This window comes from Primulina huaijiensis, chromosome 9, assembly GCF_012295235.1.
Source record: "Primulina huaijiensis isolate GDHJ02 chromosome 9, ASM1229523v2, whole genome shotgun sequence".
Lineage (NCBI taxonomy): Eukaryota > Viridiplantae > Streptophyta > Magnoliopsida > Lamiales > Gesneriaceae > Primulina > Primulina huaijiensis.
In genome coordinates, this window is record NC_133314.1 from 15,312,091 (window position 1) to 15,364,464 (window position 52,374).

The 52,374-nt window shown below is 34.3% G+C and overlaps 2 protein-coding genes and 1 non-coding gene across 13 annotated transcripts; 1 reads left to right on the forward strand and 2 right to left on the reverse strand.

Annotated features, from left to right (window-relative positions):
* Positions 1 to 15,077: 15,077 nt before the first annotated feature.
* Positions 15,078 to 21,239, forward strand: LOC140984870 (uncharacterized). 2 transcript variants are annotated; one of them, XM_073452543.1, is made up of 5 exons: positions 15,078 to 15,419; positions 16,225 to 16,509; positions 20,053 to 20,208; positions 20,316 to 20,668; positions 21,082 to 21,239. In XM_073452543.1, exons 1-4 carry the CDS (start codon positions 15,141 to 15,143, stop codon positions 20,652 to 20,654), a joined length of 1,059 nt encoding a protein of 352 aa, XP_073308644.1. In that variant the 5' UTR covers positions 15,078 to 15,140; the 3' UTR covers positions 20,655 to 20,668; positions 21,082 to 21,239. The 2 variants fall into 2 exon arrangements, with proteins under 2 accessions (XP_073308644.1, XP_073308643.1); XM_073452542.1 differs by lacking the exon at positions 21,082 to 21,239 and adding an exon at positions 20,885 to 21,080.
* A 361-nt stretch (positions 21,240 to 21,600) lies between these two features.
* Positions 21,601 to 26,795, reverse strand: LOC140984714 (pentatricopeptide repeat-containing protein At1g73400, mitochondrial-like). 10 transcript variants are annotated; one of them, XM_073452277.1, is made up of 3 exons: positions 23,928 to 26,795; positions 23,132 to 23,680; positions 21,601 to 22,508 (listed from the first exon to the last, which is right to left on the reverse strand). In XM_073452277.1, the coding sequence occupies exon 1, from the start codon at positions 26,403 to 26,405 to the stop codon at positions 24,645 to 24,647; it is 1,761 nt and encodes a 586-aa protein (XP_073308378.1). In that variant the 5' UTR covers positions 26,406 to 26,795; the 3' UTR covers positions 21,601 to 22,508; positions 23,132 to 23,680; positions 23,928 to 24,644. The 10 variants fall into 10 exon arrangements, with proteins under 10 accessions (XP_073308378.1, XP_073308371.1, XP_073308380.1 ...); XM_073452279.1 differs by having other exon boundaries at positions 21,602 to 22,508; positions 24,329 to 26,795; XM_073452278.1 differs by having other exon boundaries at positions 21,602 to 22,508; positions 24,324 to 26,795.
* A 17,172-nt stretch (positions 26,796 to 43,967) lies between these two features.
* On the reverse strand, positions 43,968 to 44,041 carry TRNAM-CAU (transfer RNA methionine (anticodon CAU)). The gene has a single exon. It is a non-coding gene; the product is annotated as a tRNA-Met (tRNA).
* Positions 44,042 to 52,374: the final 8,333 nt, after the last annotated feature.

A 52,374-nucleotide genomic window follows, 5' to 3' on the forward strand; every position in this document is an offset into this window, starting at 1 on the left:
GGACATGTTAGGAACACATTTGTCCATTGGTTTGAGTCCCATGCTTGCCGAGATCAAGAAAATGACAGCAATTCCATTTGTGTCCAATTGTGTTTCGTNGAAATTTCTTTTAAGGGGGGAAGGATTGTAGAGCCCATAACTTAGACTGCGTACAAGCCATGCATAATTCTAGTATTTAAATTAAATTGATTTTATTGCATGAGTATTTAAATTTCATTGTTTCCGTAGCAGTTTATTTGTTAACATTTCAGTTATTTCAGTGAGGTTGGACTGGAATTGGAGCTTTGAGATAAAATTTAAGATTCAGAAAACATTTCCAGAATTTATTTTAACTAGCAAGAAAGTTAATTTAAGTTAATAAGGAGGTTTTGGGAATTATTTATACAACTTGAGGTGAGTAGGAAATTAGTTCATTTAAGTTCCAATAATTAAGGGATTAATTCACTAAATTATTTAAAAGATAGGTAAGACTTTTAAGANGACGCAAGAAACCAAAGCACAGCTGCTGTATTTTTGGACAGCAACTTGCTGTGACGGTTCAGTGGCTCGTTCGAGTTCTCGGTTGGCTTTTATCCTATGGCCTTGGACTGGACAGTGCCTCGNCAACCTTAATTAATTAATTAATAAGCATAATCCTAACCTAGATTAGCAAGTATAGTTCGGCCATTCCACCTCCAACAAAGCACCAACAAATTATTTGATAGCAACCCACAATTCAAAATTCAAAATGGTGGAGACTTGGTCTTGATTTGTTCCCTATATTTTGCACCCATTGCCTTCACTCCCCTAACCACTTATTCNTTTTAATCATGACTACATGTTAGTTCAGTGTTGGTTCGGGGTCATGATTAAATACGGAGTATTTGGACGTAATTGTCGCACTTTCGGGTTTAATTGCATAGTTGTACATTTTAAAACTATTGCATATTCTTCATGGCATATTTAGGTTGCAGCGAGCCTGGGAGCGATCCAATCCATTCAGTAAAATTATTACAGGATATTTAATTATGTTAATTAATTATATTACGTGCAAAAATACAAATTTTGAGATTTATGCGATATTGCTTGTGGTCACTCTACTATCATGATTAAATCCGGTCGCCAGTTACCGGTCCGGTCGTCAGTTACCAGTCAATTCAGTTGTTTCACCCAGTATACTATGGCATTAGTCTGATCAGACAACCATCATTAAATCCGATCGCCAGTTACCGGTCAGTTCCGTTTCATCCGGTCGCCAGTTACCGGTCAGTTCAGTGCAGTTCAGGGACCACTTGCGTAGACCATAATCTCACCAGAAAATTTATTACAAGTTATTTCATGACAGGGCTCCAAGGAGCAAACATTTTCTCCATGATATGTTCAGTTCAGATATGCACGTATTAAAATTAACCATGACACGTTATTTTTACATTATGTTTCATGATATGATATTCTCACTTGCATGCAAGCTTATTATTTATTTACTTGTTATTTACGATATATGCATGTTGAGTCTTTAGACTCACTAGACTTGATTGTTGTAGGTGCTGATGATGTCGGGATCGAGGGCGGGGACCAGTGAGCCAGCTCGAGTCGGCAGTATTAGGACCCGAGGACCTCAGTTCAGCATTGATTATTATTTTTATTGTTCAAACATTTTTTTTATATCGTTGGATAAACTTTTTCTGTTATTTCGTAAAGATGTTAATTTCTTCCGCTGCTACTTTGAACATCAAACTTTATTTATCAGTTCATTTATGAATGAGGCAATTTTTAATTATTTAAGAGAAAAATTTTAAATTTTCCGCAAATTTTCAGTACAGATTTTTAGGCCTTTTACATCTAAGGCCCAGAATAACACAATGAAACAGCTTATCGAGCGGAAAGCATCGGGAGTTAGCAGACCTAGATGCACCTGATAATAATTGCTCAACTTCTGTAGGAAGTCACATTGGGGAAAACGAAGACCTTCATCGAAATGGTACTGAAATAAAGTATAGCAACCCTTGGGAGCTAGATAGAGTCGGTCCTCGAGGGTATGAATGATGATGTGGTGAGAGGAAGGAATATGCCACAAAGCCCTAAGTTTTGACTCGCTGGTAGGGGGATGTGGGATGATAGGTGACCATACCAGAGGTTATTAGCATTAGAGATATTCATCTGTTGGGTCACTTGACGAATTTCCTTACTGAGATGGCTATGGGCGATGACTTCCTCCACATGGGAATCAAGGGTAAATTCAGGATCTTCAAAGGAAGTCCTACTCTCGCTAGACTCATTAGATCGCTCGGAATCACTCGAAGAACTAAATTAGAAATTAAAAGAAGACATAAATGTTAAGGATAACCAAACATATAGATGAGCAAACTAATCCGGAGGAAGCGTGAGGAAATACGTGAGGAATAAGAGCAAGAGAACGAACGGGTGGTGGGCCGAACGCTCGATCTTGAGGGGCGAGCGTTGGCGCGTTGTATGAGAGTGCTCGCTGGGCGAGCGTGGCGGCTGGACGAGGCTGGGTAGAAGATGGAGGCGAGGCTTGTGGATGGGCGAGGGCTGTGCTTGCGGGGCGAGAGTTGTACGGGCGTGAGGGCTTGGCGAGGTCGATCTGGGCGAAGACTTGTAAGGAGCGAGGCCGGCAAGGGTTAGTGGTGGGGCAAGGCTGGTGTTGACGAGGGTGGCGAGGGCGTGCGTGTGACGGGCGAAAAAGCTAGAAGAGGGCGAGGGCGAAGGCGAGAGATGGCGGAGGGGCGAGGCTGGTGAGTAGGCGAGACGAGGGGGCAATGATGCAGGAGAGATGGGCGAGGCGAGCGTGGGCGAAGAAGGGCTGGCGAGGGTGGCTAGTGCGTGGGCGTGACGGGCGGAGAAGTTAGGTGAGGGCGACAGCTGGCGGAGGGGCGAGGCTGAGGAGTAGGTGAGACGAGGGGGCGAGGGTGCAGGAGAGATGGGCGAGGCGAGCGCGGGTGAGAGGAAGGGCTGACAAGGGCGTAGGCTAGAATGTGCGGGCGTGTGGGGCAAGTGGCGGCGCGCGAGGAAGAAGGAGAGATGGGCGAGGCTGGGCGCGAGATGTTGGCGAGTCAAGGAGATGGGCCAAGGGGCGAGCGGGAGGCAAGGTGAGGATGCACATTGAGGCGAGGGCGCTATGGCTGGGCGAGAACGATGTGGTGGTAGGGTGGGCATCATAGGGGCGCACGAGGAAGAAGGAGAGATGGGTGAGGCGTAGGCGAGGTGCTGTTCGGAGGGGGCGAGGTGAAGCGTTGACCGTGCTAGAGTGAAGCTGCGAGAGGCTACAAGCGACGTCGGCCGATCTAGGGTTAACGCGCAGATGTGGCGTAAGTGAGGGAAAGCTGGTGAATGAAGCAGGGAGTTTTTTGTGTGTGGGAAAAATGGGAATGAACGGATGAATGATCTCTATTTATTGGGGAGGCCCAGGTCAGTTCTTGCTCTTCAGATGGGGAATTTGATTTAATTTGTTTCCAAATTCTTGGAGACTGACGAGCAACATGGAGAAAATGCACAATGCACATGTTGCAAACCGAGGAAAACACGATTAATCGAACTTCGAACCTGCGATTCAGTTCGACTCGAGAGGAGGAGACTGGTGATGCCCCATGGATGAGCCTACTAGGGTTAGGCTCAAACTAGATTTGAGACTCCTGGCCCATCCCCAGCTAAGGTGGAAGGCACATCGTGGGCCTAGGTATTCTACTATAAATACCAGGTTTGAGCATTCAATCGATACATTCACTATATTATTTTTCAGCAGCACCCTTAGCTGCTCTTCGCTTATATCCTCAGTCTCTGACTTGAACGTCGGAGGGGCTATGCCATGACACCCTCCTGGCATCCTTCTAACGGTTTTCTTCGTGATTTCAGGCTCAGAGCAAATTCGAAGCCTGCGTTTGGATTAATGTCACTTGCTGGAATCGGGCCCTAAATTTCAGTGAGTATCACATAGTTTTGCCTAATATCCCAATATACACGAATTCCATTTACTGATTTTCTCCTCTCAATTATCTTACCTAAATTCTGGAATTTACAGTACAAAACTCTCAAATTTCCTGATACAATAGCAATTGTTGAACCCAAGGATATTTGTATCTTACGGTAAAACCAAAAATAAAAATATAGTTGATTAAATCTTATATTTAATATTTATATCCTTCGTGTTTCACGACATACGCTTATAACACCTATAATACAATTGTAATTCCCTATAATCCATTGTGATACCCAAAAATTAATAATTTGACAAATCTCACTTTCTCATCAAAAATCGCTAATACTAATATTTCTCGTTCCTCCTAGGACATCCTCATACTTACATATCTGCCTAATTTCCTCAACTGCGATTCTTTATGTAACCCTTAATTGGTAATTTACTTGCTGACCACATTCAAATAGACCCATTTATTTTTCTGAAAAATTGTAATCTAAATCCCAAAGTTCTCGAATTATTCGATTAGGCCTAACTTATCGCATTCCTAGCTCCTCAAACTATCGAATTTAATGCAAAACGGCTCCCATAGATTTTGAAAATTGCTAAAATGACCCCAAAATTCTCCTAAAATTTGCAATCAAGACCCAAAAATCATCGAATTCTCCAATTTAGCCCAAAAATCATCGAATTTTCCGAAAACTTGCAATTAAGTTCTTCAATGTCTTATAATTCAGTCCCTAAGTTCATGATTCCTAAAAATTCAATACATAACTATCAAGTTCGAAATTATGTTCCTACACAATGTAGAATTCGAAACAAGTAGTCCTAAATCACCAAGTTCAATTCGCCTCAACTTAGTCTTAGATAGTGCAAAACTCGAGATGTGCAAAACCAAATTCTCCTCACGTCTCGGGGCATAACTGTACACACCGTCCAAACCACGTAACCAACATGCATTTAATTTTAAAAATATCATGCACCTAACCTCTATATCATGCATCATGAAAGCATTTAAAATTTTAAAGCAGTAAAAACTCATATACTTGAGACGTGACTTCTTGAGCTTCTCAGGGTGACAATAACACAATCTTTTGGGTAAAACCTTCGCTTTGATACCAATTGAAACGTCCACTACTTTTTTTACTTTAAAATCCTACTAATTTTTTCATACATATTTTCGAAATTCATCATTTAAAATAACTTAACATTTCAATAAATCAAAATAATTTAACATTTAAAATCTCAAGTGCATAAAACTCTCTAAATCTCAATTAACAAAATTCAACTCCAATTTTTTAACATGATCATACTAACTTCAAAACAAAGCATAAAAAAATCTCTAATTAAATCATTAACAAATCTTTTAAAACTTTAACTATTTAGCTAACGCGGAAAATAAAGGTCCTTCGAGAGTGTACTGTCGGACTCGATCCACTCAAACGTCAGCGCCTCCCTCAATATCATCATCACCTGCAACATTCAAACATAGTGAATCTAATGACTCAGCACGTCCTAAGCATGAGTAACAAATAATAAATATACAATCACATGTATTAAAATCATACTTTTATTTAAAATAAGCTTGTAATAAAAAATGTATCATATATCGTAAATCGTAAAATCGTAAAGTTGTCAATCATTTATCATTTTGGGTGAAGTTTGATCCTTGAAAGTTACTAACATTTATCCTCTGGTGGACTGATCAGTCTTAGCTCACCGTTGCAAATGGGACGGACACTAGACACCGATGTAAAATGGAAATACAATCGTTGGGCTCCCTCTGGGGCCTTCTCCCCTAAACGAGCTCCCTCTAAGGCCTTTTCCCTCACGATTTTCCCAAAAATCATATATCATATCCTTTTTGTCACAGTCAATTCACATCCTTCAAAATATTTTTCTTTTTCTTTTTAATCATAAAATATCATGTCCTTGTCCACATTCGAAAAATAGCATTTTAACAGTAAATATTGCACAGCTTTATCATCAATAATAAAATTACATATTTTCATCATAAACATTTTAAAATATCATTTAGCATGTATTATGATTTTTCGGGGCACTGTCAAGCCTTTCGTACTACCCGGGTCGCAAAATGACAATTTTACCCTTGGACTCAAAAATTCCCGATTTTTGCTTTTTCTTACTTTTAATGACTCGAGCCTATCCCAAATCATCGTATAAGTTTAAATTTGTCCTCTAATATTGTTCTTAGATGTAAATCCGAGCCTTTCAATTTAATAACTTAATGACTAAACCATGAGCGTTTTTAACCTGAATAAATTCAAAAATTAATATTTTCTTTCCAAATTTTAAACATAAACTTTTCATCCCTAAACTTAACATGACACCTTAAAATATACCCATAAACATTTCTTAGACGTAAAATTAAGCTCCTCAACTAATTTCCCAATTTGTTTTAAAACTTAATCGTACGCCCCAGTTTTAATCCGAATCGACTCAAAACTTAACCAAACTTTAACCATAGTTTATTAACACCTAACTATACCTTATGCAACCCAAATCAAACCATTTAAGACCCTCGGAATATCTTAGAATGCCTACTGAATTTTCTGCAAAATTGATCAAACCCTAGCCCAAGCCAACTTTCGATCCATCGAGCCTAGCCCTTAATCATCATGTCCAGACCCTATGTACCCATTCTAGGACCTAGAGTGAACCCTTAGAACTCTACTGGACCAGCCTCTACAGCCCTAGCACTTGCAACCTTAAACTCGCACCCCTACAAGCCTTAAGCGACCCAAAGCGATGTGCAACCTTTATCCTCTCTTTCCAGCCCTTGCACAGCCCATCTAGGACCAGACCCTATTAGGACCCATGAACATGTACCTACAACAGCTAATAGCCTGCTTCTTCCTAGGACAAAAAACGCAAACCCTAATTCCTAAAAAAACCCAATTTTCGTTCAGCTCTTGCATCCATATTATCCAGCCCTTAAACATTCATCTATGGACCCTTAAAAACGTTGAAAATCATCCCTTCCCATAGCCATATCATGGCAGCCCCTTTGTGCATCATAAGCATGAGTTTCAATACATGAAAATCAAAGTTTTAAGATGTACAAGCCATAAAAACGAAAATAAAAGGAGGGTTTCATATTTTTCATGCAAACATGATTAAACACACATAATATGATTTGAATGGTGCAAAAAGAAAGTTTAGAAACGTGCCTTTGCGTTTAAAACGTTCGGAATACGAATACCGAAGCGATGAAATTCGGTGACGAACGGAGAGCGATTTCTATTTTTTCTACCATTTTTCTTGTCAAAACCCTACCAAAAACCCACCTTAGGATGCAAGGGAGTCAAATGATCGTTGTTGGAAGGAAGAACGAGGAAGAAAGTCAAAGAACGATTGAGAAAAAAATTCGAAATTTCCTTGACTTGCAAAAGAAAATAGCCGTTGTTCCTTCCTCCACTTTTACGTGAATGTGTGTGTGCGTGTAGGTGTGTTTTTAGGTATAGGTTTAATTAAAAAAACAAAAAAGCTTTTTATGTGTTTAACTAATGTGCTTATTTATTAAAAAAAATAAAAACTTCTTAATCACTTAGTTAATGGACCTTATTAACCCTAAGTTTTAAATAATTAATTATTCTCATTAAGATTAATAAAATCATTAGGTCTCTAATTAAAAGATTTTAAAATACTTATTTCCAAAAAAATCTCTTATAAAATACATAAAATTCCTTACTCCCACTAATTAATTTAAACTTGAACTTAAAAATACAATAATTCTTAAAATATTAAAAATAAATATTTTCTTAACTAAAAATAAAAATTTAGCTTTTAAATCTTTAACACATCAATCGCCTCCGGTCCTCTGTTCCGACCCACCATCGATATTCGTCTGAAAATATTTAAATAATAAAATCAAACAAAATTAAACAATTAATCATTTAGTCAATCAAAATATATCATTCATGCATCTAAAATCATTTAATTAAAATATTTTAACAATTTAATAATTTGCATGCATGCGGTTTACGTGAACTGATTTTCGGACGTTACAATAATATTTTTATCAATTGGTATGTTTATATTTTTATTTTTATAGATTATTTCAATTATAAAAATTTAATAAATTACCAAAAGCATACATTTGCGAAAATAAAATCTGTATTCAAATCAGTTTTTTATTAGCAAAAGATATTGCTAGCCAATTAATAATCGGTTTACCTTTTATTTATCAAATATATCCTTTAAAACATGTTGATGAAACAGGTATTACAGGAACCTATCAAGGTAATCCTATTTTTTTTAAGTTTATAACTAAACCTGTTCATAGAATTCTTAATGAATTACAAGAAATGATTGATAGAAAAACTTTTCAGATCAATTGTTTAAAAGAAGAAGTTAAAATATTAACTATAGATGATAAATTAAAAAAAAATCCTAAATTACAAGAAAAAATTCAATTTATTTATAATAAATTTTCATTAGAAATATGTAATGATATTTCAAATGCTTTTTGGAATAGAAAGAAACATATAATTTCTCTTCCATATGAAGAAAATTTTAAGGAAATAAATATTCCTACCAAGGCTCGTCCTTGTTAAATGAATTCTGAATATTTAGAATTGTGTAAAAAAAAGAAATTCATTCTTTATTAGAAAAATGTTTAATAACAACTTCTCAATCTTCTTGGCCTTGTACTGCTTTCTATGTCTCAATCTCCTTGGTCTTGTACTGCTTTCTATGTAAATAAACATTCTGAGCAGGAAATAGGTGTTCCCAGATTAGTAATAAACTATAAACCCTTAAATAAGATTTTAAAATGAATTAGGCATCCTATTCCTAATAAAAAAGATTTATTAGATAGACTAATTAATGCAATCATATTTTCTAAATTTGTTTTAAAATCAGGATTTTGGCAGATTCAAATACAAGAATCTGATAGATATAAAACTGCTTTTAATGTTCCTATAGGACATTATGAATGGACAGTAATGTCATTTGGACTAAAAAATGCTCATTCAGAATTTCAACAAATCATGAATGATATTTTTTATCAGTATAACAGTTTTATAATTGTTTATATTGATGATATTTTGGTGTTTTCTAATGATATTGAAAGTCATTTTAAACATTTAGAAATGTTTAAAAATATTTTAATACAAAATGGTCTTGTTATTTCAAAATCTAAAATGATTTTATTTCAGACTAATATTAGATTCTTAGGTCATAATATTGAAAAAGGAAAAATTATTCTTATTCAAAGAAGTATAAAATTTGGTTCTAAATTCCCTGATATAATTACTGATAAAATTCAGTTACAAAGATTTTTATGAAGTTTAAATTATATTTCTCCCTATATTAAAAATTTGACTCAAGATTCTGCTATCTTATATGATAGATTAAAGAAAAACCCTTTACCCTGGACAGATAAGCATACTAAAGCTGTTCAGAATATTAAAGAAAAAGTTAGAAATCTCCCTTGTTTAATGTTAGCTAATCCTTTATGAGATGAAATTGTAGAAACAGATGCTTCTGATATAGGTTTTAGTGGAATCCTAAAACAAAAAGATCCTCAAATTAAACAAGAATATCTTATTAGATTTTATTCTGGGAAATGGAATAATGCCCAGAAAAATTATTCTACAGTGGCAAAAAAAATATTAGCTATTGTCAGATGTATTTTAAAATTTCAATATGATTTATATAATCAAAAGTTTATTATAAAAACTGATTGCAAATCTGCAAAATTTATGTTTAAAAAAGATTTTAAACATGATGTGTCTAAACAAATGTTTGCAAGATGGCAGGCTTATTTAGCCCCTTTTGATTTTGACATTATTTATAAGAAAGGTGAAGATAATCACTTACCGTATTTTTTAACTCGTGAATATTTATCTTAATGTCTTTATTTACAGATATGTATTCTCAAGGTAGAGGAGAGTCCTCTTATAGAGGGCGAGGTGGTAGGGGAAAACCCCCTAATATAATAGCACAGCATGGCAAACAGAAGCTGATAGCCCAGAACTTATCTAGTTCATCCAGTAAAACTGAGCAGAATAATGAGTTATACAATGATTTCAAGAATTTTTGAAACAAAAGCAGAAAACTAATACAGATTCTCAATCTTTAGCATCATATGCTAATATCATGAAAGAAGATGCTAATGATTCAGCTCTATATACATAGACAAAACATCGTGAATTAATTCTTCTTATAGAAGAAAAAGATATTCAATGGGAGAAGACTCCGTGGACTATCATGGAGAGATATTTAACAAATACATCATATGTATTTGGTTCTTATAAACAAAGAGGATTTTATGAAAATCTTATTTTATCAACAAAAAGTGTTGATATAGCTCACTTTTTCAGTAATACTCAACAAAAAGGAAGTTATAACTTTTCCAAGTTCATTATCAAAAAGATCATATCCATTAAAGAATGGNCTCAACAAAAAGGAAGTTATAACTTTTTCAAGTTCATTATCAAAAAGATCATATCCATTAAAGAATGAGGTATATCTCCATTGGTTGAAAATGAATTTTATTCTGATACTCATAAAATGAGTTTCAAATTTAATTTTTGAAATTATGTAGAGAGTTTTAATAAGACTCTATTTTATGAAAATGAGAAAAAGAAACATACATGGTTTCTGAAAATTTGTGAAAATGTTTTTCATTATCCTGTTCCAAATTGATTCTTTATATGATGGATGATTTTTGGTCCATCAGCAAAAATTTTGTCTGAGGTTTTTATAAAACCAATGAACAATTGGTTAAATGTTTCTCCAAGTATTAAAAAATCTTTTTCTGAACATTGGATTGACGACAAGACTTTATGTCTGTTCTTTATGGAATTTGGAATTCCATGGATCTAGAAATGGCAGCCAGAATTTGGTTATACTGATGAAGGTATCCCTTGCCTATGGAAAGTTAGCTCTATACATAAGCATTCTGTGAGCAGTATTATAAATCTGCTTATTACTAAAACCATCAATATTCCATTTATAAATACTTTTCCCATTATAACTATTAGAAAATATATATTCTTGTTCTTCTGTAAGAACATCCATGGGAGTTGGTCTATCTTAATAATATTTATTTTGGGTAGGTCTATCTGCCCATTTAATTTTATTAATTTTTTCATCAGAAATATTATTATTTTCAAACTCTTCATTAAGAGTATGTATATTAAGATTTTTAAATTTTTCTTCTAATAATTTTTCTATATCAGAAACAGAAGACTTAAATTTAAAATCTTTAATATCTTGAGGGAATTGAATACAAGAACTGGCAATAGAAACAATATTAGTTTCTGGTTCTTGTATATGAACATCTGGTTTAATTTGATTAATAGCTATGACTATCTTATCTATTCTATTTTTTAGAGAATTTATTTCTTATCCTATTATAGTTAAATATAAATTTGTATAATTCTGGTTTTCAATTATCTGGTTAATATATTTAACAGTTATCTGTAACATTTCATTTTCAAATAGTTTTGAAAAAGCAGTAAATTTTAAAATTTTATTATTTTTTTCTATAAGAAAAGGTTGCTGAGGAGGATAAACTGATTTTTGAATCAATTCAGAAGAAAGTTTATAATTTCTTTCTAGAACAGAAATATAATCAATAATAAAAGTTTTAAAAAACCAAGGAACAAAATATATTAATTTGTTTTGATTTTCACAGAATTTATAAAATTCTGAAACAATATATTTAAATTTTTTTCAGAGAAACTTTTAAAATCCCCATCTCTGACAGATTGCCATTTGGGTAGATACAATTCTGCATTGATCTTCGCTCTAGCACGAGATCCTTTAGTAAAATCGATTTTTGGGTTTTTATCCATTAAATACTAAAAAATTCATTTCTGAAACTTTATCAGTTTCTTTAACTTTTTGAAAATTACTTTTACGAACAATATTATTTTGATTTATAATTAAATCATCTACTATATCTTGTACAGAAGATTCTTCTTCTCTTATCTGAGAAGTAGAAGCTCTAGAAGTCTGTGGAATATCCACCATATAATCTAGAGGTGAAATAAAAGAATGACTAGATCTTGATCTAGCATAAACAGAATAGGGTAATAATCTTCTTTGTTCATTATTAAACTGTATTTGAACAGATCCTTCATTATTTTGAATAACTTGGTGTAAATATCTATTTATTATAGGATTTTTAGGAACAGCTTGTTCAATTCTCCAATTTTCTGGAAATTCAATTTCTTCCCATTTTATAGATCTACGAGTTGTAATATTAGATCTATTAAAATTAGTTTCTATAAGAATAGTTTCATTTAATTTCTTATCAATTCTTTTACACATAGGATTTAGTGTAAATAATGGTTTATAATAAATACGATAACAGATACATATAACTTCTGTACCAGGAGTATAATTATAACCATGAGTTTTAACATTTAATGTTAAAGAATCTAATATATTAATATCAGACAGAGATAGAGATAAATTTGGATAAACATCAAAATATGCTGGACAATGAGCCAGACTAGATTGAATTATTCCCATAAGGGATTGTTTCCAATTTAAATTTCTAACATCTCTTAAAGCTACTATAAAGCTTTCTGGTAAACCTTCTAAAATTAAAGGTCTAAAAGCAATTTGTATTAAACCTATATGAATAAATCTGTAATTTTTCCTATAAAGTAAAATATCTTTATTATTCAATAGTCTAATAACCATCTCTTCATTATGAAGATGTACTGATGATTCTGTAGTTTTTACTACTTGTTTAAAACCAATTTTCTCAAATGTTCCTAATTTATAGATCATTTTAGATTCTATTTTAGGAATAGTTCATTTATTTAATAAGTCTAAATTCTCAGGTAAATCATATTCTTCATTTAAACTGTTTTGAACAGTTTCTTTCATACCGAATATATTCATTTGAATAAAAAGTGTTAAATCATCAACCAAAACTATTTCCATGGCTCTGATACCATCTGAGGCTTGGAATACAATTGAATATGATACGTGGCATTGTTTTACCAAATGTTTCATTAGTGGCTTTCGCACACATGAAGATTATTGGTTTCCAGCCTATATACCATATTCAAATTGCTGAACTAATATAAGGAGGTATTTAATTTCCAGAATAAGAATGAATATAAAGTTCATATATAACAATTTTACAAAACATAAAAAGGATTACAAAAGATATACCAGAGAAATTAAACAACAGAGGATTTATCGAGGACAATTTCAGAAACATAAATTCATAAAAATCACCCATAAACGTCTTAATCGTCATTTTTCGGCTAAACAGGCTGAAGGACTACAACATGAATTTATGCCTCCTAATTAACTTTGAACCGTGTGTTTACTATTTCCTGGTTCATCTTTAAACCTTATGTTTAACCATTAACCCTTATATTTCATCAAACTCTAAAATTCAAATAAATCTTTTGTCATTTCAATATAATTCCAATTTACAAATAAATAAAGATCATGGTTTAGTAATGGGATGATTTAACATAAATATTTTAGCCTGTCATTCAGGCTAATATACCAAAATATAAAAATTAAAACTGTAAATAAAAATAGAAAATAAAACAAGAAATAAACTTACAACCGTTGTTATCAGAACTTCAAACTTTTATTGATTACTTCAGAAGAGTTTTTATGAGAGAGAGAATGTGTAGTTTTATGAAAATACTTAGTAGTAATTAATCTTTCCTGTATTACATTTAAATCTGCATCATTATCTATCATGGCAATGAAATTCTTTTTATAAGAATTATCTATTAACAAAGTAATATTTGTATATCATTTTTGAGATATGATCATATTTAAAACAGATAAATGATTATTTTCAGAAAATGAAATATTTTCACTGCTGTCATTATCTACTTTGTTATTCTCAATAACTGAGATACGATAACTTAGATGATTATTATTATGATGTAAAATTTTTATTTGTTCTTTAAGATTATTAATCTCTGTAACTAAATCTTCTATAGTAATAGGATTTTGTTTATTATATTTTTGTTGTAAAAGATTTTTTTACTTCTTTCATAGTATAAGATTGTTCTTGTTTAACAAGAATGTTATTGTTACTACTTGTTGAAGCAATATTTTCCATTCGATCAATAATTGTTGATTTTAATATTGATCTTTAATCATTTTAAGGAATTCTAAAATATTATTATTAGTTAAGACATTAATATTTAAATCCCAAAATTGTGACATAAGTTTATAAAACTCATAATTTTTATTATCATTATCACTTAAATGATTGATACAAGATTCCCCTTGTATACAATTATCAGATTCTATATCAGAATTATAAGATTTATTTTCTATTATATCTTCTGAATTATAAAATTCTGAACTAAATTCTGAGCTATTATCAGATTCACTATCTGAATTCTGATTAGAATCCATTATTATTTTATCGATTTATCTTTAATATTTTCATATATGTCTAAATTATTAATTTTGTTTTTAGCCCAACATTGATTAGCATAATTTCCTGGCTTTTTACATTTTCTACAAATAATTAGTTTTTTAACTTTATAATTTTCAGCTTTCCGTAATTCACGATTTTCTTTTCTTTTATTCTTTTTATCTTTTTGTCTATCAGACAAATGTCTTTTTTTCCTATAAGGTCTTTCGTCTTTATCTTTTGTTTCCTTCTTACCTTTATTAGGTAGGTCCATACCAAATTGATCACAAAATTTTCCTAATTGTTTTCTTTCAAGTAAATTTTGTCTCTTAATTTGATTATTTAATTTTAATTCATTACAGAGAGTTAAACCCTTTTGAATCCAAATACTAATTAGTTTACCATAAGTATAATTTTCATAAGGAATATTTATGTCTTCCTTTCTTAATAATTTTTAATATGTACGTTGAATTTAAATAAGTTTTTCTGAATCCGTAAATTTTATTTAAATTTAGTTTATTAATATTTAAATTATTTACTAATTTAAATTTTAATATGTAGGTTGAATTTAAATAAGTTTTTCTGAATCCGTAAATTTTATTTAAATTTAGTTTATTTATATTTAAATTATTTACTAATTTTATTTAAATTTAGTTTATTTATATTTAAATTATTTACTAATTTTAATTATTAATTTTATAAAATAACAATCGCACGAGTGAGACGAGTAATATATTTTAATATATATATTTATCTATCAAAATAAATAAATCTCACTCTTACCATTTCCAAACCCTAAAGCCCTGAGCTCAAGCTTCTGTCTCGTGTTCGCAGCCAACGAAAATGGAGGAGAAGAAAAGATTGATAGCTTTAGGATTCGAGGGCTCAGCCAACAAAATTGCAGTGGGAGCGGTGACGCTGGACGGAACCATTCTCTCAAATCCACGCCACACTTACATCACTCCGCCAGGGCAAGGCTTTCTCCCCAGGGAAACCGCCCAGCACCATCTCCAGCATGTGCTGCCGCTTGTTAAATTGGCTTTGAAGGAGGCGCAGATTACGCCCGATGACATCGACTGCCTCTGCTATACCAAAGGCCCTGGCATGGGAGCCCCACTCCAGGTAACTTTTTGTAATTTTTTTTGCTGGCTGGAACGTTTAGAGTCGGTTTTTATGTAGATAAATCTAGGCTGTACCTAGTGCTATTGAAGTTGCAAAAATGACACCTTTTTTCTGTTTATGTTATGATCCAGTGTGAAACAAACAAAACGACTGGGAAATGGTATACGAAGTATAGTTTTATTGTTTACATTTGATTTTACACAAGTTATGGTGTGCTTTGACCAGATAAAAAGGAAAAATATACTGCCATGTGATTTTCTCTTATCCTTCTCGAAAAGCATCAATTTTTTTCAAACTGATAACTATGATTCTAATTTTGGATGTAAATTTCACTTTCATTAAAGTCAGCCATTTTTTTTATAGGGGAATTGAAATGTTCTATTCTGATAAATTAAATGACGAATAACCCTACAAATTAGAATTTAATTTCAGTTGAACTCCTGGAGAAGAGATTGATAAAGTAATTAATTAAATTGAATTTCCTTGATATGATCAAACTGTCAATGATATGGTGTGTGATTTTGTTATTATTTTTTAAAAAATGTTGTGTGTATGTGTGATGTCAGCAACAAATCGTGATGCACTCTTTGGGTATTATATCATCACAAAAAATGATGTGTCTCGTCGACAAGATTTATATACCGTCCCATAATAATTGTGATATAATTGGAAACATGAAATTTCCGGGTGGGATGTGTGACTGATTGAGCTCATAATTGTTGGATTTTTATACGTGAATTGTGTTAGAAACTTTTTGAATTTATGATAAGAATGAAGCGAAATATGTAGTGCTTCTGCCTTGCAGGTCTCAGCCGTCGTGGTTCGTATCCTGTCACAGATTTGGAAGAAACCAATTGTTGGAGTTAATCATTGTGTAGCACATATTGAAATGGGGAGGATAGTGACCGGGGCTGATGATCCAGTTGTGTTGTATGTCAGTGGGGGAAACACTCAGGTTATTGCATATAGTGAGGGAAGGTACCGAATTTTCGGAGAGACAATAGATATCGCTGTTGGAAATTGCTTGGACAGATTTGCAAGAGTTCTCAAGCTCTCGAATGATCCTAGTCCTGGGTACAACATAGAACAGGTGTGTCTTTGTTTAAAGGCTTTCTTTTTAAAATGTAAAAATTTGAAAAAGAAAAATGACACGGAGTCACGGACTAGGATATGAGAAAGCACCACCCCGGACTCATGAGCCTAAGAGCCCGACCCATTAACACCAAAGTAGGTGCACTTTGTGTTGCCACAACTATAAGGAAATAAAGTTGAACTTTGGCTAAGAGCTATAATTTTTGGCCTAGTGGTAAGCGCTTGATCCTAACCATTGGTATCAGATCGAGGTCATGTGTTCACGTCTCTCAAGAATCATATTTCTGTACTTCTTGAGAGAGGGGAGAATGTTGGGTTAGGCGTGCATGAATGAGAGGAGTACTATAGGTGACCTCTTGGGAAGTTCTCGTGCGTCAAGCTGCTGACGTTGCACTGCTTGATCTGGTTGGCTACATAGGCCGTTAAGAATGACGGCAGATCTTGACTACTTGTGCTGGGACAGGGCCCGCGGTAAGAAAATGGTAAGACTAATCTCTAAGGGATAGGAGACCATATCAACAGATAGACATGTGTCTCCTCGAACTCATGGCCTAGCAGCTTGACCTATTAGCATCCAAGCTGGTGCACTCTACGGTGTAACAAGTATAAGGAAATAAAGTTGCGCCTTGGCTAACAACTATAGTTTTTGGTCTAGTGGTAAGCGTTTGATCTTAATAGTGTAAATGAACTGAATTGAGTCGAATATTAGTAAAAATTTAATATTCGAATTTGGCTCGAATTAAATATATTTGAGTTCGAGCTCGATTTGAAGCTCGAAAACTTTAATTTTTTTTGCTTGAATTCAGCTCTAAATGAAATTCGAGTTCGGCTCGGAATGTTTGAATCTATTCGCGAGCTGTTCGAACTATTGCTTGACGTTAAGATTCGGAATCTAGAAATGTCCAAAAGACTTGAGATGTATATTTATTTAATATTTATTTATATTATTTATATTAATAAAAAATTATGGTTCGCAAGCTGCTAGCAATAATCGAACAAAATAATTTTTGCTTGAGTTTGACTCGAGAAAGGTCTGAGCATATTCGAGTTCGAAAAATTTGAGTATAAATCAAATATTTATCGAGTCAACTCGAAAAAATGCAAACCAGCTCGTTTTGTTAAAATCCCTAATCTGGACCAGCTCATCCAATTTTTTTTAAAAATAATCAGCGTCGATAACCGGCGATATCTAATGCCATTATTTCTTTTAAAATCTGTCCTTGTTGACCCATTAACCAAAATAATTGCAGTTTGCACGAATTTTTTTCACAAGGAATCATATTATTCATGGAAATTATCATGTGAATAATAATAATAATAATAATAATAATAATAATAATAAGATGACAATAACAATGGTAACATGTGAATAATAATAATAATAACGACGACAATAACAATGGTAATATTATTAATACTTATAGTAATTATTATTTGAAATAACGATAATTATAATATAATATTATAATTGTTCGAAATAATAATAATAATAGTTTATTTGACATCAAGGTAAGTTCGGGATATGTACGGGTTTGAGATTCAGTTGTAACAAACTCATCTTTAAGCTTAAAAAAAATAGCAGTACTATCCTGACAATAATATAATAAAATCAACAACTATTGTTATAAGATTTTAACACTTTCAATTACATTACCAGAAAAAAAAAAGACTGACATAATTATTAGAAGTTACCTCAAATGTTTTTATTTGTAACTTGAGAGAGAATTTAGCGTGCAAAAAAATTAAGTTTTGGGGATGGTATAGTTGAATGATTTTGAGTGCGTGAAAAATGTATGCATCTCCACGATTTATAGAAAATTTGTAAAAATCTTTTTTAATGAACCAGCTGTCTCATTTATTTCACATGGATTGTGATAATTTTTTTTGTTGATTAGTTAATAAGGATGGTATAAATAAAAGGGCATCAAATCTGCCTGTTGAACTAGCGAATTAAGAGGCCAACTTTTTTTTCTAAAATATTGGATGTCTGGATTTGCTCATCCGATTTTTAAGCATACATCTGTTTTGCAGAATCCACCAGTTCTAATATTTGTCCATTTCCTACAATTCATTACATTTTGTCTTACTTTTTTAAAAAATAAAAACAAAACCTTATCCACCCCTAAAAGTTGGTTATTGCAACAATGGGTGTTGTAGTGCTTATTTTTTTTTTAATAAATTTCACCAAAATTGAACTCATGCTTTTGCTTAATACATATAGATATCACTGTAGTTGGATTGACATCAGTAGAAGAAATAGGTTGCTCAATGTCACTAACCAGAAATGTCACAAGGATTTATCACTCTTAAGATAATGAGCTGTTGTATTATATGACTTGTCTAACTTTAGCACCTGTGCCCTTCATGATCATATATTGCATAAATGGATACATTTTTCAGTGATGATGCTGAAAAAATGATGGTGAACTTGTGCTTATTCTAGTAGTTGGCCAAAGAGCAGTCTCTGGATTAATGGAAGTCTGTGTTCTAAAAATTGGCCTAGGCGTCGGCCGACTGCACCAAAAAAATGCTAGGCAGCCCTAAGTGGTCGAAAATTACCTTTTTTTGGGATTTTATTTTTTTTTGAAAAGTAGTGTTTTTAATTTAAATTAAGTTCCCAAGAAATGCGATTTTTTGGCTTGCCCCAACACACCAAACTTCATTTTATTGATGTCGTGGAATCCGCCTAGGCGGTTTGGATGCTAGGCTGTGGTATGGTGTCCGACTATCGCCCAATGAATTTTAGAACCTTGATGGAGGCTGCTCATTGTGGTGAATGAACCATTAAAGTAAATTATGAGGAAGATGACTTGATCGATGCCACAATTAGACGTGTTATTTTAATTGAATGTACCATACTGAATTCAGGGTAGCTACGGTCTCTTGTTATAATAGCCGAGGTCTCTTGTTATTAATAGCCCTTCTTTTATGGTGAAGTACGTTTTGAACTTTGGTGCGGCATGTCAGAGAATTAATTAAGGTTCCTGTCAATCTATTCCGAGTAATGATCTGTGTTTGATTTTCTGAAGGGTCAATCTTGAATATGCTTTAATTAAGTGAAATGCTAGCCTCATTTAGGTGTTTTGATACATTCCTACGGCTTGCAGGCAATGTCTCGCAATTAAGATGAAATCTTAATATAAGACTGGTGCCTGAAGTGAAATTTGATAGTTAATATACTTGCTTAGTTTTTCTAGTCTCATTACCCAATGAGTTTCGTAATATAGTTGTCAACTTTTTTTTTCCCCATTTCTCAGCTAAATTAAACGGCTCTAAATTTATAATACTGCTCTGGAATAAATAATCTGCTTTCCACGGTCTAAACTAACTAGCATCAATCTCTCAGAGTAGAAAATACTTTATCTTTTGGATGATTTAAATATTCTGGCTAATTCATTATATATATACACTATATATGTTCATTATATATGGCATATGTACATACATAGACACCACATATATACATTTATATTTATCATTATTGTTGCATGTGACAAGAAATTACTTGTGGATTGGACTGATTTACATGACCTGTTGTCAGCTAGCGAAGAAGGGAGAAAAGTTTATAGACCTTCCATATGTTGTAAAAGGAATGGATGTCTCTTTTAGTGGGATATTGAGTTATATTGAAGCCACTGCTGAAGAAATGCTTAAAAATAACGAATGCACCCCTGCAGATTTGTGTTATTCCCTGCAGGTAATTAATTATTGGGAAATATTTCTCCGGTTCCTAAATCATGTTTCTCTTTACTCGATGTTAAAAAAAGGTGGAAGTTGACAGCTCTGTGATATCTTGAATTATAGGAAGTTTTGTTTGCAATGCTTGTGGAAATCACGGAACGAGCGATGACACATTGTGACAAAATGGATGTACTAATTGTTGGTGGAGTGGGATGTAACGTGAGATTACAAGATATGATGAGAATTATGTGCTCGGAGAGGGGTGGGAAATTATATGCAACTGATGACCGGTATTGTGTTGACAATGGAGCAATGATTGCCTATACCGGTCTCCTTGAATACGCTCATGGTGCAACAACTCCTTTCGAAGAATCAACGTTTACACAGCGTTTCAGAACAGATGATGTATTGGCAATCTGGAGAGGGAAGGAATCTTCCAAAGTAAATGGCCATAAAGTCTAAAGGCATTCGAAAAGGTATTATTCAATACTCGATTCATTGTGGTCCTTTGTTTACTTTTATGAATCTCGTATTTACTATGTGAATTGTGGAGTCCTCCCCAATATCCTGGATCATAATTCCGTTTATCTGAAGCATTCGGTCTGAACTTCCAATCCATACTCAAAGAAAGCTCATGTTTTATATCTAATGTTGAAATTATTCCCGTACATCTATTGTTTTTGCCTTTCCAGAACGAATTGGAGATGCTTTCTATATGATTCACAAGAGATTGGATTTCTTGAATTCAACATCATACTAATGAAAGTGCTTCATTTTGGGATTTTGTCATGTATCACTATGTATTTGCAGTGTTTATTTCTTGTTTATTTAATTCTGGTCGAGGTAATCGATGATATACTTGGCGTGAAATGGTACAATTTATTTTCAGCCGATCCCATGCTTGGATAGAATCTACCACTTGACATGCATCGTTTTCGTCCTTGGAAAGGAGAAAAGACTCCACCTCCTCTGTGATGCATTTACCAGATTTTTTCGAGCTCTCCTATGTAAAACACTTGGTGTAAATAAAGTTGAAGTTACAATTAATTATACTTTCTTATAACGATACAACTTCAAAATCCGACATGAGCACGACGATTAAAGTATAGGGACGAGAACTTTAATAAGAAAAAATAGTTGGAGGGAGGGGCGGTATGGGAATGATAAAAGAAGGACCAGTTGATCTGTAACTAAATATTTTAATAAATATTATCTATTTTTTTATTACAAAAATATGAATAGAATTGTTGTGAATTTTTTTATCTGATTAATAAAATTTTTTAATGAAAGTGTAGTTTTTCAGAATAAATATGTTCATATGTGCAGTACGGTGAAAAAGGCATGTATATTCGCACGCAAAGAGAACATCGATTTTTAGGCAATGGGAACACTTTTTTACAATAAAACAAAAAGAACAAATGTTGACGTTGAATATATATGTATATTGCAACAGAAAACTGTGAGCAAATTTATACATTGAATGGATGAAACCAACTAGTCTTTACATGTAACGCACTCCAGGCAATACTTGTAGAACGAAAAATCTGAGGACATTGAACCCGAAAGAATTATAGAATTGCCAGAGATCAGTGAAACCAAGCAACTGTCATAAAAACACACTTGCAAATGCTTCCTCTTTTTCGCTTTTGCAAATGGAATTGGAAGGCACTCCCCTGATGAACAGAAGGAGAAAGGGATCAGGCAACGATGGAATCTCAAGCTGTCACAGTGAACACATGAATGAGGGCAAGATATCATTCTTCCGATGAAAGCCCAGATTTTATCGGCTTTGACAAGGCAACAATATACAATACAGATCTACTTCCTACATCACAGAAGCTTTAATTAGACCAACAAATTGAGGTTCTTCTCACAACTCATTACTTTGATAAGAATCAAGTGATAACATTCACGGCAGTGATGTCTCGTCCCAAAGTTCCAATTTCTGGATCACAATAAAGAATAGAAAGTGCAGAGATATGTCAACAAATTATATGGCGCACACTCTATTATGACATCAAACTTGTCGTACTTGCTTACCTCAATAGCCCAATAAAAAAAAAAAACATCATGCCATATATCTGGCTGTAACACAGTTAGAAGCCAACATAAATCCATTAGCATTGTAAATCTAAACACTGAGAACATTTGTAATACAATTTGGTAACAGAGTCAAGTAACATACATCCAACTTTTTTCTCGGAGAGTTGGTATTTCTTATATTCATTTTCTTGTAGCATGCATGTAAATATTCGAAACAGTTTATAACATCAAGTAGGTCCTTTGCAACACAACCATCGATGTATAAAATAACTCCTCAAATATGTCCTCCATTTCAACCTTATAGGTGTTATCTATGGTCATGGAACCTCTGTCCTCTAATTTGACCAATTTTTTTTCAATAAACAAAACAGAAATGAGTGGTAAAAGGACACATATAATTTGATTTCAATAAACAAAACATAAATGAGGGGTAAAAGGACACATATAGTTTGATTTAGTCATTTTGAATTCTAATTTTGCCAAAGAAATAGGCATAGACTGGTCTTCTACATCTTTCAATTGATCCTTCAAGTCTATTAGACAGATATCCCCTCCGTACTCGAACTCATTTGTTGTTATCATTTGGTTTCTTTGTTCCCAATTTAATATCAGTGTATCAAAAAACTATGCATTCTACGGTATTGGGAGATGGGTATATAGAAATTCATCACTGCTGCAATAAAGCAACGAAATTTGAACTAGAAATCCAATACAGAGTTGTCAATTATGCACAATGTTGCACAAATAATGCAATTTGCGAAGCATATTTCCTATGCAAACCAAGAAATTCAGCACTACCAAAATGTGCAGGATGGCGCCAAACAAAAAATTCATACTGCAAGAAAGCTCTATTCCTAAAATCAGAAATAATTTTTAGCAAAGGCCGATAATCTAACCTTCTGATTCCAGTGTGCCGGAACCGGAGAATTGTCATCCCAAATCCCATTTGTTTCTAGTAATCCTTGCCCGGTAGGAAAAACATGGGCTTAAATTAGATGCTCCTAAATTCTGACTAATCAAGTTTAGAGCTATTCTGTCTACTCAGATTTCAACTCCAAACTTTCATCACAGTATTCTTCTTTGTTAGACATCTACCCAGAAAAGGAAACAGAAGGTCATTTTTCTTACAAACCTTATTAAATAATGAAAGAAACTTTGAATGATCGTTCAACCTCCAGTTTTTTATATGATTTTTTAATGTATTTTAGAATCAATCATAAACTTTAAGTACTCATCAATGCCAAGAACCAATAAAGCAAGAAAATAATGAAAACCATCAAACCCATTCTTTCTAAAAACAACAGATATATGAAAAATCCCAGATCTTACAGATTCTCAGAGGTCCAGGGTGTCATGGCTGCATTTGTGCCTGTGGTAACCTGACAGAGCTGCCTTCTCAGAATAGGATTCACAAAAGATCTTGACAGGCTTTTCCTGCTCTTCATCTTCAGTTTAGCAAGCACAGATTGAGAAATTAGAATAAGCAGTGAAAGTATTGAATTTCCAAAACATTTTATTCCATGATTTATATTTTCTCTGTATATTTCACCAAGTGTTTTAATTGATCTGAATTTTGGTGTAATATTCGATCTGCAAATGTGAAAAAACTAAAATATATTCTCTTAAAATGGTCATTTATGAAAATGTGTTTCAGAAAATCGAACGAAAGAAAGGGCCAACCAAACAACTTACTAGTTTTCATGAAGTAGGAAACACAAAAACATGACTCAATCACTCAAACAGACAGGTCTCAGTATTCTAGTCAATCTACCATTTCTACAGCCTCTTTAAGTGCTATATAGCACTCTATGAAGGATTTGAACTGTGCAGATGGTCAGCCTTTGCCCAACCTCAGAAGCGATTAATTATGTTTTCCAGAGCCAGAGCTTGCGAAGGAGGGAGAACAAAGGAAGCCAATGATCCCAAATGAAAAATTTCAAATTTTAATAAAAATTCAAGTTTCTACTCTTAAAAACACATTAGAACACCTCATCCAATCCAATTCCTTGGTCTGCCTTACCCCAAGAACTCTCTCCATGAGACAGAATAGTTTTTTTCTAAGATTATGAAGGAAACAAAGAAAGCAACCTGACCACAGATCAGAATCATTTGCTTTTATCTCTTGCAAATAGCATCACCTCTGACAACGAAATTTAGGATTCAAGGGCTCTTCATTGTTCTCAAAGATCAATAATCTTTTTGTGTGCATCTAAATACCCAGAGTCGCTTTAGCTCAGAATACAAGAAATCAAATCAGCGAAAACTCAGGCACATAATTTCAGAGAATTTGTGTCAAGCAAATCTGTTCATCGAGAAACTTGTTTAGAGCCGATGGATTAACGACCGACATTATGTCAGAGAAGAATAGAAACAAACATTTACAACCATTTTGATTAAATGTGACACCACTCAATTGCCTCTCAAGCTCATGCTTTTCCGCTTCTGATTCAAGGCGACTCTACGTGCAATAGCAGGGTTATAGAATTTTCTCATGTGCTCTGACAGTCTATGAATTGACCCAAGATCACCAACTTTAGAGAGCTGCGTCAAGAAGGCATCAAATTTCACATATGGCAACTTCATCCCCATGTTCATAACTTGTTTCAGAAGGAAACTTGCATCTTCAGCATTACCACATCCAAAAAGCCCTTCAATCATCACACAATAAGTATTACTGTCACGTGAACAACCCCTCTCATCCATATCGTCCCAAGCCTCAAAGGCACCATCAGGATCACCGATTCTAAAAAACATTGCAATCAGCATATTATACGTTTGTACACTTGGGATACAACCTGCCTCAATCATTTTAGTAAAAAGTGTAAAAGCCTCATCGCGGTTCTTATTATCGCAGAGAACTTTGAGAAAACAATTGTACGTGACAATATCAGAAGGGTAGCCAGTTCTTCCCATCTCTTCCAAAAATTCATAAGCTGCCTCAATCTTTCCAGCTGAACACATGCCCTCAACGAGTTCTTTGTATGTTGACACATCGGGAAGGTATCCACTCTTTTTCATATCATTTAACATTTTAAAACATTCCTCCATTCTATCATTTTCAGCAAGTGCTATCATCATAATCACATAAGATTTTGCTGTGGGGGAAGATATAGACGAGCACTTGGATTTCATGAACTCCAAAAGCTTGGCAGCTTCAGTCACCATCCCTGCTTTGCAGAATGTGTTGATGGCTGTGTTGTACGTGAAACTTTCAGGTGAATGACCCTTATTAATCATTTCTTGAAGCACATTCATTCCTCTAGCCGGGTTCATAACTCTGCACCACCCGAAAAACAAAATATTGTAAGTGTCGGCATTTGGCTGGATCTTGATCTTCACTCTCTTAAACATCGCCTCCGCATCCTCGACAAGGGAACATTTGCATAAAGAGTCGAGCAGTAGATTAAATGCATTAATCTCTGGTTGTGTTTTCACTCTAATCTTCTTTTTCTGTGCAAACTTTCGAAGATGAGTCAAATGCTTCTCAGCATAGCGCCTCAAAATGGTCAACAACTCCTCAATGGGAACAGATGTCTTTTTGCTTCGTTTCATGTAATATAGAAGATCACAGACGATACGAAACTGCTTGACCTTGTATTTAGTACTAGACAGAATGTCAATCATCTTATTAAATGCTTCAGACTCGTGATTGTAATGTTCTTGATGCGCCGCCCAGTTAAAGAACCTTAATGCTAATTTCTCCTCGAAACGAATTCTGTGCAAGACCTCTACTACCAAAGGGGTTGTCAGTTTTACTGCTAGTTTATCAAGAGCCTCCTCCATTTTATATTCTGGATTCGAGTAATCCAACACTGTTTTGTAAACCTCATCAGCACAATCAACACTATCAATATTGGTTATCTCTTCGAAAACAACTCCTTCCAGTGTACAAAATTTCCGAAGAATCGGAACCAAAACCAATGAACTCGAAAACCTCGGATACTTAACAGCGTTACTTACATACGCAGCTTGCAGAAAATATTGGCTGATGAACACAGTTTGATCCAATGCAGAAAATGGCCGTCCCGAAATGGCATTTTTGCTGAAACAATTGAAGGAAGCCGTGCGAGGTGGTGGGTTAAGATGACATGCGAGCGGTAGCGAACATAAAATGCTCAAGAATCTCTGAGTTGTACACAGAGCACGTGAAACTGAAAGTTGACGCAACATTTCAAGAGAATAACCAGTAACAATTCCTAACGCTTTGAAGTTGAATGTACAATAAAAAAAGGATCTGGTTTATGGTTTGTACTCACAATCACAACCACAATGACAATCACAATGACAATCACAATCACTTGTTTAAGCAATTCGTCGAACAGGTACATCGCATAATAAATTTTCCGCTTACTGAACAAACGATAAGCACCACAATTGAAGCTAGAGTTGAATTGCAAATATCTTCATACCCAAAATTGTAATCCAAATTCCGGCGGCAATAATCATGGTTTTATTGCAGATTCGGGGGACAAAGATTATTTCACAGAACAAAAGATATGGTCTTCCGTTTGATTTTGAACTTGATTAAAAAAAAATGGTAGCAAGTATTCTTCTCCCTTCGATACATTCTTGTTACGTTTACAAAATGTTATCAATATAAATGCTTTTATTTTTGTTTTCTGACATCGCACTACTTTTAATTTTAGGTTGATGTTCTTGATGTAACTCAATAAGATTTTAATTTGACAATATAAATGTCAATACTCCTGAAAAATACTGATATAAAATCCCAAACTTGTCAAATATTCTTGAAAAATATTGATCTAAAATCATAGATATAATAAATATCAATATTTATAAAGTATATTGATATAACAATTGGTAATCTATATAGACCTATCTATGTTCATGAAGAATATTGGATCTGTTATTTAAAATATATAGATTTATTTGTATTTCTGAAAAATATTAGATCTCTAATTTAAGATATAAGATTTATTAATATTAATATTTATCTAATTTGAAATATCTAACAATATTTATGGAAAAATAGATTTTGAATATTTTTAAGAACATCGATCTTAATTTTCTTCGAAAAATATTGATTTAGTGTAAATTAGAAATATATATACTGATATCTATATATATTATTTTGTTCTTTTGAAGAGCGCATGTTCTTATTAATGAATATAATATTCATGATAATTTATTGTTTATGCCCTAGAAAAAACATAATTCATAAGATTTATATCGATGCTCATAAAGTAGCATACTCTTGTAATTTTATTTTGATAATCTTAAAGTAACACGACAAAAATTTATATTGATATTTAGCAATATCTAATATCCATCAATATTCTTGAAAAATATTGAGATTATATCGAAGTTAGTCGGATCTTTTGTTTAAGATCTAAAGATCTATCTATATTTTGGAAGAATATTAGACCTATCATTTATGATCTAAGATATGTCAATATTCCTGATGAATATTGATTCACGATCTAAAAAAAAATGTTATATTTCTGAATAATATCAATATAAAATCGAATATCATTTGATATTTATGTAGAATATTCATATAAGTTTTGTCAATATTCCAGAAGATTATTGATATGATATCTATCAGTATTCATGCAGAATAATGATCTATGATAAAAAAAAAATTTATCAATATTTCTGAAAATATTGGTTTCAGATATATCAATATTCAATAAGAATGTTGATATAAAACTAAGATTTATCGATATTTGTGAAAGATATTGATCAGAATCTAAGATTTGTCGATATTCTTGAAGACTATTGATCCACGATATAAAATTTATCAATAATCTTGAAGAACATTGATTTAATTTGAACTAAAGGTTTAAAATGAGAAATCAAACTGTAACGACCCATTACAGGCCCAGTAAACCGCCCATACGGCCCACTGCCCCGATCGACCCAAGGCTATCCCGATCTTGGGCTCCCTCAAAGGGGCCTTTTCCCTCACGGGCTTTCCATAGGCATCGTATGGGTTACTCATAGAACTCTCCAGCCCATGCACTTGAGCTTGTGCCTTCCCAGTGCATGGGCTGGAGAGTTCTATGAGTAACCCGTACGACGCCTATGGAAAGCCCGTGAGGGAAAAGGCCCCTTTGAGGGAGCCCAAGATCGGGATAGCCTTGGGTCGATCGGGGCAGTGAGTCGACTCAAGTGCATGGGCTGGAGAGTTGTATGAGTAACCCGTACGACGCCTATGGAAAGCCCGTGAGGGAAAAGGCCCCTTTGAGGGAGCCCAAGATCGGGATAGCCTTGGGTCGACCGGGGCAGTGAGCCGTATGGGCGGTCCACTGGGCCTGTAAAGGGTCGTTACACAAACTTTTACAACAGATTACATATTGTTATGTTATTTGAAGGGAAATATAATTTCCGTACTAAATTTATTTCCCAAGATTAGTTTTTTCTTGTTGACATGATTTTGAATATTTAATTATGGTTTTGCCTTTCTAGATAATGTGATAATTAATGTGATAATTATGCTTAGATTTTTGTGATATGGTATCTTTGTTTAAAAAGATTTTGTTACTAATAAAACTCTTACTTTTCATATTGTGTAGGTTTTCTTGTTGATAAACTTTAGGGCTATAAATAAGAGAGGTGATTTACACAGAAGCATATACATACTATTGCACCTTTGCACACAATAAACTTTAGAGAAAACAATCTACAAGGTTGCTACTGATCGAAGAAGTGCTGAATCTACATGTTGCCGTGATTGTTGGAGACATCTGCAGACAACAACTATGAAAGAGTTGACTGAAGATTTGTTTTTGTTGCTCTAGTTTTGGCAGTGTGTTTTACTTCCTTATATACTATTTTTAATGTGGTTATTTGTTTTAGAAAGCATTTGATTTTCTCAACGTGTTGAAGAAATTGGTTTTTTGATTAAATCACCAGTGTTAGTTTTTACGTAAACTCATTGGTTTTCTAGCGATTATTTTTACCCTGAGGCACCGCGCAAGTATTTATACTTGTGCAAAATTTATTCTGTTTCACCGTATTTACTTATAGTTAGTTTGTGTTTTAAACTTAAAAATTCCGTTGCATGTTGTCTGAAATGTTACAAAATGTTGTAACATTTCACATAACACTTAATTCTGATAAACACAAATTTACGGACACATACGATCTTACATGTTTTACTGTTAAACAAAATATACCCCACACCTTACAAGTGGTATCAGAGCCTATTCTTGATATACTATTCTTGATATACTAAGTGCTGATCCTGAATATTTTGTTTAATAGGTTTGCTTATTATAATGGACGCGTCACTTGCAAATGTAACACTGCGACCATCAGGGTTAGATGGTTCTCATTACCGTCTATGGAAGATCAATATCAGATTTTATATAAAGTCCATAGATGAAAGGGCATGACAGCGTGTTATCAGTGGTTCGACTCCACCAAAGAGGGTTGTAACGTCCGAAAAATCAACCTATGTAAATCACATGCATGCAAATAAATTAAATTGTATAATTGTTAGTTTTTCTAAAAACGATAGAGTTCGAATTATTTTACGAGACGATCTCGATTTTACCCGGAAAGTCGATTTTGGGCAAACAAGGAGTTTTTAAAAGATAAAAAATATTATTTTTGGAAACAAAATTTTATAAAATTTTATGTTTCAATTAAATTAGAGTCATTGGGCCCAATTTAACTAAATTGAGTAAGTCTAATTGCTCCGATACTTAGAAGCCCAAAACCTAAGCCCATTAACATGCAAATTAAAATTTATAAATTGAAAACCTAGGCTTATAAACACAGATAGCAGCCGAAAAATACACACCTACACACACACAACATTCGAAATATAGGAGAGGAAGAAATGCTAGGGTTCTTCGTCGTTCGGTCGTCCATCTTCGCACCCTCGCCAACGATTGAATATTCGAGCGTTTTAAATGTAAAGACACATTTTCTAAACCCTTTGACACATCATTCAAACTATTATATGCATGTTTTATGTATTTTTGCATGAAAAATATTGGAGTTTAAAACGCTAGACATTTTGTCAATTATTTTCTAAGTTTTGAATGTTTTTACGTATATATGAACGTGATATGATTTCCAAAGGGTATGCTGCCAACGTAGGATGATTTATGGATAAAATGAATAATTTAAGGGGAAACGAGGGCTGGACATGAGTTGGAAGGGCTGTGCACGTGGAGGGTTTTCTAGGAGGGGCCATGATCGCATGCTTCTTCCATGATGCAGCGGCTGGTGCGCACGGCATGGGGCTCGGCCAGGGCTGGTTGGGGCTTATGCAGGGTCGTGGTTTATGGTCTGGTAAAGTCCTAGCATGGCTAGGACTCAAGCTAATTGGCTAGGGAAGAGTCCACGATAGATAAGACTCTTCCTGTAGTGCCCAAATTCTGTACACGTATAACCTATACATTTATTTAATTGTTAAATCATTTGATTAATTGATTTTTACAATGCATGATTTATTTAAATGCATTATTTTAAATTACTTATGTTATATGATGCACGTTAAAATATTTTTCAAGTTTCAAGTTTCAGGCGATTATTCGAGGCGGGATTGAGGAAAAGACCCGGTGACGATTTTGGGCAATTTTAATGGAGTATTTTATTTTTAAGTTAGGATCGGGGCGTATTAATTTAATTATTAAGTTTCAGTATTTTAAAGCCTAAATCATCTATTTAGATATTTTATGATTTTGTTAAAATTTTTTTTAAAGTTTTGGCACTTGTACAAGTTATTTTAAATTTAGAGGTTTTATTAATTAAGGGAGAGTTAGTATTTTTAAATTAGCTTGTTAATTTTTAATTAAGCAAATTTATTCCCTAATTACTACAAACTCATGCCACACACACACACACACACTACACCCTTTACACACTTTTACACACACCTAGAGCCGATCAACACACACACACATAATTCATTCAGATTTTATTTTTTTGAGAAAGCAAAACCTAGGTTCCTAAGAACCCTAGTAGCCGCCCCACTTCCCCATTGAAATTCCAGCAAATTTCGCTGGTTTCCTTCAAAGAAAAATCGAGCCAAGTCGTCCCGGATCGACCTCGCTTCTTTCTCCGCTTCGATATCGCCGTTTCGGTAAAGTTTATCATCATAAAGCACGTATATTCTGTTTTTTTCTACGTCGATCATGTCATAGTATGCGTTGCGATGTATTTTGTATGAAAATCATGTGAATGTTGTGTAGAAGTTTGAGCAATTATGTTTAGATCACTTTTGAAACCGTTTTTGGATCTAAAATCACGTTTATTTCTGTCTTTTTAAATAATGAAATTTTTGGTCGTGATTTTGAGAAAATTTTCAACACAAAAATCGTAGAACTTTTTGATACCTTGGATTTGATATAAAATTCAGAAATTTTGGATAACAATTGAGTGAGTTATGGCGTTTTTCGTGGGACTGCTCAAACTACGTTTTTCAGAAAACTATGTATTGATGTGTTCTTGAAGTTTCTTTGTTGCAGGCTTCGTTGGAAACCGTCAGGTGATCGCTGCTGTGTTTAAGTGTATAGCATAGGATGTTGGGTTGATTTTTTTGGTGCTTCGTTTTCTGTCGATAGTCTTGGTAGCATTGCAAGTCGTAGGAAAACATTTTGTGTCAAAAAAATTCGAGTTCTTGGGTCTTGTTGCGTTGTATGAATTGCGTTGTTGTTTCGGAAACCTTAGAGACGTTTTGTGGAGATGAGTCAATGCCATAGTATCCTAGGATGGGTCTCGAGGCGTTGTTCACTGTCTGTGTAATCGAATTTGGGGAGAATAAGTTTCTAAGTTGCGGAGTCCAGAAAACTCAGCGCCCTAGCGGTGATTTCTTACCGCCCGAGCGCCACCCTCACTGTCGAGAAATAAATTTTTAAAGCTCGGCGCCCGAGCGGTAATTTCTTACCGCCCGAGCGCCATTCCTTCTGTCCGAATACTTGGTTTCCCCTTCCTTTCAAGTTCGAATAGTGAGTTCGTGTCTTTTATTGTTGGGAAATGTTCACACAGCACTTTAAGTATTGTTCGGGGTTCGATGTCATGGTTAGTATGATTAAACGAGGTCAAGACCCGAATGAACTAGAATGTCCTAAGCTACTTATTCACTTTGGTGGTGAGCTTGAGTACCTAAGTCTAATGCAAGTTAAGTATCTTAAAATCATGTAGTCTGTGCAGCAGCAGCCCCAAAGCGAGCTCCAACGAATCCCTCAACGCCAAGTAAGTATGTTTGACGTGCAAGAAAATATTTTAAGTTTTTGAGGTATGCTAAATGTCTTGTGACCAAATTATGTTTAGGATTGGAAAGCGTTAAACTATGAACGGGGACCAATCCGCCCGTTAAATTATGAACGGGTTTAGATCGAGATTGGAAGGCGTTAAATTATGAAAGTGGACCAATCAGCTCGTTAAATTATGAACGAAGATCTTATGTATGTGGCAGTGGATACGTCCCTGTCATCCCAGTACTGTGGTTTAGTCTGATCAGGCGGTTATGTTATGGGTCACTTGCTTTGAAATATGCCTCTACGAAAAATGATGAGATTATGTATGTTCAAGTACGTTCTAGTATGCAGCATGTTTAAGAAAAGTTTTCACGTTATGGCACGTCTATGTTGTGTAAGCATGTTCCAGTTCATTTCAAGTTCAAGTATGTATGTCCTATTTTGAAGTTGCATGTGGTTTTATGACGTATTATTTGTTACTACCAGTTTATGCGTGTTGAGTCTTTAGACTCACTAGACTTGATCGATGCAGGTGAGGATGTTTACGAGGAGGCTGGAGGTGGGGACTAAGGAGCAGGCTTGGATTGAGCGGGAGGCTAGACCCGAGGACCGCCCAAGTTTTAATGACATTTGAACTGTTTAAATACTCCGATTTATGTTACTGTTTTGATGACCTTGCAAATACTTTTGGCAAACATTGTTTTGAGATCTTCCGTTGCAACTAATTTTGAGACGTACAGTTTACTTTATCAAAATTTGAAGGTTCACGATTTATTTAAGAAAATTTTAAATTTTTCCGCAAATTTTAAGTAGTAAAAGTACGGTACGTTACACTTCCCATGCGTGGATGATGCGCGACCGAGAGCTGCCGCAATCGAGGGGCTAAGGGTTGGTTAGGGTGGTCTGGTCGGTATCTCAGGGTGGTCCAGTGAGGGTCAGTAAGGCTTGGGCTCGGTGGTGGCTCGGGCAAAGAGTCCCACGCGAGAAGGAGACTTATATACACATTTGGAGACTCGCGCGGCTATCTCTATTGCAGCGGTGGTTCAGGGTCTTGGGATGGGTTGGTTGGGTCTGAGCATGGTCCAGGGTCGGTGAGGGTCAGGTGTGGTCGGTGGTTGATGAGCTGAGAGTCCTAGTAGGACTAGAATTCTAGCAAGGATAGGAAGAGGGGCCGCTGTTGTATGGTTGGTGCAGGGGAGTTTGGCGCGGGCTGGGGGGCTCGGTGCTTGTCTAGCGAGGTTCAGTAGGGTCCCTAGGTGCGTTGGCTATGGTTTGGTTTGAGGTGGCTCGGGCGTGGCTCGATGAAATCAGATGATGGCTTGATGGTTTTGGTTAAGGGTCAATAACTCGAAATTAATAAACAAGGCTTGAACCATGGGTCCACGGGAGTGGCTCATGGCTCACAAGGATAGTTTAGGAAATAAAAAGTCCATGTTTAAATTTTGGGATCAAAATATTCGAATTTGAATTAAATCGGGATTAAAACGTCTTTCGAATAATTAATTAGGGAATTTAATTGACAGCCTCGAATTTAAGCTAAATAAAATTATTAAAAATTATATTTAAGCTTAAATAATTATTTGGGATAAGCCCATGTCAATAAAAGTAAAAAAAGTCAAAATCGATAAATATTACGTCTAGAGGCAAAATGGTCATTTTACACTTGGGTAATACAAAAAGGGATGGCAGCGTCCCGAATGATCATAACGCATGTTAAATGATATAAAATGATGATTTTGATGAAAATATTATATTTTATGATTTATGGCAAAACTGTGCAATTTTTTACAGTTAAAATGCTATTTTTGAAAGTCATGATATTTTATGTTTTAAAAAGAAAAGAAAAAATATTTTGACGGATGTGAATTGACTGTGACAAAAGATAGAGGATATGTGGGGGATCCGTTTTAAGAAGGAACGGTGAACTTATAATTTTATAGGAATGTCGTGAGGGAGAACGCCCCAGAGGGAGCCCAACGATTGTATTTCAATGGGGGTATCTAGTGCCCTTCTCCATGGGCCATGTGGAGTTGAAGACTGATCAGTCAACCAGAGGATAAAATGCTAGTCACTTTCAAGGATCAAACTTCACCCAAAATGATAAAGGATTGAAAGCTTTACGATTATATGATTTTACGATTTACGATTCATTTATGCTTAAAAGTTATTTTAAATAAAAGTATGATTTTTAATGCTTGTGATTGTATTTGTATTATTTGCTATTCATGTTTAGGACGTAATGAGTCATTAGACTCACTAGGTTTGAATGTTGTAGGATTTGATGATTTGAGGGAGGCGCTGACGATTGAGTGGATCGAGTGCGGCAGTTCACTCCCGAGGGATATTTATTTTACGCACTAGCTTGATAGATAAAAGATTTGAAGGATTTATGTTAATGAAATTATTTGAGATTTTTACGCTTTATTTTGATGTTAGTTGATCTTTTTAAAGGCCGACGTAGGATTTTTAGTTAATTGACGATTTAGGAATTTTTATGCACTTGAGATTCGAATTGTTAAATTATTATGATTTATGAAAATGTTAAGTTATTTTAATTAGTAATTTTCGAGTTTATGATTTATGTATAAAATAAATTTTTTTAGAGGACATTTCAAGGGTAGACGAAGATGGTGATAGGCTGACAAAACCAAAAAGTTATTGGACTGCCGATGAAGTGCAGGTTTCGAATTACAACTCAAAGGCGTTTAATGAAATCTTTTCTTCAGTCGACATGAATATGTTCAGTTTAATTACAAATTGTGTATCGGCCAAGGATGCTTGTGAATACTTCAGAAGCATTGTGAAGGTTCTGAAAGTGTGAGGAGAACAAAGTTGAGAATGCTTACATCAAAATTCGAGAATCTGAGAATGGAAGAAACTGAAACAATCATTGATTATGATTGACGTCTAAAGGAGATAGCCAATGAGGCATTCAGTCTACGTGATCCCATATCGAATGAACGTCTGGTAAGCAAAGTACTCCGATCCTTGCCCGAAAGATTCAACATAAAAATATGTGCAATTGATGAGGCTAAGGATACAACTCAGACAGCTTTGGAGGATTTGATAAGTTCACTTCGTACCTTCGAAATGAACATGGACATGCAGAAGAAGGACAAAGGAAAACTATTGCATTCCAAGTTTCTAATGATTCGTATAATGATCTTCTTCAACTATCCCAAGAGGTTTGAAGGAACGAGTGTGCTAGTGCCTTCAAAGGCATTTCGAATACTATGTTTTCCAATGAGCTGCAATAGCTCGTGTTCTAAGAATATTAACACCGATGAATTAAATCGAGTTTGGTTTAAAACCAAGCGGAAGAAACTCGAAGTAATCCTTCGTGAAGAAGACTGTTATTAGAAAACGTTTTAACTTATGTAAACTTAATAACCGAAGAAAGACATATTAGTTTTTGCATTCTTCAGTTCAGTTATGGTGACAACTGAACTGAAGAATGCGCTACTGATCGAAACAATTTTAAAACATCATTTAATCAGTTAAATACACAAGATATGTTTATGGATGTTCGGAGACTTCAACCGCTCCTACGTCACCCCTTCTACCACCATGGCTAGGTTCCACTAGAAGACTTTCATTTATACAACACTTTCTATAAACCCACTCAGCTAGGACTTACACTACTGCCTAAACTGAACTCCTAGCTATGACTAAAGGCAGCACCTTCCAGCCAACACTTCTTTAACGTCTATGTGTCAAAGACTACATACACAAGTTTTACGTCTTTGTGCAAGACGGTATTTGAGTGGATTTGAGAGTGAGTGTGTGTGTGAGAACTGAACAAGAATGTTCTCACACACTGAGGGAAAATGGCTTCTAAACTGAGCTGATACAACGATGAAGAATTCCCTCTGGGCTTTAAGTGCTTCTGAAAGCTGATATGCAACTGAGCTTGCCCTTTACTGTTTTTCTTCTCAACTCTTTTCACTCTCGTGTATATTTCTTCTTTGAGTCTTCATTGATCTTCTCTTTATATAGATGGGAAAAGCTGATCGTACAGTGAGACTCAATTATTGTATCCGTTGCATATGAATCGGCTCCTTGGACTTTGTGCTTCGACTTTTTGACTGCCTTTCTGGAGTGTTTTGTCTTTAATGCTCTGATGCAACGTCCATTATTGTCTTTTGACTGGACAATGGCTTTGTACCTTCTCGCACAGCTGGAATCCATTTACTGTAAGCTTGTCTTGATCTGCAATTGAAAGATTCTGACTGATGCTTTGAGCTGGTCAGCTGGACTGATATTCAGTTGGGCTAGTGAAATCAGTTGACTCGTCAGTTGAACTTATTTCGCTCTTTCAGTTGAACTGGTTAGCTGGGTTCTTCGTCAGTTGGACACATCATAGGCTGGCTAGGCTTTTGAGATCTTCCTGCTGAATCACCTATCAGTTTGGACAATCAACTGAACTGCTTGTTTGAAAAACCAGTTAGATTGATTTAGTCTCGGTAATCATTTGGTTCAATCAGTTGGCATCTCCGATGGCTTCAGTTGGTTTCGTAAACTGATTAATTCAGTTTTAGCTATCTGGGCACTAAGGTAGATTATTAGAAACAAAATAATAAGTTTTGTTAGAATGAAAATCAAGATTGCGAACTTGAAAAGTTCCAACAAAGTTAATGAATCAGTCATTTGTGAGGACTCTATCTCCTACATCACAAAGAATTTTGGGGATTATTTGAAGAGAATTAGAGACAAAAATAAGGCTGGACAACCATCAAAGTTTCATAGTCTACCAGCTCCTGAAAAACTATAGAAGTTTCCAGCCCAAGGCTAGTTTCGACCAAGAAATGAAGGAAAAGGTCAGCTTAATCCAAAGAAGTATGATTCAATACAATGTAGAGAATGCAATGGATTTGGACACTATGCCAATGAATGTGCAAATGCAAGAATAAAGGGTACAATGCTTCTCTAAGCGATGAGGAATCTAATGAGGAGGAGGAATCCAATGAGGAAAACAATCACACCTCCTTGACTGCACTTTTGGTAGAAAAAGTTTGGCTGCAGGTGGTGTTGTCATGCCTAAGCGCAACACGTGTTCAAAATCATTGTGTTTTAATTCTACAACCTCTGGAAACTCAAGTGCAGATGATGATTTGGAAGATGATGATGAAGAAATCACCTTTGAGAGTGTACATAAGCTTTATGAAGAGTTGTATGCTGATTGAACTAAAAGAAATAAGATTAACACAACTCTCATGAAGGAGAACACTGGGCTGAAAACTATGGTTGCCAAACTTGAAGTAATCCTGAGCAAAAAAGACTTGGAACTATGTAAGATCAAGGATGAACTTCAGAAGGTGACTGAGACAATAACCAAGTTCAATTCGAGCACATCAAAACTTGAATCCATACTTCAGATGGGAAGAGATGACAAGAAAGGTTTATGTTTCAAAAACAGTGTGTTTGAAATTGGTGAATCATCTAAATCAACTGTTTTTGTGAAAGGAAAAACTGATTATTCTAAACTGTCACAATCCACATCCTCGAGTAAAAGTCCTCCACCAAAAAGACAACCTGCTGCACCTGTTTCGAAGCAAAGAAAACGCAGGTATTTGTGTCATTACTGCTTTAAGCCTAGACATATCAGGCCCTATTGTTTTAAACTTAGGGAAGACTGCATGAATACAAAAGCGAATCGGATGTATCCCAACGCTTACTGCAACAACTCCAACCGTCGACCTACAATAAGACAAATTTGGGTACCAAAAGTAAAAAATCCATGTAATGTTGTCTATACATCATTAAAAACTAACACTGTCTCACTCCATATGACAGGATCACGGAAACATCTCACTGATTACATTGATAAAAAAGGTGGTAGAGTAACCTATGGATGGGAAGCTAAAGGAAAGATTGTTGGAAAAGAAACATTGAATGTCGAAGGACTACCAAAGCTCCACAATGTGCTTCATGTCGAAGGATTAAATTCAATTTGATAAGCACAAGCCAATTGTGTGATGATAATTTACATGTCAAGTTTGATAAACATACTTAAGAGGTTTTTGATGAAACTAACATGTGTATTATGACAGGAACAAAGTCTTCGGAAAACTGCTATCAAATAGGTGAAGAACATACATGCAAACATGCAAAAGTCAGTGACTTGACCTTTGGCATCAAATACTCGGTCATGCGAATTTCAAAACCCTGAAGAATTTGTGTAAGTACGATGTAGTACGAGGTATGCCTAATCTATCATCTGGTATACCATATGTTTGTGGAGATTGTCAAAAGGGTAAGCAAATTCGCGTGTCACACCTCGTGTTGCCACACTTTGGGATTGTCTCGAGTTACTACACATGGGCCTTATGGGTCCTATAGAAGTGGAAAGCTTCGGAGATAAGAAGTAATCTTTTGTGTGTGTCGATGATTTCTCACGTTTTTCATGGGTAAGTTTTATTAGGGAAAATTCGGACACTTTTGATATTTTTAAACAGTTAATCACAAGGATTACAATCTTCCATAATTTGAAGGTGAGAAGGATCAGGAATGATCATGGTAAGGAATTTGAAAGCTCTTCATTCTCATCTTTTTGTGACAGGAAAAGAATTTCACATGAGTATTCGGCTCCAAAAACCCCACAACAAAATGTCATAGCCGAATGCAAGAACAGAACAATACAGGAAATAGCTAGAGTGATGCTAGCTTCGAAGAACATTTCAAAGCGTTTTTGGGAAGATTCCCTTAACACTGCATGTCATATTTTGAATAGGGTGTATTTAAGAAGTAGTTCAACCATGACATCTTATGAGATAATCATGGGAAAGAAGTTTAACCTTAAATATTTTCATGTTTTTGGTTGTGTTTGTTAAACTTTGAATGAAGGGGATCAACTTGCAAAATTTGATTCGAAAAGTAAAAGTGTTTGTTTTTGGGATATGCCACGAATAGTCGTGCATATCGTATGTTCAACCTAAGAACAAGGATTATCATTGAATCAGTTAATGTTGTTTTTGATGACTGTGCAGATCTCAAAAAGAAAACTGTTGAAGATGATGTGGAAGATATTTTGGAAATTTCAATCTTACTGGAAAATGCAGGTGTTGCCCCAGATGTTATAACATCTAACACAACACGTGACACTGAAGTCACTGAACTTGAGGATGAAATACACATTTATGATAATGCAGTAGATGATGGATAGAACATTCCAACCACAATCCAAAAAAATCATCCATCATCTCAAATAATTGGTAATGTACGTGGAGAAGTTCAAAAGATGGTTGGACTAGTGTGCATGAGCTCCATGCACTCACAGGTAAGAATTCCATGTTTTGTTTCAAATCTTGAACCCAAATATGTCGATGAAGCTTTAAAAGATGAGTTTTGGACCAATGCAATGCATGATGAGCTTGAACAATTTGTTCGAAATGATGTATAGTATTTAGTTTTACCTCCTGACCATGGAAATATAATTAGTACAGAATCGATTTTCAAAAATAAAACCGATGAGACAGGAAACATCATTCGAAACAAAGCAAGGTTGGTTGCTCAAGGGTGTACACATAGGTTGAAGGGGTTGATTTTGATGAGACCTTTGCTCCTGTTGCCCGTATTGAGTCAGTCTGACTATTGCTAGCAATTGCATGATACATGAAAATCAAACTTTTTCAAATGGATGTTAAAAGTGCATTTTTGAATGATATTTTGTGTGAGGAATTGTATGTAAGACAGCCTGAAGGCTTTGAAGATACACATCGTTTGATTCATGTTTACAAATTGAAAAATGCACTCTATGGTTTGAAACAAGTACCACGTGGTTGGTATAGAAGTCTGACTGAGTATCTACTTGAAATGGGCTTCAAACGAGGTGAGGTGGATAAAACTATTTTTATTCAAAAGTCTAAAGGTGAAATCTTTATCTTCCAAGTTTATGTTGATGACATAATTTTTGGTGCATCTTCTAAAAAACATACTGATAATTTTGTTGAGTGTATGTTATCTACTTTTTGTTGGAATCAGAATTTTGGAGTTTGACAAATTAAATATTTAAAGATTGCCCGAACCGATGGACTCAACTGAACGCAACGTAACTGAACATACATAACTGAAGTTGCTCGAACTGATTATTAATGCGCTAAAAATCTAAGGCAACTGAACTGATAGAAGCTAACTGAAACTGTGTAGTTAACTGGAAAATCGGTTAAGACTGATCAGTTGCACAATCATTTCATCAATCCGCTATAAAAGTCAACTGATAAATCATCTTGACACGTCATCAGTTAAGGAGCGTATCTATCAAGCGACAAATTGTATAAGAGTAGACTTCAACTTATAGTGGGAACGCCGCATATCAGAATTCCACAGTGTATGATTGTCTGAAGAATGATGACATGTCTACTGAGGACAAATCAACAGATATAATTATTTGAACGCATTAAATATTACCATTGAGAAGCAAATCTATAAATAGCCGAGAAAATCAGCTGTGAAGAAGTTACTGAAGTTACCAAGTTAAAAGAGAATTTTCGCACATATTTAGTTAAAAGCTTTCAAAGATCAGTTTCAAAGAAGCTCACTCTTATCAGATTTATTTATAGCTTTCAGGCTATATCTTGAGCTCTAGCACAAACACTTATCGTTATTATATTCGATCTATCTTAGTTCAGTTGTACTTAGAAAAACACATCAGTTGCATACTGATAATATTGTATTGATACTAAGAGTTTCAGTTTGACAGTGTTAAGTCCAAACTAAAATGGGTTATTACAGTTGCTGTAATTAATCAAAGTCTTTTAGTGAATATCCTATCCTTGAGATAGAAGGGGTGACGTAGGAGCATTTGAAGTCTCCGAACATCCGCAAATCGTTGTGTTCTTTATTTTCATGTATTCAATCTGTTTTTCAGTTTGTTTCCGCACTTCTAATTTAACTAATAAACATTGACAACAATATTATCGAACTCAGTTTATCACTAAACTGATTCACCTTCTCGAAAAGATTCGAAAATAGTAAAGTTTTTATTCAACCACCCTTCTAAACACTTTCACTCACCCAACTGATTCTATCACTTTTGAAATGAACATGGTTGGTGAGTAGAGTTTCTTTCTTGTTATGAAACTTAAATAAATGCATGAAGTCACTTTTCTGTGTCAAAGTAAGTATGCCAAAAATCTAGTTAAGAAATTTTAAAATGAAAACACCAAACACATGAAGACACTTTAGGCTCGAGTGAAAAATTGTGAAAAAATGATGTTGCTGAAAATGTTGACAACACTTTATACCACTACATCATAGGAAGCCTCCTGTATTTGACAGTCAGTCGATCTGACATCATGTTTAGTATATTCTTGTGTGCAAGATACCAAGCCAATCCTAAAATTTTTCACTTAAAAGTTGTTAAACGTATTCTACGTTACATATAGGAACAATTGATTTAGGATTATGGTACACTCAAGAAACTACCTCCAATTTGGTAGGTTTTTCTGATGCTGATTGGGCCGGTGATTTAGACGATAGAAAAAGGACATATGGAGGTTGTTTTTATCTTGGTAATAATTTAATCTCGTGGCATAGTAGGAAACAAAATTATGTTTCACTTTCAACTGCTGAATCTGAATATGTGGCAGCTGGAAGTTGTTGCTATCAACTTTTGTGGATGAACCAAATGATAAAAGACTATGGACTTAAGAATGAAACCCTACTTGTGTACTGTGATAATTCTAGTCCATTTGATATTTGAAAAAATTCAGTACAACACTCTCAAACAAAATACATTGACATAGATCTAGTAGAAAAAGATTTGATCCGCATGGAATTTGTTGGTACAAATAACCAACTGGCCGACATATTCACAAAAGTATTAGACTTTGAAAGATTTTCAACCTTAGGAAGTCTCTCAGCATGTGCTCTACCTAAACCATCATAGATGTTGTCTTATATGTTACAACATCTCGAACTAAACCTAACAAGCATGTGCATTTTTAAGACTTAGACATTCTGCATTTCATTCATACCGTGATATGATGTGTTAGAATAATGTTGCATAATCTTCTGGTGCATTTACCATTTCTTGTTCTATTTAACTTAACACACTTGGGCATGATTAATAATCTGATTAAATCACAAAGTAGTTGAAGGATGACTATGTACTCCATGACCTTGTCCCATGTAAAAGGTGACTTGAGAAGATTGAGTAAAATGAAAAATAAATTATAAATATGTTATGTGATAGAAGAAAAGAATGGAAAAAATTACCTAAAAGAGTCCAATGAAGACTGTGCTTTTGGTGTGAGAGCTGCCTCTTCTGAATTTAATACAGAAGTCAAAATAGAAGAAATTGAAAAAAGCTACCTATAGGAGTTTTAAAGAAGACCGTTCTTCTAGTGTGGGAGCTACCACTTCTATGATCTGAAAATTGATAAGCCTCTAAGTGCTTAAAAAAATCAAAATAAATTCTATGAAATGGACGTGTTTCAAGAGATGTTGCCAACATTTATGCAAACACTTCATATGTGAACATATCTCATACTTGTTTTCATGTTTTTAATTCCGTTACATTCTGTTGCTACGCATAATTAGGACATGCATATACATATTACTGTGAATATTGTTGAGTCAAGAGGGTATGAATACTTAATGAAACGCCCACTACTTTTTAACATTAAAATGCTATTAAATTTTGTTTTTCTTTATAAAATTCGAAACATTTAATTAAAAACCACACAATTTTTCAAAAATAGTAAATGAACAAAAATTCCATAAATCGTCAACCATCAAAATCATACGTCAAAATTGAACTTCAAAATAGAGCATGGAAATCTCTAATTAAATCATTAACAAAATCTTTGAATCTTTGACTATTAAGCTAATGCCGAAAATAATGTCCCTCGGGAGTGTACTGCCTGACTCTATCCACTCAAGCGTCATTGCCTCTGTCAATCTCATCCTCACATACAGCATTCAAACCTAGTGAGTCTAATGACTCAACACGTTCTAAACATGAGTAACAAATAATACATATATAAGCACATGCATTAAAAATCATACTATTATTCAAAATAAGCCAGCATAAATTTGTAAGCATAATTTAATCAAAAATCGTCAAATCATAAATCTTTCCATCATTTATCGTTTTGAGTGAAGTTTGATCCTTGAAAGTGACTAGCTGTATCCTCTAATCGACTGATCAGTCTTAGCTCACCATTGCGCATGGGGACGGGCAGAAGGCACCGACGTAAAATGGAAATACAATCGTTGGGCTCCCTCTGAGGCCTTCTACCGTAAACGGGCTCTCTCTGGGGATTTCTCCCTCACGATATTCCCAAAAACATATATCATATTGAAACATCCACTACTCGTTTTTCTTTAAAAAGTACTAGAATTTTTTTTCTAATTCAATTGACCGAAACACTAAGCATTTAAAATATGAATATTCTGCACTATTTTAAAAATAAATCAACCAACTATTATTTGAAAAATCCAAAGGAAAGTAAGTCGAAATATAAAGTCGTAAATCGTCAATCCGTACTCCTATGAATGTGGAAAATATCCCAGATTCGTCGATTCAAATTGAAGTTGTCAAATCATCCAAAATTGTTTGCGGAGACAGGATTTGAACCCGTGACCTCAAGGTTATGAGCCTTGCGAGCTACCAAACTACTCTACCCCGCGCTGAAGAGAAGAAGTCAAAACTAATAGACAAACAAAGATTGAATATGCCCCTCTACCATACCTATCATTTTCGATTACGAAAAAGAAACCTAACTTTAACATTTTCAAAAATAACTTAGCTCTAACGTCCCCTCCGGTCCCCCTACCCTGGAAGCCCCTTGGTGCACCCTTCACGTAAGTTTTGATTCACAAATTCAATTTTTCTTGGCATGTTATGGCAAATAAACAAAAATAAACACAAGTCTAACATATTTTCCATACAAAAATACTTCAGTCATGTACTATGATGTGAAAGATGTTCGAAAGAGAGTTAAGGCGTACCTTTGCGTATTATACGAATGACAATTAAGTTAAAATGCGAAGAACGGCGACGAACGGAACCGTTGTTTGCTTTTCTCTCAAAGTTAAAATGCGAAGAACGACGACAATTAAATTAAATTGAATTTCGCCTCCGAAATTCGCTTGTCTTCGATAATCAAAAAGTTTAGACTCTTAATTCTAGTATTCCAATAATCCACGCTTCTGCTGCGCCGCTATGATAAAATAAGTTTTAGCATATTCTTATGTCTCCTCAATCTTTATTAAATTTGCCTTCAAGATCATCGTTTGCGAACCGCAACTTACAAGAACCTATGGTGACTTAGTTATATTTTATTATAACCTCGAATTTCGACTTTATCACAATTCCCAATATTAAATGGATGACTAAACTTATCGTATCTTACTTTCTTTATACTATACTCAAGATGTTCATAAACCTATTATATTTCAACATTAAAATCTTAAAAGCATCATTTCTTAAATTTATTGAACTCAAAGTATGCTAAGGCTTAAAATCCAAATATTAGCATTTATGTAGTTCAACTTAAGAGATCTTAGCACCAAAATTTACTATTATCGAATATTCAGATAAAATCTTAATTTATCATGAAATAATACAATTAGACCTTCAATCATATAATATACATCAAGTAAGCATTTAAAATCAATTAGATAAAACAATTAAGCAATTTAAATCATTTGCATGCATGTGGTTTACGTGGACTAGCTTTTGGACGTTACACTTAAACAAAGAAAAATTCAATGAAAAACACTTTTTTACTAGAAATCTAATTTCTATGATTTCCGATGGTTTAATGGGTTGACTGATGAGGAGTTTAAATATGGAATTAATTTTTGAAATCAATTATGCTGTATATAATCATGTAGCAAGATTCGGAAAGATATTCACCTGTTAGAAATTTTTTTGCCGTTGGAAACTTATCGAGCATCTTGTTAGGATTTGATGGGTGTTTAATTTTGTTACCGTTATACTGAATGTTTTAACCCATAACGGCTCACACTATTACTCACGTTCTCTGCAAATCCTCAGCCAAATTGTTTGTTATTCCCTCGGTTTCTCTTCGAAATACTTTTGAAATACTCTTCACCCTTGTTTAATCCCTCTGAATTCTACAATGGCACGACACAATTACGATCCACTGGACATCCGAAGCGAGATGGGTCATAGAGAGGATATTGCCCCTGCTCCCGAAACATTTGATGAAACACCCTACTCCAAGTCTGGAAATCGACCATGTTGCAGAGGCTCTTATTCTTCTAGAAACCATAGCCCAGGCGAGCTGGGGAATGAATTTGATGTGGAAAATCCCCCAGATTATGCGATCCTAAATCGAGTATTTCCATCGGAACAAATTTCCAGACTATCAAAGAGGCAGGCTGGGTATAACCCTGACCTCACACCCCAACAAAAGGTTTCCGCAAAGGTGAGCCCTCAGCTCGACCCTCACTTGCTGATTCGTACAACACCTCCGGCGACGAATCAAACGATGCGGACTATGAGCTGGTGGCCCGTAAAAATACCACATCGAAAACGGTGAAAAAGAGCTCCTCCTCGCCTGAGGAGAAAGACTCGAGCTCTATTGATGACAATCCACAATCTGAACAGAAGGAACCAACATTCTCTGATGTGGACGAGGTTTCCTTGGCCCAAATGATAACCAATTTGAAGAAGGCCAAGCACTCTGCCCCTGCACCTACTGCTCAAGTATCTGATGACTAACCTGACCCTGCGATGATGCGAGAATTTGAAGAGAATCGCCCCACAGGTTCCACTGACTCATCTTCCAAAAGCACTAATGACATGCCTCCCTCTAATAGTGCCAGTGTTGTGCCGGATGTTGAAGACATCCCGGACAACGCTGATCTTAGCGAATATGATTTGGATAGAATCTGCGGAACAAAGTTCTACACCGAGAAGGCTCTCTCACAGTGGTCCCTCTATGCAAATAGGGACCTTTTTGAAGAAAGAAATGTCGACATGGAAGCATTTTTCAGAAATAATCTAATTAATTTCCTCAATTCGCGAGGTATGTTCTCTAATGTGTCTGTTGTGCTAACATTCTGTTGCAAACCCGTGCTTGAGTTCTACACCAACATATCACCGGTAGTAGGTGATGAGAGGCCTGCAAAGTTCGGCCGAGTATTTGTTCGTAACAGCGTGTACAATTTCAATCCCAAGGTCATCAACGCCTATTACAACACCTCTAAGATTGATGATGTCCCTCAACAAACCTTAACGAGGTAATTTCAATCCTGACAGGATGATTGATTCAACAGTTTCCTGCGCACCTAGAACGCCTCTCTGCCACGAATCTCACCTCACTTTACTATGTGCTTCATAAAGTTTCCATCCAGAACTGGACACCGTCTACAAACTCCACGGTGTAACAAAATCCCAAGCGTTGACATTGTTTGCAATTGGGACTAGGACGCTTAACTTTGGACGGCTGATATTCAAGACAGTGCTCCAGTTTGCTGAAGGCGGAATGAAGTCTTCTAAGCTGTCATTTACCTCGATTATTTATGGCATCCTTGAATCTCAAGGATTCATTCGTGATATTGACTAGCAATTATCAGATGTCAGCGAACTGCTGAAGATTGTTCCTACCCTTTTCAAAGGAAACAGGAAGATCGGCCTACCTTGTTCTGAGTCTCGTGATGCATCTACTGTCTCTGACATTCCCCTAGGCACTTTTGATACTCACATGCCCACTGGATATGTGATGATTTCCACTTCTGCCATCCAAGCCTAGATAGACAATGCTTTGACCAAGATAATTCAGGCCAAAGCTGATATGGTCTATTATGAGACTTTAGTTGCTGACTATCGACTGCTTTGTAGGTAGCTGTCCATTCTGGACAAAAAAGAGGAGGAGATGAAACTCAAAACCAAGTTGATGAGGTTGATGCTGCTGGACCATCGGGCACCAAGGATGGTGAAGATGATGAAGGGACTACGAATGGAAAAGATCAAAGCTTCTATGTTTTAAATCTTGTTTTGCTTGCTTTCTCTTTTAATGTTTTGCTCTGTCAGTATGTTAGTTTTTCTTTGATTTGATTGATAAAAGTTTTTGCTTGACATATATGTTTTTTTTACTTAAAACTGTTAATGATATTTTGCAGGTGTTGTCTCTTGTGTTGCCAACACAACTAACAACACCCGTGCTAACTTGATTTTATCAATGGGGAGAAAAATTCTCATATTAAGGGGGAGTTAAATGGAGTTTAACTGAGAAATTGAGTTTGATCTCATTTTGTCCAGAAAGGAAAAAAGGGGAGATCGAAGGGAAATATAATTTCCGTATTAAATTTATTTCCCAAGATTAATTTTTACTTGTTGATATGATTTTGAATATTTAATTATGATTTTGTCTTTCTAGATAATGTGATAATTAATGTGATAATTATGCTAAGATTTTTGTGATATGATATATTTGTTTAAAAAGAGTTTGTATCTAATAAAGCTCTTACTTTTCATATTGTGTAGGTTTCCTTGTTGTTAAACTTTGAGGCTATAAATAAGAGGTGTTATTTACGCAGAAGCACATACATACTATTGCACCTTTGCATGCCATAAACTTTAGAGAAAACAATCTACAAGATTGCTGCTGATGGAAGAAGTGCTGAATCCACATATTGCCGTGATTGTTGGAGACATCTACAAACAACAGCTGTGAAGGAGTTGGCTGAAGATTTGTTTTTTTTTTCTTCCAGTTTTGACATCGTGTTTTGCTTCCTTATATACTATTTTTAATGTGGTTCTTCGTTTTAGAAAGCATTTAATTTTCTTAACGTGTTGAGAAAATTGGTTTTTGATTAAAATCACTAGTGTTAATTTTTTTGTAAACTCGTTCGTTTTCTAGTGATTATTGTTGTCATGAAGCACCGCGTAAGTATTTATACGTATGCAAAATTTATTCCGTTCCAACTTATTTACTTAAAGTTAGTTTGTGTTACAAATTTGTAAATTCCGTTGAATGTTGTGTGAAATGTTGTAACATTTCACATAACACTTAATTCTGATAAACACAAATTTACGGTCACATACGATCTTACATGTTTTACTGTTAAACAAAATACACCCCCACATCTTACATTATTGACATTTGGTATTCATATATTTGAATTAATGTCATTTATTGGCACACCTCTTGTTTGATCACGAAACGCTTGAACTTTGATTATTAAGAATATTATCAAATATCAGATTAATTATGGTTCACAAATCATGATGGAATAATTATCACGGATGTTACAAATCTTTGTTCCTTGTTTAAGTTTGTTGTGATGGCCAATGGAAAGAACTATTTTTCATTTCATCTTTCGACCATTTTGCTTTATTTAGTAGATTTTTGAAAGATATGGAAATTGCATTCTTTAATGTCGTGTGCTTAGTTATCTTATACATACTAAATTGGTTGGTGCGCACATGCATTTGCACTCAATTGTAATATACTAATTAAGACAAAGAAGTAATATATATTGTCGATTTTCCATTTTTTGAGAAAAAGCCATTCTCCAAGGGAGAAGATTGTTCGATACCTTCAAGAATCAAAACTAAGAAATTGAAATAAAGGATCCAGTTGATACCCACGAGCATCGGAAAGAATGCTACGACAAAAGAAGAAACAATAAATTCATTGTGGATAATATATGTCTAATTTTTTCAATTTTGATTATTCATATATTAAATATTATTTTATGACCTAAAAGCAAAGCGATAAACAAATAGTATCAAGAGTCGTCNTTAATTTTTCGCAAATTTTCAAGCAAGGATTTATAGGCCTTCACACGTCTAATCAATGTAACACATTCCCTGAAGCGAATATGATCATATTATACACTTTGATACACTGTTTTTTTGTGGTAGATTAATTTTTTAAAGAAGAAGAATATTTTATTTCGCTAAAAGTGAAATATAGATTATAAAATATTGACACAAATGTAGGAAAATCATATGCTTCAATTGTCCTGAATAAAAATTTGTACTCGTAGTACGATAAAAATATTTGATATCTTAATCGAAAATTGAACCAGGTGTACATTGATTTCTCGAATAATTATTTCGTACCTAAAGTATATAAGAGGCTTCTATTGATTTTCATCAAACATGATATAGAATTTTTGGAAGAAATTTATTACTTACGAAATTATATTTTCATCGTAACTGAACATAAATGTATTAAAGATGTTGAATCCAACGACAATATTAATTCAATAGAGTTATAAGAGCTCTAGTACTCTAGATTAGTTAATATGCATTTTCGTGGAGAAAATATAAAAAATTTATTGTTAAGAATGAATGTTTCTTTTTGTGTCTCATGGAAAAATATAATATTGAGACAACTGATCTAGAAGATATCAAAATAAAACTGGATGGTACAAAAAATTAAATTCTAAAAATGATATTGTAACGATGTCAATAAAATAAATATCACAAAAATCATGAGTTTATTGATATTGAAGTTTACTAATATTATAAGCATGAAGTTTATTTATATTTTGGATAAAAGTTTGTTGATGTTACAACCTTAAATTTCTTGTATTGCAAACCAGACGTTTATATACCAATAATAAGTCATTAATACAAATAATTTTATAGTTTGACATAATTCATTGTTTTTTATATCCCAATTACACAAAAATATAATAAATTATTAATAGTGTATAAAGGTATTATCCAAATAACAATAAGGTTTGGATTGATAAATAATAAGATTCTTGAATTAAAGAACCAGAAGATTTTAGGATTTCAAGAGTTTGTATGTTATGATTTATTAAACCTGATATCACTATCAATTGTTTAAATTGTGGTTGAATCTCTATATTTTTTGGAATTAAATTAATAAGTAATTATATGAATGGGCACACGAATTGCAACCTGATGCTTGCGAAAATATTTACTAAGAATAATTTTCAAAATATACAGTCAGTAAAAATAGTTTGGTTGATTAATTATTAAATACCTCCAATCAACTATTAAACCATTGACTATGAAAATAATGTGTTATATTTTGGGGATGTGATATTTTGTCTTCAACAAATATTATAGATATTATGTCAACTAATCAATAACAAAGAGATTTTTATGACGTGATCCCAGTTGTTATTTTAGTAAAGAAATGTTTTCAAACATTGAGGGTGAGGAACGTGAAAACTAAATGTATATCAATAAGAATGTACTGTCTTTTTCGATCAGGCCTTATGAAATATAAAGTGAACCTAAATTTCAAATTTTTAATACATTTTTAGGATCAAAGATAACAGTTTAGAAGGGGGTGAATGAACTGTTATGCAAAATATGTCAAATAATATTAAACTTAAGTTGTGTTAATAGCTCAAGTCAATATGCCAATCGGACTAAATAATTTGAGATATTATAAACAAGTTCTAAGTGCGAAAACTGCTAAAATTACTTAGTGTGTATGATATTAAAGTAACAACTTAATATACGTCAGTTGACTTATCAGCACATATAATTATCTTTACAGCACAAGTAAGTAATAGAAGGTAGAAAGACGAGAATTTGTTTATGTTCATTCGAATGCTAACCTTCTATGTATCCCCTTCTTATATTTCCAGAAGAATTTCACTAGAAGATTTGATTGTTACAACAACTTGTACAATCAACTTCAACTCAGTTCCACAACCCTAATGAGGTAGCACTCTTTACTTCAACTTGATCTGTTCAGAAACAGATTTCTGACAGCTGATATTGATTCTCACAATACAACAATAATCGTATATAAAAGGTATGTAAGAATACAAAGTGCATAATATTGGTCCTTAATCGATCTGATAGGAAGCTGAGTGTGTGCAAAAACAACGTAAATATGGATCTTTTGAGGGATGATGTGCTAATTGAATGCTTGAAGAAGATTGATAAAGAAGTAGTTGTCCCGAGAGATCTCTTCAGTCTGGATGTATTCCTTATTTATAGGTGTTGGTCTCCAAAGTTAATAACTATATATGGTACTCACAGATAAATTGGGTAGCCGATATTTATGCAGATATTGTCATGTGTCCTTGTTGTTTTGTCAAAACTGTATCCCGTCTGATTTAAATTCCTTGGACACTAGCTGAAAAAGGTAACCAACAGATCTTCTCTCTTTTGTCATTGCTGACAAATATATTATAAACTCGGAGATATAAAGTTTTTCTTCAGAGAATGTTGACAGACTAGTCTTCAAAAAGATTTGTTATGTTCGAACATCTTGATTCGAGTCACACTGATGAAGAAACTTTATTAGATTGAAATATTTGAGCAGCTCAATATGTCTACTTAATTTACCTCGTAACAATGTAGGTTTATCTTTGTATTTGTAGTCTTGTTTAGTTAAGTTAAAAAATATACATTAATATAAGTTTGAGTTAGATTAGTTTATTTTGAGATTACCAAAACTTAAATATCAATTTTGTCTTAACATACATTCTTTGATATAATGTGTTAGTAGATAAAATATATTATTTAGCTCTCATAATTGTTCCAGTTGAACAATTTATGTTTTCTCATCTGAAGCGCTATCATCTAATTGGTTTTCAAATATAAAAACCAATAACCCATTCAACTGAAATTCATATGTCAAATTAATGAAGTTGATCGTCCTGAAGAGATTGAGACATAATGTAGAGGCCTAAAAATCCTTACTTGAAAATTTGCGGAAAATTTAAATTTTTTTCTTTTAGAATAAATGTAGTGCCTCATTCATACTAAAAACTGATAAAATATTTAACGTTCAAAACAGCAGCGGAAGAAATTATTACTTGCCAAAATAACAAGTTAAAGTATTCAATAACTAATAAAATATTTGAGCATCAAAATGGCAAGTGCTGAAACTGAGGTCCTCGGGTGCCACTACTGCCGACTCGAGCTAGCTCACTGGTCCCCGCCCTCGATCCCGACATCATCAGTACCTACAACAATCAAGTCTAGTGAGTCTAAAGACTCAACATGCATATATCGTAAATAACGAGTAAATATAGTAAAATTG

Excerpts from the sequence above, each read along its gene's own strand:
- LOC140984870 (XM_073452543.1), top strand. The coding sequence starts at position 15,141 with ATGGAGGAGAAGAAAAGATTGATAGCTTTAGGATTCGAGGGCTCAGCC. Across the intron at positions 15,420-16,224 it reads GCATGGGAGCCCCACTCCAG|GTCTCAGCCGTCGTGGTTCG; the intron begins GTAACTTTTTGT and ends TCTGCCTTGCAG. Across the intron at positions 16,510-20,052 it reads CTGGGTACAACATAGAACAG|CTAGCGAAGAAGGGAGAAAA; the intron begins GTGTGTCTTTGT and ends ACCTGTTGTCAG.
- LOC140984714 (XM_073452277.1), bottom strand. The coding sequence starts at position 26,405 with ATGTTGCGTCAACTTTCAGTTTCACGTGCTCTGTGTACAACTCAGAGA.